The sequence below is a fragment of the Aegilops tauschii genome, chromosome 7 (genome assembly GCF_002575655.3).
Source record: "Aegilops tauschii subsp. strangulata cultivar AL8/78 chromosome 7, Aet v6.0, whole genome shotgun sequence".
NCBI classification, from domain to species: Eukaryota; Viridiplantae; Streptophyta; class Magnoliopsida; order Poales; family Poaceae; genus Aegilops; species Aegilops tauschii.
Genome location: NC_053041.3, coordinates 119,664,180 through 119,735,129, shown reverse-complemented (window position 1 = coordinate 119,735,129; position 70,950 = coordinate 119,664,180). Strand labels below are relative to the sequence as shown.

General features: G+C 46.1%; 5 protein-coding genes across 7 annotated transcripts; 4 read left to right on the top strand and 1 right to left on the bottom strand.

Annotated features, from left to right (window-relative positions):
* Positions 1-22,393: 22,393 nt before the first annotated feature.
* On the top strand, positions 22,394-25,105 carry LOC109752741 (L-type lectin-domain containing receptor kinase IX.1-like). The gene is made up of 2 exons (XM_020311637.4): positions 22,394-23,869; positions 24,238-25,105. The coding sequence occupies exons 1-2, from the start codon at positions 22,413-22,415 to the stop codon at positions 24,956-24,958; spliced, it is 2,178 nt and encodes a 725-aa protein (XP_020167226.2). The 5' UTR covers positions 22,394-22,412; the 3' UTR covers positions 24,959-25,105.
* Positions 25,106-40,201: 15,096 nt separating this feature from the next.
* Positions 40,202-43,783, top strand: LOC109752731 (peroxiredoxin Q, chloroplastic). 2 transcript variants are annotated; one of them, XM_020311631.4, is made up of 3 exons: positions 40,202-40,557; positions 40,674-40,811; positions 43,286-43,783. In XM_020311631.4, exons 1-3 carry the CDS (start codon positions 40,351-40,353, stop codon positions 43,592-43,594), a joined length of 654 nt encoding a protein of 217 aa, XP_020167220.1. In that variant the 5' UTR covers positions 40,202-40,350; the 3' UTR covers positions 43,595-43,783. The 2 variants fall into 2 exon arrangements, with proteins under 2 accessions (XP_020167220.1, XP_020167219.1); XM_020311630.4 differs by having other exon boundaries at positions 40,214-40,557; positions 42,500-43,783.
* Positions 43,784-46,239: 2,456 nt separating this feature from the next.
* LOC109752758 (uncharacterized) lies at positions 46,240-47,142 on the top strand. The gene has a single exon (XM_020311651.4). It carries the CDS (start codon positions 46,331-46,333, stop codon positions 46,976-46,978), a length of 648 nt encoding a protein of 215 aa, XP_020167240.1. The 5' UTR covers positions 46,240-46,330; the 3' UTR covers positions 46,979-47,142.
* Positions 47,143-49,400: 2,258 nt separating this feature from the next.
* On the bottom strand, positions 49,401-54,809 carry LOC109752760 (uncharacterized). 2 transcript variants are annotated; one of them, XM_020311657.4, is made up of 8 exons: positions 54,657-54,809; positions 54,426-54,510; positions 52,282-52,346; positions 51,331-51,398; positions 50,945-51,051; positions 50,714-50,763; positions 50,542-50,624; positions 49,401-49,766 (listed from the first exon to the last, which is right to left on the bottom strand). In XM_020311657.4, exons 2-8 carry the CDS (start codon positions 54,478-54,480, stop codon positions 49,652-49,654), a joined length of 543 nt encoding a protein of 180 aa, XP_020167246.3. In that variant the 5' UTR covers positions 54,481-54,510; positions 54,657-54,809; the 3' UTR covers positions 49,401-49,651. The 2 variants fall into 2 exon arrangements, with proteins under 2 accessions (XP_020167246.3, XP_020167247.3); XM_020311658.4 differs by having other exon boundaries at positions 52,282-52,343; positions 54,657-54,789.
* A 40-nt stretch (positions 54,810-54,849) lies between these two features.
* LOC109752746 (nucleolar GTP-binding protein 1-like) lies at positions 54,850-58,672 on the top strand. The gene is made up of 3 exons (XM_040397036.2): positions 54,850-54,983; positions 55,977-58,031; positions 58,413-58,672. The coding sequence occupies exons 2-3, from the start codon at positions 56,007-56,009 to the stop codon at positions 58,548-58,550; spliced, it is 2,163 nt and encodes a 720-aa protein (XP_040252970.1). The 5' UTR covers positions 54,850-54,983; positions 55,977-56,006; the 3' UTR covers positions 58,551-58,672.
* The last annotated feature ends 12,278 nt before the right edge of the window (positions 58,673-70,950 follow it).

Sequence of the window (70,950 nt, the reverse complement as noted above, 5' to 3'; positions counted from 1 at the left end):
AGGCAAGATACTGTAGGGAAAAAAACAAGGAAAAGTATGTGCATGTAGCACTACTACCGACCCCTATCTACGTGGAGTGAAGTGCATCATAGGTCCTCGAACTATTTCAGAGGTGTCACGTAGGTCCTCGAACTATAAAAATCGGCATCCAGGTCCTCAAAGTGCAATATGCGTGTCATTCAGGTCCTCAAACTATTTCAAAAGTGTCGTACGTCCTTGAACTATTTCAGAGGTGTCACATATACACACACTTATTACACTTCAAGGATTTTTGAGGACCTGGATGACACTTTCCATAGTTTGAGGACCTACTTAACACCTTCAAAATACTTCAAGGACCTAGGATGCATTTCACTCATCTACGTGCATGCATGTGCATGGGTACGTCCCATCGCCATGCTTACATTATTCAAAACAGAAACAAATATGAGTTTATTCCCTAGATTTCACCCCGATAAACTCAGCGCTCAGGTTCCACCTTGATCAACCAAATCTTCTGCCACATCTCGACGAAGATCACCCGCCCTAACGTCTTTGTCTGTTTGTTGAGCGTTGCCTGCTCAGCGCTGAGGAGTGATGTGACCTCGAAACAGCTCTCGGTGACATGTCCTGGAAGGCTGCCATGGATGAAGAAATGTGTTGCATCAGGGAGAACAAGACCTAGGAGCTCAGCTCACTTCCAGCCTGACACAAGGCCATCGGTCTGAAGTGGGTATTTAAGGTGAAGCATGACCCTTCCGGAAATGTTGTCAAGCACAAAGCTTGTTTGGTTGCTAAGGGGTACGCCCATCGACAGGGTCTGGATTTCGATGAAGTGTTCACTCCGGTGGCTAGGATGGAGACAGTTTGTGTACTACTAGCTCTTGCGGCACACTCTCGCTGGGAAGTTCATCACATGGATGTTAAATCAGCATTCCTGAATGGCGAGCTCAGCAAGGAGGTTTAGTTGCACAACCACCTGGTAACATGGTCATCGGTGAAGAAGGACACGTGCTAAAGCTGCATAAGGCATTGTATGGTCTTCGTCGGGCTCCAAGAGCATGTACGCTTAGTTAGATGAGTCCCTGGCCTCGCTTGGATTCGCGCAGGCCATTGGAACGTGCGGTGTACAGGTATGGGGATCAAACCTCATTCCTTCTTGTTGGGATCTATGTTGATGATCTCATCATCACCGAGATGGATGTTTGGGCTATAACTAACTTCAAGCAACAAATGCAACAGATGTTCAAGATGAGTGACCTCGAACTCTTATGGCGCGTTTGGTTACCTTCCCAATGGAGCCTGGCTCAGCGGAGCTTGTTTAAGTGTATACAAGCTCTGGGCTATGTTCTGCATGTCATTTGGTTGGCTGCATCAAGCCTATCTCGCATCCTCCCCGTAGTGTAAATTGCACTAGGCCCAGAATGCATCTGGAAAAATGGTTGATCAAAGCGTTCCTCGCAAGCCAGGGTGAGAGCGCTTTAAGTTTCGTGCTGGTCAGTTTCTACGTGCGAGCTAGGCAACCAAAAAACTCACTACTTAGCCTGCCAGACCCTAGTTGGGCTTGATGGGGTCTACCAAACGCGCCCTTAAGCTATTACTTGGGGATAAAGGTGGGACAGTCAGGGAGACGGATTACGCTGCATCAATGCCGCTACGCAACCAACATTCTGGAGGTAGCATGGATGAGCGGTTGCAACACTTATGGACAGTCACTCTTTTCCAAGTCTTTCTTCAAAGAAGTGACTTGGGCCTTGAGCTCTTTGATTTCCTCTACATGGTTAGTCTCAACACAAGCACTAGAGGAAGTATAAGCTTCATCGTTAGAGCAACAAGGCAAGGAAAGCAATTCATCACAAGATGTACCAACGTTATGCATGGATGAATCGCGAGGACTAGCACAAGGCAATAGAGCATTTTGACTAAAAGTAGTGCTAGTGTCCACATGAGGCTCACTAGATGTTACCTTAGCAATCATGGCCTCATGAGCTATCTTTAGCACATTATGGGATACTAGAAGATCATCATGAGAGCTTGAGAGCTTTTCATGGCTTTCTTCCAATTTCCCATAATTGCTAGATAGCAACTCAAGTTGAGCCCGTAGCTCAACGTTCTCCTTTAAAATGGATGCTTCACAAGAAATAGAGTTAGTAGCACAAACATCATCATTAACAACAAGAGGAGAAGGCAACTTGGCAAGCTCTTTTAAATAAGAAGCTTCAAGTTGAGCATGAGACTCGGTGAGTTTGATGAGCTCACCCTTGATGACCCTTGAGCCATTTTCGAGGAGCTCAAAATCCTCAAGGAGTCTAGCATGAAGAACTTCAAGCTTAGCATTTTTAGTTTCAAAAACATTGGCCACCTCAAGAGCTCTATCATGAGATTCCTTCACTCTAGATAACTCTAGAGCAAAAGTCTCCTCAAGAGATTCCTTGGTGGTTTGTTCAAGTTCAAGAGCTTGAGAGAGGTCCGCAATCTCATTAGCGTAATCACGCTCATGACCTTCCATTTTATCAATGGTGACCTCATGCTCCTCAAGACGAGATTCCAACTCATCAATATATTTGTTGCCCTCAATAGCAATAGACATGATTTCCATGAAGTTGGAACGAGCAATTTTATTCTTAAGAAGAGCTTTAAAAATTATTTCCCCCTTAACTTTTAAGGAGGCAACATCATCATTCTCTTCATCATAATCGACATCATCATCACTCTTGCCATCATCAATATTATCACAAGATATATTGGGATTCAAAGTGGGAGATACCTTTGAAGCCTTGGCCATAAGGCAAAAAGCAATAGATGATGATGTGGGATCCCTTGAAGCACCATTCAAGACCACATCTTGTTCCATGGAGTGTTGGGTTTCCTCTACATTGTTAGCACAACAACTCGAGGAAATAGATACATTTTCATCATGGCAACAAGACATAGCAAGCATATCATCATGAGATTTGAGCAAGCAATTTCTACAAGATATGCAAGGACTACCAACACGAGCATGTGAAACATGTAAGGTGCTCGAAGTGTTAAAGTCCAAAGAAGGACCATTGCAATAAGATAGTGATGAAGAATCACCAAGAACAAGCACACTATCATCATTGCAGTGACCACCACTACTCACCCTAACATTACCTTGTGGAAATCCACATGTAGGTGAAGTAGAAGAAGTTGAGAAGGCAACACGGCCGGAGGTGGAGGGAGAACAATCATCCCCACAAATCTTGGACACACCATATTTATCTTGAAGCTTTGTCCATAACTCATGAGCATCCCGGAACGGCATGAGTTGAAATATAACTACATTGCTCAAAGCATCGAAAAGCACATTAGAAGCTTGAGCATTGAGATAAGAGTTTTTCTCATCCTCTAAAGATAATCTTTGGGGATCCTTTGGAGGAGAAAAACCCATATCTACAATTCGCTCTAAATTTGGGTCCATGACCCTAAAGAGATTAAGCATGCGAATTACCCAAACATCAAAATTTGTGCCATCGAAACTAAGAGTGTCAGAGAATCATAATCCCCTAGTCGACATCTTTACTCTCTAGGCGGTTAAGCCTAACAAAGAGAGACGAGGCTCTGATACCAATTGAAAGATCGTGGATGTCGCCTAGAGGGGGGTGAATAGGCGCTTTAAAATAATTACAGTTTAGGCTTGAACAAATGCGGAATAAACCTAGCGGTTAATTTGACAAGCACAAAACCTACAACAACTAGGCTCACCTATGTGCACCAACAACTTATGCTAAGCAAGATAAACAACTAAGTGATAGCAAGATATATGACAAGAAACAATATGGCTATCACAAAGTAAAGTGCATAAGTAAAGGGTTCGGGTAAGAGATAACCGAGGCACGCGGAGACGACGATGTATCCCGAAGTTCACACCCTTGCGGATGCTAATCTCCGTTTGGAGCGGTGTGGAGGCACAATGCTCCCCAAGAAGCCACTAGGGCCACCGTAATCTCCTAACGCCCTCGCACAATGCAAGATGCCGTGATTCCACTAAGGGACCCTTGAGGGCGGTCACCGAACCCGTACAAATGGCAACCCTTGGGGGCAGTCACCGAACCCGTACACTTTGGCAACCCTTGGGGGCGGTCACCGGTACCCGTCAAATTGCTCGGGGCGATCTCCACAACCTAATTGGAGACCCCGACGCTTGCCCGGAGCTTTACACCACAATGATTGAGCTCCGAACACCACCAACCGTCTAGGGAGCCCAAGCACCCAAGAGGAACAAGCTCAAGGGCACCAAGCACCCAAGAGTAATAAGCTTCTCAACTTGTAACTTCCACGTATCACCGTGGAGAACTCAAACCGATGCACCAAATGCAATGGCAAGGGCACACGGAGTGCCCAAGTCCTTCTCTCTCAAATCCCACCGAAGCAACTAATGCTAGGGAGGAAGATGATAGGAAGAACAAGAAGGAGAACACCAAGAACTCCAAGATCTAGATCCAAGGGGTTCCCCTCACATAGAGGAGAAAGTGATTGGTGGAAATGTGGATCTAGATCTCCTCTCTCTTTTCCCTCAAAAACTAGCAAGAATCCATGGAGGTATTGAGAGTTAGCAAGCTCGAAGAAGGTCAACAATTGGGGAAGAACACGAGCTCAAAAGATAAGGTTCATTGGGGAAGAAGACCCCCTTTTATAGGAGGGGGAAAATCCAACCGTTATGTGCTCAGCCCGCACACGAGCGGTACTACCGCTCCACGAGCGGTACTACCGCTCGGGCGGAAGAAGCAGGGAAACGGATCAACAAAACATGAACCTTGGGGCGGTAGTACCGCTTATAAGCGGTACTACTGCTCACCCCAGCGGTACTACCGCTCGACCGGAGCGGTACTACCGCTTATAGGCGGAACTACCGTGCCTTACTGCCGCGCGACTACCGCTGAACCCGACACGAAAAGAGCAGACCCAAAATCAAGGCGGTAGTAGAGCGGTACTGGAGCGGTACTACCGCTTGACGCTACAAGCGGTACTACCACTGCCACCGCGGTACTACTGCAGGGAGAAAAACAGAACTGCCAAAACTTCTTCATATGAGCTCCGAATTAGGCAAACTCAAGCTTGTTGGATAGAGGAAGACGAGTAGCTCCGAATTGGTTATAGTAAGAAGGGGCAGGGGAGGTATGCCAACAAATAGAGGAGTGAAACCTCCAACCGAGAAGAACCGGCATAACCTCCAACATCGAAAACATCATAGAAGATGTGAGTGAACTCCGTTTTCAATGAACTCGAGCTTGTCATCAAGATGACCATAAGCTCCAAAACTCACAAAGAGAAGAACCAAACAAGAACCAATAAAGATGATGCAAGGATGCAATGGTTTGAGCTCTCTATGAATGATACGATCAAGCTACTCATCGAGAGCCCCCCTTGATAGTACGGCAATCGGTCCTATAACCCGGTCTCCCAACTACCATCATGAGACCGGTAAAATAGACCTATCAAGAGCAAACCTTTGCCTTGCACATGGTCCACTTGAGCTAGATGATGACGATCTTGACTCCCTAAAGATGGACCACCTTTCTTGATTGCGTTGGCTCGATGAATACTAGTTGATTGCTCCCCCATACTCCACTATGGGTGAGCCACCCTTCCGCACATCTTCACAAGTCCATTGTCACCACAATGGACGGCAAGCTTCAAGCACTTGATCTCTTCGTGATGCTCCACTTGAACTTGCACACGGCAATGTTGATGACGATCACCACTTGATGTCATCCTCTCCATGGGTTGAGTGATATCTTCCTCTTGACACAAGCCCATGAACACGTACCTAACCCCACATAGAACACTCATGAAGACCATGGGTTAGTACACAAGGCGTAATTGACAAAGCTTACCATACCATGGGATTGCTTGATCCCTTGGTACATCTTGTGTGCTTTGTGTGTTGATCAGCTTGATTCACTCTTGACTTAGTCTTGATCAACCTTGACTCTTTCCAACTCTCTTCATTTGGATGATGTCTTGAAGGTAAACATGAATGATCACACAATCTTCTTCTTCAAGACATGCTTGCAATAAGCTCAACTCTCACATGACCAATCTTTGGATAATTCCTTAATAATACCTTGGTCACCACATAGACTCCTTGAAACCAACACATGGACTTCAAGAAATGCCTATGGACAAATCCTTCAAATATAACTCAAGGCAACCATTAGTCCATAGAGATTGTCATCAACTACCAAAACCAAACATGGGGGCACCGCATGTTCTTTCACTCCTCCCTCCTCCTCCTTCCTCCTCATCCTCCTCCCACCTCCTCCTCCCCCTTTCTGTAAATAGAATAGGAAGTTTTAGAATTTTTAGATTTTTTTAAGTAAATGTAGGTTTTTAGTATATTTTGTTTTTAGAAAATTTGAATAGAATAAAATATGAAACTGAATTTTTTTAGTAAATGTAGGTCTTTTGAATAGAATAGGGAATTTTTAGAAATTTTGAATAAGTAAATTTGAATAGAATAAAATATGAATTTGAAAAGAATAAGTAAATGTAGGTCTTTTGAATAGAATAGGAAATTTTGCTCCTTTGATCTCCATCTTCGGGGCGCCATGATCATCTTCGTCACCGGCATGACACCATGATCTCCATCATCATGATCTCCATCATTGTGTCTTCATGAAGTTGTCACGCCAACGATTACTTCTACTTCTATGGCTAACGCGTTTAGCAATAAAGTAAAGTAATTTACATGGCGTTATTCAATGACACGCAGGTCATACAAAAAATAAAGACAACTCCTATGGCTCCTGCCGGTTGTCATACTCATCGACATGCAAGTCGTGATTCCTATTACAAGAATATGATCAATCTCATACATCACATATATCATTCATCACATCTTCTGGCCATATCACATCACAAGGCACATGCTGCAAAAACAAGTTAGACGTCCTCTAATTGTTGTTGCAAGTTTTTACGTGGCTTGTATAGGTTTCTAGCAAGAACGTTTCTTACCTATGTAAAACCACAACGTGATATGCCAATTTCTATTTACCCTTCATAAGGACCCTTTTCATTGAATCCGTTCCGACTAAAGTGGGAGAGACAGACACCCGCTAGCCACCTTATGCAACTAGTGCATGTCAGTCGGTGGAACCTGTCTCACGTAAGCGTACGTGTAAGGTCGGTCCGGGCCGCTTCATCCCACAATACCGCCGAAACAAGATAAGACTAGTAGTGGCAAGAAAAATTGACGACATCTACGCCCACAACTGCTTTGTGTTCTACTCGTGCATAGTAACTACGCATAGGCCTGGCTCATGATGCCACTGTTGGGGATCGTTACTGAATTTTAAAATTTTCTACGCATCACCAAGATCCATCTATCGAGTTTACTAGCAACGAGGGGAAAGGAGTGCATCTACATACCCTTGTAGATCGCGAGTGGAAGCGTTCAAGTGAACGGGGTTGATGGAGTCGTACTCGTCGTGATCCAAATCACCGATGACCGAGCGCCGAACGGACGGCACCTCCGCGTTCAACACACGTACGGAGCAGCGACGTCTCCTCCTTCTTGATCCAGCAAGGGGGAAGGAGAGGTTGATGGAGATCCAGCAGCACGACGGCGTGGTGGTGGAAGTAGCGGGGATCCCGGCAGGGCTTCGCCAAGCGCAAGCGGGAGGGAGAGGTGTCACGGGAGGGAGAGGGAGGCGCCAGGGGCTAGGGTACAGCAGCCCTCCCTCCCCTCCCCCCATTTATATAGGCCCCCTGGGGGGGCGCCGGCCCCTGGGATCCCATCTACAGGGGGGCGGCGGCCAAGGGGGGGAACTTCCCCCCCAAGCCAGGTGGGGCGCCCCCCACCCCCAGGGTTTCCAACCCTAGGCACAGGGGGAGGCCCATGGGGGGCGCACCAGCCCACTAGGGGCTGGTTCCCCTCCCACTTCAGCCCATGGGGCCCTCCGGGATAGGTGGCCCCACCCGGTGGACCCCCGGGACCCTTCCGGTGGTCCTGATACAATACCGATAACCCCCGAAACATTCCCGGTAGCCGAAACTGGACTTCCTATATATAATTCTTCACCTCCGGACCATTCTGGAACTCCTCGTGACGTCCGGGATCTCATCTGGGACTCCGAACAACTTTCGGGTTTCCGCATACTAATATCTCTACAACCCTAGCGTCACCGAACCTTAAGTGTGTAGACCCTACGGGTTCGGGAGACATGCAGATATGACCGAGACGCCTCTCCGGTCAATAACCAACAGCGGGATCTGGATACCCATGTTGGCTCCCACATGCTCCACGATGATCTCATCGGATGAACCACGATGTCGAGGATTCAATCAATCCCGTATACAATTCCCTTTGTCAATCGGTACGTTACTTGCCCGAGATTCGATCGTCGGTATCCCAATACCTTGTTCAATCTCGTTACCGGCAAGTCACTTTACTCGTACCGTAATGCATGATCCCGTGGCTAACTCCTTAGTCACATTGAGCTCATTATGATGATGCATTACCGAGTGGGCCCAGAGATACCTCTCCGTCATACGGAGTGACAAATCCCAGTCTCGATCCGTGCCAACCCAACAGACACTTTCGGAGATACCCATAGTGCACCTTTATAGTCACCCAGTTACGTTGTGACGTTTGGCACACCCAAAGCACTCCTACGGCATCCGGGAGTCGCACGATCTCATGGTCTAAGGAAATGATACTTGACATTGGAAAAGCTCTAGCAAACGAACTACACGATCTTTTGTGCTATGCTTAGGATTGGGTCTTGTCCATCACATCATTCTCCTAATGATGTGATCCCGTTATCAATGACATCCAATGTCCATAGTCAGGAAACCATGACTATCTGTTGATCAACGAGCTAGTCAACTAGAGGCTCACTAGGGACATGTTGTGGTCTATGTATTCACACATGTATTACGATTTCCGGATAACACAATTATAGCATGAACAATAGACAATTATCATGAACAAGGAAATATAATAATAACCATTTATTATTGCCTCTAGGGCATATTTCCAACACCATCAGGCCTAAGCTTCTTCTTGAATACACATTTGCATCCTATAGGTTTGCACCCATAAGGACGATCAGTTATCTCCCAAGTTTCATTCGCCAAGATGGAATCCATCTCGCTACGAACCGCTTCCTTCCAGTAGTCAGCATCTTCAGATGCATAGGCCTCTGAAATAGAACTGGGAGTGTCATCTATGAGATACACAAGAAAATCATCACCAAAGGACTTTGCAATCCTCTGTCTCTTGCTCCTAGTAGGAACTCCATTGTTCTCCTCCACAGGACTTTCAAAGTGTTCCATCGAAATGGCAGGTTCGGTAATTGTAACTGGTTCCTGATTCGATGAACTAGGCATCTCCTGATTAGATGGGGTAGCCATATCCTTCATGGGAAAGATATCTTCAAAGAAAGTCGCATCATTCGACTTCATAATCGTTCCGACATGCATGTCAGGTACCTCAGATTTTACAACCAAGAATCTATAGCCAATGCTATGAAAAGCATATCCCAGGAAAACACAATCCACAGTCTTTGGTCCAAGCTTCCGTTTCTTTGGAATTGGAACATTGACTTTCGCCAAACAACCCCATGTTCGTAGATAAGAGAGTTTTAACCTTTTCTTCTCCCATTCCTCGAATGGAGTTATCTCTTTGTTCTTTGTGGGAACTCGGTTTAGGACATGACATGCCGTCAATATCGCCTCCCCCCACCATGCCTTGGAGAGACCCGATGTGTCTAACATGGCGTTAACCAAATCAGTTAGAGTACGGTTCTTTCTTTCGGCCACCCCATTTGACTGAGGTGAATAGGGAGGCGTCCTCTCATGGATTATACCATGTTCTGCACAAAAAGCATCAAATTCATTGGAAAAATACTCTCCACCACGGTCGGACCTAAGCCTCTTGATTTTTCGATCAAGTTGGTTTTCCACTTCAGCTTTATAGATCTTGAAAAAGTTCAAAGCCTCATCCTTAGATTCAGAAGATACACACGACAGTATCTAGTAGAGTCATCAATTAACGTCATGAAATATTTCTTTCCACCTTTTGTCAAAACACCATTCATTTCACATAGATCTGAATGTATGAGCTCTAGTGGTGCAAGATTTCTCGTTTCCGCAGTCGTGTGAGACTTACGAGGTTGCTTAGCTTGCACACACACTTGACACTTAGATCCCTTGACAGTGGTGAAACTAGGGATTAAGTTCAACTTCGCTAGTCGCGACATGCAACCAAAGTTAACATGACAAAGACGTGAATGCCACACATTTGATTCACTATTGTTGCAAAGTCCTTTGGTGATGCCAACAAATAGAGGAGTGAAACCTCCAACCGAGAAGAACCGGCATAACCTCCAACATCGAAAACATCATAGAAGATGTGAGTGAACTCCGTTTTCGATGAACTCGAGCTTGTCATCAAGATGACCATAAGCTCCAAAACTCACAAAGAGAAGAACCAAACAAGAACCAATAAAGATGATGCAAGGATGCAATGGTTTGAGCTCTCTATGAATGATACGATCAAGCTACGCATCGAGAGCCCCCCTTGATAGTACGGCAATCGATCCTATAACCCGGTCTCCCAACTACCATCATGATACCGGTAAAATAGAAAACCTATCAAGAGCAAACCTTTGCCTTGCACATGGTCCACTTGAGCTAGATGATGACGATCTTGACTCCCTAAAGATGGACCACCTTTCTTGATTGCGTTGGCTCGATGAATACTAGTTGATTGCTCCCCCATACTCCACTATGGGTGAGCCACCCTTCCGCACATCTTCACAAGTCCATTGTCACCACAATGGACGGCAAGCTTCAAGCACTTGATCTCTTCGTGATGCTCCACTTGAACTTGCACACGGCAATGTTGATGACGATCACCACTTGATGTCATCCTCTCCATGGGTTGAGTGATATCTTCCTCTTGACACAAGCCCATGAACACGTACCTAACCCCACATAGAACACTCACGAAGACCATGGGTTAGTACACAAGGCGTAATTGACAAAGCTTACCGTACCATGGGATTGCTTGATCCCTCGGTACATCTTGTGCGCTTTGTGTGTTGATCAGCTTGATTCACTCTTGACTTAGTCTTGATCAACCTTGACTCTTTCCAACTCTCTTCATTTGGATGATGTCTTGAAGGTAAACATGAATGATCACACAATCTTCTTCTTCAAGACATGCTTGCAATAAGCTCAACTCTCACATGACCAATCTTTGGATAATTCCTTAATAACACCTTGGTCACCACATAGACTCCTTGAAACCAACACATGGACTTCAAGAAATGCCTATGGACAAATCCTTCAAATATAACTCAAGGCAACCATTAGTCCATAGAGATTGTCATCAATTACCAAAACCAAACATGGGGGCACCGCATGTTCTTTCACTCCTCCTTCCTCCTCATCCTCTTCCCACCTCCTCCTCCCCCTTTCTGTAAATAGAATAGGAAGTTTTAGAATTTTTTAAGTAAATGGTGGTTTTTAGTATATTTTGTTTTTAGAAAATTTGAATAAGTAATTTGAATAGAATAAAATATGAAATTGAATTATTTTTTTAGTAAATGTAGGTCTTTTGAATAGAATAGGAAATTTTTAGAAATTTTGAATAAGTAAATTTGAATAGAATAAAATATGAATTTGAAAAGAATAAGTAAATGTAGGTCTTTTGAATAGAATAGGAAATTTTTAGAAATTTTGAATAAGTAAATTTGAATAGAATAAAATATGAAATTGAAAAAATAAGTAAATGTAGGTCTTTTGAATAGAATAGAATTTTTTTAGAAAATTTGAATAAGTAACTTTAAAAAGAATAGGAAATTGTAATTAAATTTGAATAGAATAATTAAATGTAGCTTATGGAGTTTCACTAAGTCCTAAGATGACGATAATAATGTTTTTGTTTATATTTTGTTTTTGCAGAAATCAAGGACCCCCTGCATCATCCCCGACGTCGTCCCCATCACCGACCCCCTCTGACCTCGATCGAGGTAAGACAAGCCACCCCATGTTGTTAATTTAATTTAGGTATTTTAGGTGTTTAAGCTTCGAATAATGTAGTATGAACCCTAGTTATGATCGAATCATGTTCAAAATGTAGGTTTTTAATTAGGTGTAATTAATAGAATTTAGGTGTTTTAGGTGTCACATTTGTTGTTATTTTTTTAGTTAAAGAAATTATTCCCGCATCGACGTCGACGATGCCTATCCCGCATCCCCGTCGTCGACTCGGCGGAGGTGGCCTGGGCTTGGTGAGCAGCCATGTCCGGGAATGGGCTCCGTCGGGCTGGTACTAGGAGGTGCTACCTTCCGGGGGGCGCAGCTTGGTGAGGAGCCAGCCCGTCGTTGACCCGAACCTTCTTTGGTGGCGGTCGCGTGGGCCAGTGACAATGCGGAGGCTTGAGGACCCCGCGGAGGTGGTACGTCACCGTGTCAGCGAGGAGGACGAGCACGTCCGTCGCTACATGGTTGCATTGGAGGGTAGGTTCTCCAATACCTGGGAGGTTCTTCAGGGATCTCACTGGAGCTATGATCCTGTGATGGTTCCTTCTCTTTGGGTGTCCACCGCCCGCGCCGATACCCATCGTTCGCTACGGTTTTAGCTGTATTAGTGATGTTATATGTATGATACTATTCGAGATCTATTAGTGATAATATTCGACGATGTACGGACGAAAGAGATGATTTAGTTTTGCTTACTGAATGAATGCTAATTTGAATACTAATTTATTTTACGATTTAGATATGTGCTTGCCTATATGATGTAGATATAAACATGTATATGTTGTGTTGCTCAAATAGGATATGTGCTTGCCCAAGTGGCCGGCCATGTTTGCAGGTTACACCTCCTATAGTGGCCTATGTTTTGCCGGAGTGTTGATTAATTTCCGTTCTGGCGAATTTCAGGCACTCGATATGTCCTTTTTTAGCAAAGGTCATGCCGGATTTTTTTGTGAATTCTGACATGACTTGTGCTAGAATATGTAGGAAATATCAAGTGGCATTGATTTTCTAGAAAAGTAATTAAATAACATTTCGAGTTGACTTTAAGTCTGTCGAGGCTCCATCACCGAAGGTCGAAAAATCAGTGAGGGAGTGTATCCACCATATATGAGACAGGACGAAGAAGCCCGACTGTTGTCGTGGGGGTCGTTTCTCCTTCTTCTCCAGGTGCTAGACCTTCGTTATGCACTAGGGGAAGGAGGAGTAACGACCGTCACCGACGGTCGCAAATGTCAGAGAGGAATCAGTGAGTGAGAGTCTCCACCACATATGAGAGGACGAAAAATCCCGACTATTGTCGTGGGGGTCACTTCTCCTTCGTTCCCGTGTGCTAGACATTTTGGTGTAATGCACTCGGGAACGAAAGGAGGAGCTACCATCACCAACGGTCGAATGTATACACCATGCGAGCTGAGAGTTTTCAAGAAAAAGACTCGACAGACCGATAATCAACTCGTGATGAATAATAATGATCTAATTTAATTTTTGTAGTACATATATAGAATTGTACAAGTTTAATCTTTGAATTATGAACGTAGGAAATGTCGTCATCTTACGACGAAAGTCTGCCGGAGGAGTGCAGCTGGTGCAACGACGATCGAGGTCTGTGCGACAGGCCTCACCTGGACGAAGATCGGCGCTTCAGCATTAAGCTCTAGGAGACCTTCGATGTTGAAACGGTACGCAACGACGACAAGTGTTTTTTTCGTAATTAAGCATGACTTCAACTATTTTAACGTGTAATTTTCATCTTTTACAATTCGAGTAGCTTATCCCATGCCATGCAAGATGCTATGTCTTGGAGAGGATGGATTTGAAGACCATGAAAATGTTGAAACAAAGAAAATCCACCTAAGGACTCATCATGGTATGGATTTTGAAGTAAATTTGTATAATTCTGAGAGCGTAACCCAATTTGGTTGCAAAAATTGGGAAGCACTTTGCAAGATGTATGGTTTTTATGAGGGTATGCTTGTCACCATGGATCTTGGTGATCCTGACATCGACCAAGACAATATGGACATATGGGTCCTTGTTGATACGCTTCCAATTCTACCGCTATGTGAGTTTCTCAAACATAGTTATTAACTAATTTATATTGTTCATTTCAAAATAGTTGGCAGCTTATTTCCATTGACAACTTATTTTCGTTGTTCAAACAATGTGCGGAACATGGTAGACAGAACCTACTACACCGATGGCTCTGAGTTAACTTATCAGGAGAAAAATCATCTGGTCGTATTTTGTACTGATCTTGAGAATTACAATATCTATTATAAAACTCCTCCACAATATGGTCAATACGTGCCACTAGTGCATGTGTTGAACTACGGTAACATCCATGGAGATGCCATGGTAAGATTTTTTACTATTACGACATCCGTGCATCTTTTGCATAAATTCTTTTAAAACTTAACTACATTGCTAACTACGAAGTTATTACTATGTTTTTCAACAAAAAATCTCGAAGGATTGTGTGCCTCATCTAATGTATCAGAATGGTCGCCTTGATGTTTTGAACATACGGCTAGGTCATCCTACGAATCTCACCTATCCATATCGGATTTCTAAAAGAAGTGGAGACATGAAAATTAAAGAATGGAAAAAATGTATGGACAGTCGTAAGGAGGTACTTGGAAGTAACATTGTGCGAAAGGCAAGAATTGGAGAAAGGATAATCTCCATTCTTCATAATGGCGAGTCAGGGCCTATCTTGTTTTATGCTATTTTACCTAAGGAAGGTAGTAGGTCCTAGTTAATAATACTCATGATCATGTGCTAAGAACAACGGTTGATCATGAGTTACTCCGGTGGCTCTGAGTTGTAGGTCGTAGTTAGCCATCGGTGTAATAGGTTCTGTCTACCTGGTGTAGGATGGTGATGGAATTGGTGGAGAACCTGATCGGTGTTCTCCGATTTACCGGCAAGAGACCATTAATGCATTTATCGGGTTAAGAGCATCTCTAACGGATGATGTATTTTACATCACCAAATTATGGTTCGAGTAAAAATATACATCACCAAAAATGGTTTTTTTTCATCTCAAATACCTTCAACTCCAACAAATGATGTGAAATAGATGTTGTAAAATACATCGCGGTTTGTATTCTTGTGGATACCCCATTTTACATCATCAGTTGAAGCACTTTGGTGATGTAAATATAACACTTGGTGATGTAAATTTTGCTCCAGCCAGGTGGTCCACGCGTGGTCTCATGGTGATGTAAAATTTGCTCTAGAGCATCAAGTGATGCAAATCTGCATCATTAAGTGCCCTATTTTACATCTAGAGCAAATCTTGAGAAAATATTTGCATCTACATCATTTATTAGAGCAGCGTTTTTGTCCTCTCGTAATGTAAAAAATGGTCCCGAGCCATTTTACATCATCTATTGAAGATGCTCTAACTGTTACTAACGGCCATGTGCACAAGGGACGATGGAAACAATTTCCTAGAGTGAGTCGGCATTTGTATGGGAAAATAGAAAGTAACGGGCATATTCGTACAGGACCTTGTCGACGTTTTCTTATTTGAGGTGAAGATTTGCTTCGCGGGTCATAGCCGCTGGCATCTCCTGGTCTGCATCGATGACTTCCCAGTCGTCGCTTCTACAAGCTCCTGGGTTAAAAAGGTTTGCTTTGCCAAGGCGGAGGCCCAGAGACGGCATCGAGTTATGCTCACGGTGCGTCTTAGTTCAATGCATGAGGAAGAAGACTTTGGCTCCCCCCAAGAATTGTAATGTAATTTTATCTTTCTGTATGGTTAGTTTGTTAGGGCCTGTGACACTTAATATATGGACTTCAGCCTTTTGCAAAAAGAGAAAGTAATGCATAATACATGGATCACGGAATATAATTTTCTCACTCATTTTCCTTGTGACCATAATTCCAATGATTGTGGCTCATGCCTTCTAAAAATACTGATTTTATTTATTTTCCAGTCGTTGATCCTCTGTTGGCGTAGCTCTGGGCGAACCCCTGCAGCTTCGTGCTCCAGCTAACCGCGCCCACCCCGACCGCGGCGCGGGCAGCGTTGTGAGGTGAGAGGTAGTCCTGCGGCGAGTTCTGCGCCTGGGAAGGGTTAGCCATGGCGGCTGCCATGGCTAGGGCGAGCAAGATGGCTAGCTTGGGTGTCTGCATTCTCGATTCGGTCGGTGTCTAAATTAATGATTTCTATGTGCCTGCACTAGCTAGCTTTGCTTCTCTACGTATAGGGTGTTTTTATAGTGGATTTGTGCGAGAAATTTCTGCAGTTTGCCTGGAAAGTCTAGCACCATGGCAAGGAGTTTTCTAGGAGTGGCAAAGAATTCCACGAACAAGACATATGCATGAGGCAACTCGATCGAGTCTGTCATTCGACTTTTGTTACGAGCGGTGAGAACCCGTGAGGCCGTGAGTGGCTCACGTATGTACCGTACGCACGGTTCCAGTAGGAGCATGCATACTTGGACTATTCCATTATTCGCCCTCAAAGTTGCTACACCACGCGCGCTGAGATCGTGTACTGCTGCTACTACAAGAATGTGCGTACTTCATATTACTGGATTCTTCTATGTCCACGTCACTTTCTTGTAGAAAGTTGTGACACAAGGGTATTTTTCTGTGGAAAATGGGAAGTACGCACCCGTGCAATTGAACGAATACTAGCTAAGAGCATCTGCAGCCGTTCGGCGTCCCCGGAACTGAAATAGCGCAGCTTGGGGCTAACTGGCGGTATTTTTGCCGTGTGGACGCTCGGCTTCCCAACCACTGCCCCAAGTTGGCCCCCAGACGCTGTTTTTTGAAATGGAAATTCGGCTAAATTTCAAAGAAAATAATACCAATTTAGACGAAATTCAGGCAATTCACTCATATTTGTACAAATTTTGAAAGACATAATAAAAAACTTCAAAACTATGCCGCCGCCGCTGCCCCGAGCCGAGTTCATACCGAGGAGCTTGTAGAAGGCCGTGTAGTCGCTGACGTCGCCGCCGCCGTCGCCGTCGTCGTCGTCCTGCATGCCGCCGCCCCGAGCCTAGTCCATGCCGAGGAGCTTGTAGAAGGCGGTGTTGTTGCCGCCACCGCCGTCGTCATCGTCTTGCATGCCGCCGTCCTTGCTGCAGCCCTGCCCCGGATTGCCGCTGCGAATGGGGTTGGGCGGCGCCGGCGCCTCATCATCGTCGCTGTCGAGGACGATGACACCACCCTCCCCGCGGCCCCGGCGCACTCGGTGATCTCCTGCAGAGCTCGACGCTGGAGCTCCATCTCCTCCCGGACGTAGTCGTCGCGCGACAACTTAATGCCGGTGTCGAGGTCGGGGGCCATGTCGACGTGCTCCTGCTTGACAACGACGAGTGTCGCCGGCTCCGTGTTCGGCCTGAACAGATGAAGATGGCCGCGGGGAGGAGGTGAAGGTTGGTGGCGGTCCTCGTTTATGACGAGGTTGCCGCCGCGGCTGCGCCTGCGCTCCGACGTCTCCAGGGGATCAACCTTGACGGTGGCGAGCGGCGTCGTGCCGGATGAGCGGGAGCCGGAGGAGGAGGACCCCGCCATGCACCTCGGCAGCAAGGAGCTGCTGCTCCGGTGTGAGAGCGAGGGCGCCGGGTACTCCACGGCTCGTTGCCGCCCTCAAGGTGCTCGAGGACGGCGTGGAGCATGCGCCCGGCGACGCCCCACCACTGACGCCGTCCCACGGAGTTGTGGCGCCCCCTTGGCGCCGGAGCGCCGCTGGTGGACGCGAGTTGGTCGGCGTGGCGGCGCTGGAAGTACGCCGTCCACAAACTGTGGTTGTCGGGGCCGAACTTCGGCAGCTGTCGCGCCTCCTCCGGCAGGGACGCCCGGACCCACGCAATCTCGCCGCGGCGTTCGACGTCGGTTGGCGGCGGGGACAAGGGGACGCCTCCCGCGCTGAGCCTCCACGAGCCCGGCACGCACATGTCCGACGGCGCGGGGTAGTTGGCCTCATGGAGAAGACGTGCCTCCCACTCGTGCAGATGGTGGCGGCCAAAGCCGTTGGCCACCGCTCTGTTGTCGGGGAACCTCTCCGCCATTAGTCGGCTTGAAGGAGAAAGGAGAGAGGAAGGAGAGAGGGCGAGAACAAGGGCGACGAAGGAGAGAAAGTGGTCGGTGACGAGAGAGAGAGAGATGGTTGTGGCGAGGCGAGGGTGCGGCCAACTGCGATGAAGGCAGATTTTATAGCGGCGAGGGGGCGGCAGCAGTGCAGACGCGTGGCGGGAAGGGGCGGGACCTGCGGTGGCTCGCCTTCACTGCTCCGCCCGTGATCAACGGAAGGTTGACCGGCGGCAGCCTTGGCATTGATTCGCGTGGGAGCTGAGGACGGTGATGCCTAGTCGCTGACTCGGCGGGCCCACGAGGTGGGAATCTGGCGTGGGAAGTTTTGGTGCATTTTTCCTCCCCCCCCCCCCCCCCGGCGTCCTCGGTCGGCCCTCAGCATGTTGGGTTCGGCCTGGGTCCGCCGGCGCCAATTTCGGCCCTAACCGGCGAAATTTGGGCTCCTGCGGGCGTGACTGGACCTTTTTTTCGTGCCAGCGATAAAAAAGGGGCATGGGGCCTGTTGGGGGGCGAGTGGAGATGCTCTAATTGCCTCTGAGTCGCAATGGGAGCATAAATACTTTAATCCTTCTACCCAACACTCGATGATACTTTCTATAATTAATGTGACCTTTCGATTCAAGAAAACACTCTCATAACCCCCCCCCCCCCCCCCCCCCCCCCCCCCTCTTAATAGTAGAGATGACTAGTCCAAATATATCAGGGGAACCAAAGTACTTTCCATCGTAGTATTGGTTTTTCTTTGGCAAAGATAGAGCGCAACATAGATGCGTAACACCATTAACGGGAGACACTGGGAATGGGACACTTCGATAGACCAAGGATGTTGTACTCCAACATGTGTTACTCTGGTGTGACATTATTTCCTACTTCTACCAAAACAATCAAAGAATCATGTGAAGTCAGGTAGGCGGCAATGACATCTATGTCGAAAAGATGTACAACAACTCCACGGCTTGCAGATCTCTCACATGTTTCTTCCTTGTTGCAATTTTCTCCAGGAAATGAACTCGATGACACTTATTTTAGGGTTGCCTTGCCACATTGCTAGTCCTCAAAACTGAAAATAGCGAGTCGGTTTGCTTCGATGTCTACATTACAAACATAGAGACCATGAAAAGAAAATACACGCGGCAGCCAGCCTCAGTTTTTTGAAATATAAACAAATCATGTTAAAAACGAAGACATATGTGCTTGCAGAGGGAAAGTGTGTGGGTGGACGAGATGATTTTCTCTACCTCGTCGTCATATCCTCCCGCCAATGGCATGTTGCATTCGACCACCTCGATTGTGGTCGTGCAGTCTGACTTGTCAGGAGTGCTTGCCACCATATTCACCTCCCCTCTCAAGCTCTACCCGCAAGATATGTCCATGCCCAGATGTAGGGCAAGCTCTCACAGCGAGGGCCCTTGCCAGAATACATTTATTAACCAAGAAAGAACTAGATGAGTTGGTTCTCAAGTCTGAAACGACAAGCGTAAGTTTGCACTAAACGTAAAAGAAAAGGTGACCCTTGCCCTCAATATATACATCATTAGCTACGTTCTTTAAGAAACATCTCATAAAATCGATTGCCGATAAATAGTTTCACCAACCACACCTTATATGGCTTACAACTCATATACTTGTCTATATATACATGCAACCATCGGGGTGAGTGGTTCTCTTCATGCTTCACGAGTCACTGAGTTTCACCGCATAACACATTTTCCCATTACACCTCTAATATCAACAATGCAAGACAAAAGAAAGAGAAGATGCTAGCTTAGCTTGAGAATAGGAGACACCAGGGATGAAACACTTTGGATCAAACCGGAGAAACTTGCTCTAATCAGCGATGCTTCAACGCCGTACCATTCTCCGCTCTCCTGCCTGATGGATGATAGTTTCTTTATGATGAAGCTATGTAGGAAGATAAGAGACAAATGTGGAGATACGTGCAATGTAACCAGGATATTATAACAAGTGTGTAGTTCATGGATTTCTTTGAGTAGTTGTCAGGTGATTGTTTTTTTTTAATGTTGGTTGGAGATCTACCAAATTCATTTGATTAGCAAGAGGAGAATAAATGCATGAAAAAAGCCCAAGTAGGGAAGATACTGTAGCAAAAAACATGGAAAAGTACATGCATGTAGCACTACTAGTGCCCCTATCTACGTGCATGCATGTGCATGGGTACGTCCCGTCGCCAAATAAGAATTCATATAAGATAAATACAAAGCTATAATAATCATGCATATAAGAATTTAGAGAACACTCAAATAATATTCATGGATAATTTGATCATAAACCCACAATTCATCGATCTTAATAAACACACCGCAAAAAAGGATGACATCGAATAGAACTCCAAGAACATCGAGAAGAACATTGTATTGAAAATCATAGAGAGAGAAGAAGACATCTAACTACTAGCTATGGACCTGTAGGTCTCTGTGGTAAACTACTCATAAATCATCGGAAGGGCAGCAAGGTTGATGTAGATCCCCTTCGTGATCGTTCTCCCCTCCGGCAGAGTACTGGAGAGGCCTCCAGATGGGATCTCGCGAGAACAGAGACTTGCGGCGGAGTAAAAAGTGTTTTGGATGGCTCTCTGATGTATTGAGAATATTTACGTATTTATAGAGCCGGAATTAGGTCGAGAAGTGCCACGAGGAGCCCACAAGCCTGGGGACGCCCCCCCCCCCCCCCCCCGGCGCGCCTGGCAGGCTGTTATCGGTGTGTTCCTATTTACCGGCAGGAGACCATGAATGCATTTATAGGCTTAGCTGCTGCCTTTTTTTAGAGAAAAGACGCCGGCCGAGCCCGAGAAGAGCTCGAACCTAGCCTGCCTTTGAATTAATAGTCATCAACCGGCCAGTATTACAGGGGCACCACATTACACAGGAAATGAATGCAAAGCAAAGCGAAAAGGAACATACAAGGAACTAGGCAGAACAGCACGATGGCAACAGTAGGAGCACCGTTGCCGATGACCAGCACTACGCCAACACCAACTAGCCAACTAAGTGCACGGGAGGAGGGCCACGCCGTGCAAGCATCGAGGGCTGGTTGTACCCTTTCACCCAGGCTCGATGGGTGCCGTACCGTCGACCAGCAGAGTGGCTACCACGGAGCCCATCTCAAGGTGATCGAGCTGCCATAGGAGAAGTACACAGAGTTGACCCACAAACAACGAAAGACCAACCAGACGAGAACCGTAACCAGGAGTGGCAGCACGGAGCACGGGACGCGAGCTGTCGAACGAAGGTGCGCATCCATGAAGGAGACCGAATGGGGCATCACTAAGCAATGGGCGAAGCCGAGCAGGATGTAGCAGGAAGACTAGGCCGTCATGCTTCAGAATGAAGTCACCAACCACTCCACCACCAAGAGCAAATCCCGTCTGCCGCCTTCAAGAACGAGCTTGCCACCAAGGTGTCGTCGACGGCCAGACAAGGGGAATACGAGCTTTCCCCGGAGCTCAAGACGGAGGTGGGAGGGAGAGGGACCACCCCAAAGCCTCCAGGAAGGGGATCAGCACCAAAGGCGTCGACTTTGGGTGGCCGCGACGGGCAGGGGTTTCTCCCGGAACCTCACCCAAACGCCTGATCATGCCAGCCAGCATGCGGACGCTGACCGGGCAGCCCGTCCAGGCGTTTGGGACGGATATGAGGAGTCCAGTTGTAGATGCTCTAAAAACTAGAGTGGAGTTCAATCAATAAGCATATTCATTCGGTTGGGATATATTACCAGATCAATTCAGATGAGTGATCAACATATACATTAGGAGGTGCCAGGTTAAGAATATATCAACCATACTTGCGCTTTGTCGCACCGTTCTTCACCGATGGAGTGTCTTTTTTTCTCTAGCAGGTTATTGTGGTTGGTTATTTCGTTTTGATTTATCTACACTGGCTTGGGTTTTAATTATGTTTTGGTGACATTTTTTTCATCGTATATCATTTGACGCCAGGTAAAGTAAACAACGGGAAGGAAACGCCCCAATGGCTAATCCAAATCAAACCAAGTGTTGGCATGCGTTGGTAGTGTCGAACGGACGTCCTGCTCCGGCTACAAGGCGTTGGCTACCATCGCAGTACTGTGGCGCATCTCGATCGATCGGCATAAACGAACTTCGTCTTCGATCGTCGGGATCACGTCAACGCGCGTTGTCATCGTCGTCGCCTCGCGTGTCGTCGAAAAGTAGTCGGCCTAACAACAAAGACCAAAGTTGACTCTTAGTAGAAACTTGCTACTCGGCGATCGGCCAGTCTGGTATGGGGACGCACGCTAGTCCACTTGCCCGTGTCCGGGTCCTGCGATGTCGCTTGCAGTGGTGCAGACTTCCATGTCAGATTGGCATCTAGTTTGGAAAACGTACGTTAATGGCTGCTCAAGGTTTTTCCCTCGCGCGACTAGAAAGCGGGCTTGTTAGCACAGGGCTGCTATTGTGCCGGTTTCAATCCTCATCAGAACTCTCAACCACAGCGATGGCTGTGCTGATGCTCCGCTTGTGCTTATTCTTGCTCCTCTCTGTACATGTCGTCCACCATGCGACCGCTGTCTCCTTCGACCACGACTCCTTCAGCTCCGGCGACTTCCGAGCGGAGGACGACGCGAAGATCATCGACGGCAGGATTGACCTCCTCGGCGACAAGACATTTGCAGGCTGCCGAGCAAGGGGCCGCGTTCTGTACAAGCCGGCGGTGCAGCTCTGGGACGGCGCCACGGGCGAGGCGGCCAGCTTCACCGCCACCTTCAACTTCACCATCCAGTCTCTGCCTCTGCATGGCCGGAGAGCCCCCCCTGGGCACGGCATGGCGTTCTTCCTCGCGCCCTACATGCCCGAAATACCGCAGGAGTCCTACGACGGCTGCCTCGGGCTCTTCGACGAGACGGCGCACCTGGCGAACGCGTCCGGCAGCGCCCGCTTCGTCGCCGTGGAGTTCGACACCCACCGCGACGCGTGGGACCCCAGCAGCCGGCACATCGGCGTAGACGTCAACAACATCGACTCACGCGGCAACTTCATGATCTTGCCAGACACCAGCCTCGTCGACGCCGGCGTGATGTCTTCGACCGTGAGCTACGACAGCGCCACGACGAGGCTGGACGTCTTCCTCAGCGTCGGTGGAACCAATTACACCCTGGGCGCCACCATCGACCTGCGGAACTTGCTGCCGGACAAGGTCTCCATAGGCTTCTCGGCGGCCACCGGCGCAGCGTACGGCAGCAATCACACGGTACTCTCGTGCTCCTTCCAGTCCACGCTCCCGACAAGGAACGACACTGCCGGGTCTATCTGGTCCACCAAACTCAGTGCCGGGGTTGCCGCGGCAGCCTTGCTGGTGCTCCTGCTAGGGGTCGCCGTCGCAGTTCTGCTCCGGCGTGCAAGCAGGAGAAACAGGCAGCCAGACGACAAAGACATGCTCGCCGGCGATATGACTCCGGACTCCCTCGACATCGACGACGATGAGTTCGGTTCCAGCGCGGGGCCGCGGCCCATCCCGTACGCCAACCTGGCGGCGGCGACGAGGAACTTCGCGGAGGAAGGGAAGCTGGGGCAGGGCGGCTCAGGGTCCGTGTACCGAGGCCACATGAAAGAGCTCGGCGGCCGCGACGTCGCCATCAAGGTGTTCTCTCGAGGGGCGTCCTCGGAGGGGAGGAAGGAGTACAGGTCGGAGGTCACCATCATCAGCAGACTGCGCCACCGGAATCTTGTGCAGCTCATCGGCTGGTGCCATTGCCGCAGGCGGCTGCTGCTGGTCTACGAGCTCGTGCACAACGGCAGCCTCGATGGGTACCTTTACGGCAAACAAGAGGTTCTGACATGGCAAGTCAGGTATGCATTCTTTGCTTGGAGTACATGCCAGTCGTATTCTTAACTTGATTTCGTATCTTGACTGAAATGACCCTAATTTTGCACTCACGCTTATTATAGACTAGAAAAATCTTCGTATCGTTTTATTAAGGACACTTTTATTAAACAGATATAATGAATGATGAGCAACATCCGACCTCTACATAATCAAGACGCACATAGCTAAAATCATATTAGTTGTACTATATCTTTTTACGTTTGAGTCTATTGAGACCCAATTTTCGGTCGATGAACAGTGGCGAAATTGACACACTAGTTGTTCGAAACTGAGTCGGGGTGCTTGGATAAAATCTGATTCTACTTGATTGTGCTCCTTTTTTTGTTATCAGATACCAGATAATTCTTGGATTGGCGTCTGCCGTGCTGTACCTCCACCAAGAATGGGATCAATGCGTCGTCCACGGCGACATTAAGCCGAGCAACATCATGCTGGACGAGTCCTTCAACACCAAGCTAGGCGACTTTGGCCTCTCGCGGCTAATCGACCACGGCATGAGCTTGCAGACGATGACCGGCATGGCGGGTACCCCGGGCTACCTCGACCCAGAGTGCGTCATCACCGGCAAGGCGTCCACCGAGTCCGACATGTACAGCTTTGGCGTCACGCTGCTGGAGATCGTGTGCGGGCGGCGGCCGATGGCGCCGCCCAGCGCCGGCGCCAAGGACGGCCAGGTGTTCCGGCTACTGGAGTGGGCGTGGGACCTCTATGGAAGGGGCACCGCCCTCGACGCTGCTGACGAGCGTCTCGGCAGCGTGTTCGACCAGTGGGAGGTGGAGAGGGTGGTGGCCGTCGGGCTATGGGCCGCGCACCCTGACCCCAAGATGAGGCCGGCGATCAGGCAGGCCGCCGAGGCGCTGCAGTCAAGGAAGTTCAGGATGCCGGTGCTGCCGCCCAAGATGCCGGTGGCTGTGTACCTGCAGCCTTTCGCAGCTTCCACCATGGAGTACAGCGACACCACCACCACTGTCGGGTCGTCGACCAGCCGCACAACAGCGACACGATCTTCAAATAGTAGCATGCCAGCGGCTGTGAGCGAGGAGTTGGTTTGAACCAAGTATAGAGTGAGTAGTACACCTGAGAAATCCGATTGTGGTGGCAGAGAAGAAAATTTCCGGCCGACGAAATTTGTACTGTCGAGTAATATAGGGATCAATGCAGAGGAAAATGCCAAACGAAGACCCGGCTTCATGGACGCCTTAATTTAAAAACTTCAAAATTCAAACTTTTCAGTTTTAAAAAATTCTAGAAAAAGTACATGCATACCAATAGACAGAATGTACATGTGTATAAATTTCCAGTTGAAATACGTTAAATAAGAGCTACACGAAAAATATCTGAGGCTTTTTAGCATATGTACTATTCATCCCCAAAATCTATGATTTTTTTGTCCTTTTTTGTGCAGCTCGCAATTCAAGGTATTTCATTCCTAAATTTTACACATACACATTACATCCTTGTATACATGTGTATTTTTTAGAAGTGCTTGAATTTTAAAATTTTCAAAATTAAGGCCTTCATGGAGCTTGTTCTTCAAAATGCCCTACTCTGCATGCAATTGGTGTGGGAATCAGATATAATATAATAAATCTTGAAACTGTACTAGTAGATTTTATAAACTAGATTGCGCAATTGGTGTGGGAATCAGATATAATATAATTCATTAAAACATTGTTGTATCGCGCATGAATATTTAGAATAATTAACTAAAGCTGAAAAATATATGATTTATTATATTTGATTATTAAATGGTTGTAAACTATTTACTGAATATTAGCATAATGGAATTCAAAACATTTTACTTGTTGTGTGTTAAGATGGATAATTTCCGTACATCGTTGTCTAAGGACGTAGAGGAGGTTAATAGTCCTAAAAAAATTACACCTAATTTTCTATACTTCTATACTTACTATATAGTGTACCAGTTTTGAATTGGATCTGGAGCATCAATCATAACCGTCGGTGTGCTAAATCTAATGGCCGACATCAGTGGGATTCGTGATGAACAGTAGAACATAACAACCTCCACGATGTTCTGGAACCATCGCCTCCCACTTCCCAGAAAAGAGGCCCAATACGTGATACATCTTGGGCCATGTTGCAGATTGGAGGACGTGCTAAGCCCAAGGCAGAATTTGCAAATTCCTCTCCGTGTCATGAGGCTGGGCTTCCATACTCTACATCAGCAATACTTACTAAATTGCCTAAAAAAAGCAATACGTACATTGGGCAAGTTTCTAAAAAAAAAATGTAAGACGTGCATTGCACGTGTAAGCGTGGTGTCCTGGACAGGGGAAAAAACAAAACTGATACGTACTATATAAAAGACTATTTATATTTTTTGGACTTGTGGTTTTTTATTGCTGAGGATACCACGACAGCCATTCCCCCGTGAAACTTTTTACACGAGTATTATGCTAGGTCGTGTTAGTTAAATAAATCTCAGAAAGTTTTGAATCTTTATTTTTTTAATTGATTTTTCAATTCGGATGCATTGGCCGCCATGTTCCAAAGATCCGCACCGACATAATAGTTTCCACAATATACACTCAAAGAAAGGGAAAATGTGACATAAGAAATTGTATATAAGCAAAAAAGATAATTATAGTCAAGTGCTACACGTTTATCAAGCATATATATTTTACAAAATAAGATGATGTCCGATGCGTTGATGGCAGAACCTTGCTAAAAAAACATAAATAGTTGCTAAAAAACATCTAAAGCTAATGGAAAGCAACATCTCAAAAATGAGTTATAGCTAATGGAAAGCATAAATGGTTGCATGACTAGAAAAAATAAATAATGAGTTATAGCTATTTAAAAATTGAAGAAATCAACATGAATCGTTGACATGCACGTGCCAATTACTAGTACTATATAGTGTACCAGTTTTGAAATTTTGAATCTCATGACCAGGAAGCAACCTGAACCATTGATAGAGTCCATCCAATAGTTGGAAATGCTCGGATTCGCCAATACGAGTGAATTGCAAAAAACCACCACATTTCAAGTTCTGTTTTGAAATTGCCACCACATTCCTTGGGCGCCCCAAAAATCTACCGGTTTTCTTGCTAATTTTTTCAATAAACACTAATGATCGATTTGGAGTGAATTAATCCAATTCTGACATACCGGGCCCACAGATCAGTGCCATGTGGCAGTTCAAGTCAACACAAATGGTGTTGACCGTTAAGTTAGACATTGGACCCACCTATCAGCACACTTGTCTCTCTCAAACCTTCTTCTTCTCTGTGGGACATTCAGTCGAACAACTTGGATGCGAGGGAGGTTGCAGAGAGGTGGCTCGCTCGCCTACACGCCGCGCTGCCTGTACCAGCTCGCTGGCCTGCGCACACAAGCAGTAGCGGCAAGCAGCAAGTAGCAACGGCAAGCAACAGCAGCATGCATCAAGCTAGCATCCATGAAGTACCACGCGCGCACGAGCAGTACATCCATGGCGAGCTCGGTTCGCGCCGCCGGTCGGACAACGATGTGGGACACAACGCGTCTGGGGAAGAGAGGGTGTGAGCCGCCCATGTCAGGGTCCCATCCACGACTCCCTCTCCTCCTCTCCTTCTCTCACCGGAGCGCCACCGAGCCCTCTACCCTTCTCCCGCTCCACTCACCCTCCTCGGCTCCTCCTCCATCCCACCTCCTACGTCCGCTCGCCCAACCATGGCAGCCTCTTCTTGCACTGGCGCCATGGCCACAGCTCAGGGGCAGCGCGCACCGCGCGACTCACGGTCCCGCCATGGCCGGCTCACGCCACTGAGTCGTCAAGTCGTTGTGTGAGCCTTCTCTAGCCAGGGAAGACCGCACCACAGGCTTCCTTGCCTCTGCTGTAGGCGCCGACACGGTCACCTCCGAGCCCTCTCGTCCATCTCTGTCCTTGCACGCGAGGTGTTTGTTGGAATGCCCCTAAGGAGGAGAATTCGGTTTGAGAGAGATGATGATGCTGACAGGTGGCCCTCCATTCAACTTCACGGTCAACACACGGTTTTCACCATTTACTGCCACGTGGCACTGACCAGTGGGCCCGGTATGTCAGAAGTTGGATTAATTCGCTCCAAATCAATCATTAGTGTTTATTGAGAAAATTAGCAAGAAAACCGGTAGATTTTTGGGGCGCCCAAGGAATGTGGTGGCAATTCCAAAACAAAACTTGAAATGTGGTGGTTTTTTGCAATTCACTCCGTCAATACAGTTGTAGCTACAGTACCAGTGATGCTACTGTTGTTCTCCGGAACCATCGACAGATAAGCAGTACCAGCCAAGCTACTCTTGTTCTCTAGAACCATCCACAGATGTTAATGCTGGAAAAATCCACATGCTTGCTGCTGTTGTCGTCCATCCGTGCATGTAGCTGGCTGTCTCAGCCGCCTTGGCAGCCGGTCCATAAGTATCGGTGGCGCGCGTACTAATCGCATCATCGCAGAGGGATTTGGGACGGAGTTTTGAGCTGGCTGTTGTGCAATGCACCAATCGGACGAGGGATGTCAATGTGTGCATTTGCACGTACATGTATACTAGTATAATTAAGTGGGCAACTTTAAGCAACAAACTAGTTTGCACATGTTGTGTCCGACCACCTTGACTGTGGTCGCGCACTCTAACATGCCAGAGTGCCAGGCATGCTCGCCCCCATATATTCCTCCGCACCTTCACCTCCCTTCTGTGCAAGCTCTCTCGGCAACAAGAGAGAGAACTAGGTGAGTTGGTTATCAAATTCGAAACAATGAGCATAAGCCTAAACTAAGCTTAAAAGAAAAGGCGTCCCTAGCCCTCCATATATAAAGCATTGGTTATGTTGGGTAAAAAAAATCTCAAAAATGGACAGGTGATAAATAGTATGACCAACCACCTTATATGTCTTACAACTCATATACATGGATAAATGTATATAAGCAACCTAAGGGGTGAATGGTTCCCTTCATGTTTCATGAGTCATTAAGTTTCACCACATAACAAATTTTCTTTGGCATCCATTAATAGCAACAATGCACGAAAGAGGAAACATAAGAGGAAATGCTAGTTTAGCTTGAGAATAGGAGACACCAGGAATCAAACACTCTGTATCAAACCAGAAAAACTTGTACAAACGGGTGATTCTTGAACCCCACACCGTCCTTTTCTCTATCTGCAAGGAATCTAGAAATATAGGAAGAACACACGATGCGGCGAGAACGAACGTCTCCCAGTGCTCAAGACATTGTGGCGAACTTGGTGTCCTCAACGAAGCTACCCATCAGAAGCCGGAGCCTCATATAGAAGTTTCCCGTGGATACTTGTCAAGCTACGAGGTTTGCGCAAAACATTTTTCTTTATCTATCAATGCAGCAATGCATCCAGCGCATGTTTTTAGTTTATCCGGAAAGAATAAGCTGTGATGGAAAAACAGGAGAAAAGGTAAAATAAGAAGTTGTGCTCGTTCTTGTTGTTATCTCCTCCCGGTGGCGGGCACGCCACCTCTGACCACCACGTGCGCCTGAGGTCCAAGGTCGTGCGCTCCCCACATTTGCCTCCATGTCTTGCTTCACGTCCCCATCCTATACACATTCACCTCGCTACTCAAGTTCCACGCAGCTCGTGCGAAACTCGCCATGGGTCGCGTCATCCATGCCCATCTCGCGGCGACAATGTTGGTGCCTGGCCACAAGGTACTCCAGGTGTCGTTGGGCCGGCGACACGTGCAAGGTCTTCGACAATATGCATGTGCATGACTGCGTCACCTGAAACGTGCTCGTTGTGGGATACGCGAGAAACAGGCTCGCTGGGTTCGCCATGGAGATGGTCGTTAGGATGCAGGATGAGGACGGGGTGCGATCTGAATCCATCATGCCCGTGTATGCGCTGCCCACTTGTGTTGAGCTCGGGTGCTTGAGACTAGCCGTGAGGTGCACCCTTTTGCAGCTCGTGGTGGCTTTAATGAGCTCATGAATGTCTTCGTGGCGATCCATGACATGTACTGCTAGTGTGGCGCTGTCAAGGTGGTGAGGACGGTGTTTGATCGAGTGTTGGTCAAGGACTTTGTGGCAGAACGCCGTTATCAGAGCATCTTCAACGGGTGCATAAAAATGCCGCGCCCTAAAAGAGTTTTAACGTGCCACTGTAGCACTTTTAGTGTGCCGGACTCAACATTGCTTTAGCAGATGCCCAAAAACACGCGTCCAAAAGAACACGCGGTGTAAATTGTGAAGCGCGCGCAATCCGGCGCCTCAAATTTGCAGCTTTTGATAGCGTTTTTCAGCGCGTGCCCAATCCTTTTTTGCGCGCGCACTATTTTACAGCTTCTGCTAGAGCTGTTCGGCGCAAAAAAAAAAAACTGGATTTTAGCGCGCGGCCCAGTCTTTGGGCGCCTGTTGGAGATGCTCTCAGTGTGCTCCAATTTTTTATACTCAAATATGATTGAAGATGTGTTTATCATGGATTCGGGTCATCAAGGAAGGCAACGTTTTCAATCTTATCTTACATTCTTAAGAAGTTGCTCCCCACTACAAGGTATTCTCTTGACATGCAAGTGGTCCAACTCAGCACGCCATATCATCAAATATCAGCCAATCACAAGTTCACAACTATCTCACAGCTCAGCCACATCAATAATTCTTTTAGTTTTTATTTCAACTAATGGTGCGGTTTAATTTCCATGTAAGACGCATTTGTTCCTCTTTCTATTCCGTAACTGACGAGAGAAATAAGAGGAGAGTCCTCCACTCACCACGACCCATCGAAAAGCTGGATCGCTCCTGCACTAGGCCGTTCGCGCCGCCATGCCGGTCACAACCTATTGCACACAGGGTCGCCTATCTCCCCTGGCCGCCCGCGCCGGCTAAGCCGGCCGCACAACCGCCAATAGCGCACATAGGAACCGATTCTCCTCCGCCACTGCCGCCACCTCGCCGCGACCCCAGGCCACCGTACGCCTCATGGTCTGCTGCATGTACAAACTCGTAGTAGGCCAGCTTATTGGCCCATCTGCTAATACATGCCAAAATAAATGCCCACTATGGCACGACGTTGGATTCCTGCCTTCTATCGCTTGTTCGATCGGCTGTTGACTCTGCCTAATCGGCTCCTCTTCCCCACAATCTCCTTTCCTGCAAATGTGCCAAAAACGAACGGCCGCACCACACAATGACACAAATGCGGAGGAGGTAACTGAACCGCTCGCTTATTATCCTTTAAATATCAGCCTGGAGTGCACAAGTGTGTATGAATCTTATTTTCTGAAAGAAGAGAATCGTCTTCCACCACAACTGGACTCAGATCTTTGATTACACTTCCCAACATGTACATGCTGATTGATTGGGTCCCTCTCTAGCCCTCTTTTCTTTGTCTAATCCAATCTTTTGTCTGATTTCATAATTTGTAAGAAAGATTTGGCCACAGGTTGCTCGATGATTTGTTGCAGATTGCGATGGTTATTTGTGCTTTCTTCCTGCATAGGTTTCTTACCGCTTGAGTTAGTAGATAATCATCCCATCTGTAAAATTTATTATCTGAACTTGATGAACGCATGACATGCATCTTATATTTGTTTCAGTACGTTACAAATCACATTCATATGATTCCCTTCATTCCATGCAATGCATTGGTTGGAACAAATCATCTACTACAACCCAGGACGAAATCTCATTATCCCTTCTATTCAAGTAAGTCATAATTGTCACTCAATCAAGAAGATAGGCTTGGATGAATTTAGGTAGGCATATATGTGAGGCAACTATTTTGTTTTCACAATTTCATTTTCCTGTCTTCTACACAGGGTGGACATACTGGTATCGCGCACAGATCAGCAGAGAAATGGTGACAGACCCATCCGCTTGCTGCACATCCATTGCTGCGGCATCTCGATCATTCTACAAGACACGCGCCACTAAGCTTCGCCGACTTGGAGCAGCAATTTACTGGAGCCCATGCGAGTTGCCAAGAACATCTTCTGTCCTCTGTTACACGTCCAGGCTTCCACATCACTTTCTTTTAGCATATCTTCATAATGCACTTAGATCATTATTACTTAGTAGATGCACCCTAATTTTTGTGATCCTTTAGTTTTGGTGGACCTAAACATCGCGAATTGGAACGATCAGAAAACCATACCCATTGTTATCACTTTTTTCCTCCTTCAGATATTGAGACCAATACTAATTTCAGTGCTTCACTTTTGTCATTCAAAAGCTTGGCTTCAGGAATTTAGAGAGAAGGACATTTAGTGGCTCATTTGCAGGTGCTTTCTGATTCAGTCATTGGTTATGGAGTTCATTTCGCATACGTATTGTGTTCTTATCACCAATATTCTATTTACGACATGTTCTAAGGCATCATTTAATCTTTGTGAACATCACGCTAGATTACATAGGTCGTTGACTTTACATTATATCTTTTTTGTTGTTTCTTTATAAGACAATATAGTTGTAGCAAATGGTCCGCAGCAACGCGCGGGGCATCTTCTAGTTATACTATAATCTGGGACAAAGGTTTTGGAGCAGAAGCACTGCAAAACAGAGGAGGATCATTTGCAGTCTCGAGGGACCCTCACAATATTTACAAGTTCATTACAGATGCGTCTTAATTTTGTGACCTTTTGTGTGCAAGAAGGAGTATGTGTGTTTCTCTTCGAGGGTCCCCTTCGTCTTTGGGGGCCAGGGCGACCGCCCCTCATGCCCCCCCCCCCCCCCCCCCCGGGCCGTGGTAGTGGTGTCTATGACCATCTACGAGAGTGTGAGGCCCACACTTAATCATGCACTAATTATACATGCAAATTTATTTCATGATGCATTTAATAATAATGATTTTGTATTTCTAATGTTGATATTTTTTTCTTATTAAGTTGGTCAAGCTTTACAAAGTTTGACTTCGGACAAAATTTAAATGCAGACTAATTATTTTTAAGTTTGAGTTCATACATGTACTACGTGTCATTAGAAAAAAAACATGTACCACTTGTCGGAACAAGGATGCTCATGCGGAGTACCGGAACAGGCCTTCAACTCGATCTCCTCGGAACAGAAGTTTGTGGTGGCGGGAAAATTCGGCAAAAATAATATTGCGAAGGGTTTCATTGAAGGCCATGTTTTAAATGTTATTATATTGTAATCTGGGACCTGCGGCGAGGTGCACGACTTCTGCGGTCCGTGATGGCTTTGGTAAGCTCGTCACGTCAATAATCATAACTCAATGTTCGTAATGTTGGAATGAATATGGTAGTGGTGTCGAAGACACCTAGATAGAGCCATCGTAATACAACACTGCCATAAGTAATTGAAATTTCTGACTGTGGTACTCATATAATAAATAGTACAACACCATGATTCGAGCAATAGAAATTTGTCATTGCTTTATCACGTCATGCGTCATCAAAAGGAACACCGGGTTGCTAATTTGCATTATTACAAACAAAGGGAGGAGGCGGCGCTGCGCCAAGTGTCTATGTGTGTGTACATGTAACATACTCCTTCTCACCATCTTATTTCAGTGCACCATGAGAGATGGGAGGGGAAATTTTGGTCTATGTGTGTATATACACCCTATATGAAAAAATAGTAATTAAATAAAAATTCAAAAAAACTGAAAATATTTTTGAAATAAAATTGACCTTCCATTGTACTTGTGAAAAAATCCACAAAAAGAAAAATTGGCTTTGACTTCTGTTCATAAAAAATCTGCCAAAATAGTGTGAATACTAATCTATAATAGCGAACAAAATTCTGTTTTCTTACCCTGAAGTTAACTATGTTTTTTTATTCGTGAAAATTTATATACTAGTGCAAAATAAAGTCAAGTTTATTCTGAAAAACTTCTGAACTATTTTGACTTTTGTTGTAATCATTTAAAAATCCCATGGATGTAGATACAACCGGGAACCAGGGGATATTTTCCATGGGAGATGCCCTTGGGCCCTGTTTACATTGTCGTTTTTGAGAGCTATACCCCTGTAAAATATACAGGCCTTCATCCTCGTTTTTATTTTGCAGGTGGAAATCAAACTGTAGAATATTACAGGCGTAAAATAAATACATGTGTATGAGGAGGCACCGATTCCAAGCGAGGCCTTATATGTTAGTCTAAATGTTTGTGCCTCGGCAGTAGGGCACGCCTATATCTCGTCTTCAGCGAGTCCGACTTCGCAAGGGGCGTGCAAGCTGGGCAGGCCCACGAGCACGGGAGGCCAGAGCCTCTTTTTCCTGTGTTTTTTTACATTTCGGTTTTCTTTTTTGGTTTTCTTTTTATACTTTAAAATGTTCTAACATATAAGGATTTAAAAAATGTTGAACAACTATTTGAAAATGTTGAACAAGTATTTAAAAAATGTTGATCATGTATATAAAAAAGTTGAACAAGTATTTAAAAAATATTGATCATGTATATAAAAAAGTTGAACAAGTATTTAAAAAATGTGGAACAAGTATAGTTGAGAAGTATTTGAAAAATGTTGAGTATTTGAAAATATGTTGATCATGTATATAAAAATGTTGAAAAAGTATTTGAAAAAATGTTGATTATGTATATAAAAATGTAGAATAGGTATTTGAAAAATATTGAGTAAGTATTTGATAAATGATGAACAAGTATTTGAAAAAATATTGATCATGTATATAAGAATGTAGAATGAAAACCAAAAAGAAACAAAGAAAACCCCCCAAAATGAAAACCAAAAAGAAACAAAATAAACCAAACAAAAAAGAAAATGAAAAAAAGGAGGAAACAAATGAAAAACCCCAGAGAAGAAAAAAAAAACAAAACCGGAGAAATCCCGTTTCTTTTTCTCTATAAGTAGGGTGCGCCCTAGTATTCAACACGAAACGGCGAAAACGAAAACAAACATAAGTAAAAAAGAAAAGAAAAAATGGAGAAGAAAAAAATTAAAATCGAACAAAAAATGGAGAAGGAAAAAAGAAAATCAAACAAAAACAAAGAGATAAATGGAGAAACCCCTGTCAAAGAATAAAAAGGAAAAACAAAAAAGGTGAAAACCATGAAAAATCGGCCTCATTTACCTCAAGTACACATCGCGCCAATAACTTACTGCGTGCAAGACACGGGCGAAGTGGCTAGTGCAGCCAGCCCTCTTGCAGGAGACCAGATATCGTTCCCCGCTTCTCCCCTTTTTTCATTCCCTTTTTCATTTAACTGTGTGCCCAAATGGACCGGCTCAACTACTATACACCCATCAGCGAGAGTTTCCTACGGGCTCGCTTAATGCAAGAAATAGTCGGCGTGACAGTATATAGGTGGCTCTTCTCCGCTGGATGGGCTGTTATTCTGGTTACAGAACTCCGCCCAATATCCCCGCAAAAAAAAAAAAACTCTGCCCAATACATATGTGTACTGAGAGAATGCTAACTAAGATATTACCGGTTGCTTTGCCACTGACTGATTCGTGTTACTTTTGGCTCCTACTCCGTACGTGCTACATTGCTTCTTCACCAATGACGGTACTTTTCTAGAACACATTTGTGCATGTACACACCTGACACAACTTTCCTAGAATACAAGTCCGCTCTTGTACACCACTGGCATGACTTTTTTAGGATACACATCAGCGCATATAAGCCGAAAGGCTAGGGGCGGCATTTTTTGTTTGGATCTACGCGTGCTTGCATTGTGCATAATCACCTTCTACATACAACTACTGTGCCTTGAAGCATGGAGCAAACTGAGTTACCAACTTGCAATGTCCATTCTGGTCAAGGATCTGTATAGCACCCAGCTAGATGCGCTGATTGTTCCATTTTTTTTTTTGTATGTCAACATTCTCTACTTTCGCAAATGTTGATACTCAAACAAAAGGAGCTTGCCACCAATAAATTAAAGGAGGAGAATATATGCGTGAGTTCAGTAGCATGAATATACGCATGAAGTCAATCCAATCTATATCTCGAGGGAAACAGGAAAAACGATCGCTAAATGTTTCATCGACATCAATTGCGACACTAGTTCATGAGTTGAATAACACCAGCCAGCAAGAAGGCATCTCAACCAGTCCATTTTATCTACACAACAATATCACCATGCATCTCAATTTCCACCACTAAACACATCATCACAATAGGTAAGTAAACCATGATCTTCTGCCACGGTTGGTTGGCGGAAACACATAAATAAACAAGGAGCGGATGACATCAATTTAATCACTAGCTCATGAGTTCGTCAACACCATCAGGAAACACCCAACAGATAAACAAAGAACAAGTTGAAATATTTGCAGTCTACATATCTCTGGGGAAGCACTTTGGATTATTTCACAGACAATATGAGCCAAACTACATATCTAAATGAATTCTGCCATCAACCAAGCATTTCATCATCGGCGTGCAATGTTGAAGGTCACATGCTAAACAGATGCATCATCCCAGGTATGGGATGCACTTCCGCTTGACAACCATCTCCTCTTTTGTGTCCCTTGAGCATATCAAGATCCCTCGGCCTGTGACAACCACAACTTCCAGGTTCCCTTTTCTTTCTTTAACTATGATCTCCTGAAATATTCAAAGAAACCGAGTCAGATCTCTCTAATGAATCAGACTTGTGCAAAATAAATTTTCAGACGACTTACATACAGCCAGTCCCTAAATTTGTACTGCCGAGTTATATAGGGATCAATGCAGCCCTTTTTTAGGGATCAATCCAGTCCTATTGCTTGCAATTGTATGAATCGACTTTATAAACTAGATTATGCAATTGGTGCGGGAATCGGTTGTAATGTGATTCACTAAGACGTGGTTGTATTGCACATGAGTATTTGGATTAATAATTGAATGAAGCTGAAAATGCATATGATTCATTATAGTTAATTATTAAATGGTTGTAAAATATTATTGAACTTTAGCGTAATAGAATTCAAAACATCATACTATGCATGGTTGTTTGTTGAGGTGGATAATTATTGTGCATAGTTGTATGTTGAGGTAGCTGAAGGAAATATGCCCTAGAGGCAATAATAAATATGTTATTTATATTTTCTTATATCATGATAAATGTTTATTATTCATGCTAGAATTGTATTAACCGGAAACTTAGTACATGTGTGAATACATAGACAAAACAAGAGTGTCCCTAGTATGCCTCTACTTGACTAGCTCGTTAATCAAAGATGGTTAAGTTTCCTGACCATAGACATGTGTTGTCATTTGATGAACGGGATCACATCATTAGAGAATGATGTGATGGACAAGACCCATCCGTTAGCTTAGCATAATGATCATTTAGTTTTATTGCTATTGCTTTCTTCATGACTTATACATGTTCCTCTGACTGTGAGATTATGCAACTCACGAATACCGGAGGAACACTTTGTGTGCTATCAAACGTCACAACGTAACTGGGTGATTATAAAGATGCTCTACAGGTGTCTCCGATAGTGTTTGTTGAGTTGGCATAGATTGAGATTAGGATTTGTCACTCCGTGTATCGGAGAGGTATCTCTGGGCCCTCTCGGTAATGCACATCACTATAAGCCTTGCAAGCAAAGTGACTAATGAGTTAGTTGCGGGATTGCATTACGGAATGAGTAAAGAGACTTGCCGGTAACGACATTGAACTAGGTATGATGATACTGACGGTCGAATCTCGGGCAAGTAACATACCGATGACAAAGGGAACAACGTATGTTGTTATGCGGTTTGACCGATAAAGATCTTCGTAGAATATGTAGGAGCCAATATGAGCATCCAGGTTCCGCAATTGGTTATTGACCGGAGATGTGTCTCGGTCATGTCTAGATAGTTCTCGAACCCATAGGGTCCGCACGCTTAACGTTCGATAACGATTTATATTATGAGTTATGTGATTTGATGACCAAAGTTTGTTCGGAGTCCCGGATGATATCACGGACATGACGAGGACTCTCAAAATGGCCGAGAGGTAAATATTCATATATTGGAAGGTTACATTCGGACACCGGAATGGTTCGGGTTGTTTCGGATGAGTTTCAGAGTATCAGGGGTTACCGGACCCCCCCCCCCCCCCCCCCCCCGGGAAGTTCATGGGCCTTCATGGGCCTTAGTGGAAAGGAGAGGAGGGCCACAAGGGAGCCCCCCCCCCCATGGCCAGTCCGAATTGGACTAGGAAGGGGGCGACGCCCCTCTTTCCTTCTCCCCTCTTCCTCCTTCCCTCTTTCTCCCTCTCTTGGAAAGGAAGGGGACTCCAACTAGGATTGGGAATCCTAGTTGGACTCCCCATGGAGCGCGCCCCCCTATGGTCGGCCTCCTCTCCTCCCCCCTTTATATATGTGGGAGGGGGGCACCCCAAAGGCACACCAAGTCTTCTCTTAGCCGTGTGCGGTGCCCCCCTCCACAGTTTACCACCCCGATCATATGGTCGTAGTGCTTAGGCGAAGCCCTGCGCCGGTAGCTTCATCATCACCGTCGCCACGCCGTCGTGCTGACGGAACTCTCCCTCGTCCTCAGCTGGATCAAGAGATCGAGGGACGTCATCGTGCTGAACGTGTGCTGAACACGGAGGTGCCGTACGTTCGGTACTTGGATCGGACGGATCGCGAAGACGTTCAACTACATCAACCGCGTTACTAAACGCTTCCGCTTTTGGTCTACGAGGGTACGTGGACACACTCTCCCCGCTCGTTGCTATGCTTCTCCTAGATATATCTTGCGTGATCGTAGGAATTTTTTTGAAATACTACGTTCCCCAACAGTAGCATGTTTGCACATTGATGAGTCAAGTGTCTAAGGATGTAGAGGAGGTGAACAGTTGTTTTAATTTTTTTTACATCTAATTTTAAAAATCAGCAATTTTAAGCAACGAACTAATTTGCACATGTTCCATCCGACCAGCTTGACTGCGACCGCGCACTCTAACCTGCCAAAGTGTGAGACATGCTTGCCAACATAGACTCCTCCACGCCTTCACCTCCCTTCTCAAGCTCTGCCACAAATGTGTCCATGCCCATCAAGCTCTCTCGGCAACCAAGAGAGAACTAGGTGAGTAGGTCCTCAAATTTGAAACAATGTGCATAAGCCTGGACTAAGCTTAAAAGAAAAGGTGTCCCTTTCCCTCGATATATAAAGCATCGCATTAGTTATGTTGCGTAAAAAAATCTCAAAAATGGACCGGTGATAAATAGTATCACCAACCACCTTATATGTCTTACAACTCATACACATGGATATATGTATACGCAACCTAAGGGGTGAGTTGTTCCGTTCATGTTTGGCGAGCCATTAAGTTTCACCACATGAAAAAAATGTGTGACATCCTTTCATAGCAAGAATGCAAGAAAGATGAAACAGAAAAGGAAAGGCAAGCTAAGCTTGAGAATAGGAGACACCAGGAATGAAACACTCTGGTTCAAACCAGAAGTACTTGTACAAGCGAGCGGTTGTTCGACGCCATGCCGTCCTTTGCTCTCAAGCAAGAGACATTCCGGTTCCTATATCCCGAATAAATGTAGCAATATAGGAAGAATGTGTAGAACTACGTGCAATGTAGCTTCAATAACGAATGTATATAACAATGTAGCTTCAATAGCGCCGGGGGTGCATCCTAACTCTGTCGTGCTTGTGTCTATGCCGCCCACCTGCATTGATCCCAGGCGCTTGAGACATGCTGCGAGATGCACGCCTTTGCGGTCCGTGGTGGCTTTGATGAGCTTGGGTATCTTCACGGATATCCATGATGTGTGCTGCTAGTTCGGTGTGGTCAAGGCGACGAGGATGTTATTTAATCGAATGATGGGTAAGAACGCTATGTCCTATGACACTGTTATTTGTGTGCTTCGATTTTTATACTTGAATAAGATTGAAGAAGATGTGTCTATCATGGATCCGGATCATCAAGGAAGATCACTAGCGATAGACCACTATGGGCAAGGCATGGCAGCCGCTGTCATCGTCACTCCCTCATCGGAGCCGGACAAAATTTATTATAATAGACAGTAGGAAAGTTGTCGTGTTAAGGCCCCATAGCAGCTGCACCAAAACAGCAACCGTTGCCGATGAAGAGTGGCGTAGATAGGAAGGATCCAACCTGAAGACACGCGAACATGAACGCACGACGATATCTATATTTCAATATAAAATGACCCAAAGGGGCGGATCCAACAAATTTCGACCATCAAACCATGTCAATCTAATAACCCATGTTGCTCTAATGACGAGGCATGAACATGTTTAACGTGTAATTAATATCATATCAAATTTCAATGCCTACACTATCCACGAAATTTTCACTCTCATATCGGGTACACATTTACTGTGGTGAAAAAAGAAGCAAATAAAAGTTCACTTTTTCTTTTTGAAGCTAAATAAAAGTTCACTCAAACAGCAAAGGGCAGCAGGTTACACCACGTGGGCACAAAACCCCCCGTTCCGACCTCATCCTGATATCCCCTCGCCGCGAACCAACCATCCATCACAGCACAGGAGGTTCCGCTTCCTCCAGAGAAACAGAGGAGCGGCTGAGGCGAGTCCTTCACCTCGGTCCAGCCAAGATGGCATTCGCCGCCTCCACGGCCTGCTGCAAGCCGTCCGTGCTGCTGGCCCCTCGCGCCTCCTCCTCCTCCTCCTCGTCCCAGGCGCGCCTCTGCAGGCCGTCCACCTCGGCCGCGTTCCACGGCCTCAGGGCGCCGGCGTCGGCCTTCGCCCTCGCGCCTGCGCCGCGCCGCCGCGCGGCCTCCGCGGGCATCGTCTGCGGCAAGGTGCGTATGCAAGCCGGCTAGCCATCTCGCGCTCTGGAGCGCGCTGGTGGCGAATTCGTGCGCGGTGACTGAACACTGAAGTGTGTTGGGTTTTGATGGTGGTTGGTTGGTTGCAGGTGAGCAAGGGCAGCGTGCCGCCCAACTTCACACTCAAGGACCAGGACGGCAAGACGGTGTCGCTCTCCAAGTTCAAGGGCAAGCCCGTCGTCCTCTACTTCTACCCCGCCGATGAGACGCCAGGCTGCACCAAACAGGTCAGTGATTTTATTTTATTTTAGCGACAGCTTTGTTCATCCATCAATTAATCAGTCCATCGACAAAATAAGCAGTTTACAAAATGAGACTATTTACCACTTCGTTCGTCGGCATGACTATGGATCTTTAGAAGTCAAAATTTTACTTTTAAAAATAACAGTGATAGTAATACTTTTGAATTTTATAATAATAGGCCTTAGAAACAGAGTGCGTAACAAATTTCAGTCGTCCAATAATTATTTGTGCTTAATACGGATTTGGGGCTCTAGTACTGTTTAAATCACACTGTCAAGTATCAAGGGCGTGTCCCCGAAAAATATAAGTATCAAAGAAATACCATGTGACACCTATGGTAAGTAATCCAAACCATTCAAAAAGAAAAGAGCGTAAGGAAATGCTGCCCAAAGACTTGGTTGACAGGCAGTTTTAGCTGACCTGGACTCTATTATTATTTTTAGGGCTATGGCTTAGTCGACTAAGAAATACAGTTATTTATCATTTGATACTAATTTATGTCCAATTAAGAATTTATTGTACTTCTATACTTGCACAAATATCAATGTTCTTGGCATGAACTTGGAAGTTGGAAATAGTCATTTCTCGCACATTCAATAAATCACAAAAATCGTCTCCACATCATCGTCCACTAGGCAACAAACACATGTCACAAACTAAAACAAGAGGTGAGCTAGCAAACTGTTTTTCTCAAATAGTCCACATCTCTCTACCTAACTATTGCCTCCTTCATCCTTCACATTGTCAATGCAACCTCCTTGGCAATTGCAGTTGCCTTGCTACTAGACGTGGATGTTGCCACTTTCTTCCTCAGTCGGCATGATTCCATCCTTTCTAAGCTCTTCGTCTTCCTCCTTGCCCACCGCCATCCACCCTCCACCTCACGCCTTCCTCTCTTTCTCTCCTTTTCCACCTTCCTTGTATAAGTCGCCGCTAGGTCTGTTCCTTTGGCGCATTAAGCGGCGTATGGCGCTGAAATGTCCCACCAAGCCATTTTCTAATCCTCGGGAGGAGTCAATATCGTCCGTCCACCCTTCGTCACCATCTTAATTTTGTTTTCGAACAACCGACAAGAACTCTACCTTTTCATCAAGAAGAACAAGAATGCGCCGGATAATAAGGGAAAGTAGCCAAAACCGATAATTATGCACACACCGACCGCAAGGTCACGCATCAGGCGAGCTGTTGGATGCGCCATTTGAGCAACCGAAGCCGGCATCCTACAACAAGATCCGACATCCACGATGGCCCCAACAAGACTGCACACTAGATAGGTCGATGAATCAATCACCCAAGAAACAAGCAGAGGCGACACTCTATAGCACCACGACGGTTTTCGTAGCCTCCGCTCCGACTTACAAACGAAAGCGCAAACACACAAGCCGAACCGAGGCCGCGCAACAAATGAGCCACTGGTTCCGTGACCCGGGCCGGTCAGCCCCCTCCTACTTCATCCCCTCCTTTACATTCCTCATGTTCCTCCGGTTGGTTGCGTCGTGCAATATCGATCTCGGCGCAGATATTCGCGCAGAAGATTGTTCGTTCTATTTTTTTTCCTTGTGCGGCAGATCATTCATTTATATTTGTTGGATCGAGCCTGACATAATATGATTTAAATGCAATAGTTCTATTGTTTGCCACTTGTTAATATATCATATTTCGTCCAAATCAGATCATTCGCCAGAAGACATTCACTCCTCTTGGTTCAGCCGGAGCTAGCTCACCACTTGGGTCTCCCTTCCTTTCCAAACGCCATGGCTCCACCACCATCCAAGCTAGCCTCTCCTCCCCTAACCCCACTCCACGGCAACAAAAACACGTCGCCATGACCATACCGTCCCAAGAAATCACCGAGGCAGCGACGCCGAGGAGGCAGCAGCCCATCGATGAGGAGGCCGTCGCCAACGGAGATGGCCGGACGTGCGAGCTGCCGACGTGGGCGCTGATCGGCGGCATCACGGTGGGCGTGGCGGTGGCGCTGGCGCTGTCGGTGGACGCGGGCCCGGCGATGGCGCTGGGGCCGGAGGGGCCGCTGCTGGAGGAGTTCTGGGACAACATGCGGCGGTACGTGCTGTACGCGCTGACGGTGAGCACGGGGTTCGCGTGGGCGCTGGTGCAGCCCATCTACGAGCTGCTGCGCAACCCCATCACCGCCGTGCTGATCATCGTGGTCATGGCCGGCGGCGCCGTGCTGACGGTCCAGGTCATCAACGCCATGGCCGGCAACTCTGACTTCGTCTACATGTACGAGCAGTAGCTCTAAATAGCTAGTTAGGGTATTTGTACGTAGTATGTCTGGCTGATCTTGGACGAAACATGCATGATTTTGAGAGTAATAAAAAGGTGACACATATTAGACCAGCACATTGGATCGATGAACTGTGTATCTGCATGTGATAGTGATTGTTGTCCGTTGGATTGGATCCAATTCGAAGCTGAACGTGTGATGAAAAAACAGGCGTGCGCGTTCCGGGACTCGTACGAGAAGTACAAGAAGGCGGGGGCGGAGGTGATCGGGATCAGCGGGGACGACGCGGCGTCGCACAAGGCGTTCGCCAAGAAGTACCGGCTGCCCTTCACGCTGCTGAGCGACGAGGGGAACAAGGTGCGCAAGGAGTGGGGGGTGCCGTCGGACCTCTTCGGGACGCTCCCGGGGAGGCAGACCTACGTGCTGGACAAGAAGGGCGTGGTGCAGTACATCTACAACAACCAGTTCCAGCCCGAGAAGCACATCGGCGAGACCCTCAAGATCATCCAGAACCTCTAGCTGATCGATCGATTCGAGGATCGTACTACGATTTTTCTTCCCTTCCCCATGCCTAATATCTCCGCCCCGCCTGTATCTACATTACATACATGCTGAACATGATCCATGCGTAGAGCTGTTTTGATGTGTAATCCAGTACGTACGTGTACTGCGTATGTTCAGTTCGCCAGCAGTGTGCACCTTCGTCAAGGACGCCGTTTTGTAAAATCTATCTACTTTTAAACCTCGTCTTCACACTCTGAGCGACACGGAGCCATTGACTAGTGCGTACGCGTTCGACACGGCTCCTGTAAATTTACCAGAATCTACTGCAGTTCAGCTTTTGTAGTACAACTCTCTTTGGATGGGGAAAAGTGCAACGCTGGCATCGCCCGCAGGAACGCAACTGGTATCGTGCACGGCACGGGGATTTTACGGAGCTACGCCTATCTGCCACGAACTAACCCGAACCTTCTTTTTTACCCAAACTGCACTGCACAAATGGATGATAAGCTAATGACAAGCCCTCGTGGACCAGGTGGCCGGCCATGCGCTCGGCGCTCACTGGTCCGGTGGCTACTGGTCACTGGGCGGCAACCGGGTGTGCAACGGCTCGTCCTATCGCCAAGCCGAAAGGCCCCCCCACCGTCCCGACCGGACCGGCTCGCATGGGCGGGGCGATACCGCTAGGCGCGATTCGTTTTAGTACTGTCTTCAACTCTGGCTACAACTTGTCAGGCTCAGTTTTAGCGGTAATCCATAGCTGATCATGGGCACAGATGCTTCGAATGAACAGCAACGTCGAAAAAAGAAACGAATCTGAATATTTCGCACATCAAAGACAAACGAATTTTCTAAAGGCGTGCAAAATTTCATGGCGATTTGACGTCGGAGGAGCTTGGGACAGGGAAAACGACATCATTGCTCCAAAATAGAAAACCGTGAGCCTTTCTCAAAATGCCGATTTTCTTTCTGACCAAAGATATCGAAAGAAAAACAGATTCAGTAGTGAATAGTGACGTTATTGTTCCGCATATTCAATGTTGGTTTGTTTTTTTTCATAGCTCACATCTCATGATGTGTTTGAGCTTGGACTTGTGCATAGCAATAGAACATCACCCTATTAATATCTTGTATTCTTTATTAAAGGTAATGCTTAATTATCTAGAACATGAGTACCTTGTGCTGCTTTAAAATTTCAAGCTAGCTGATAAACAAAGAGTACATGTGGATCGTCGATGAAAAAAATCATAACAAATAATTGTCCAACTCATTTGGAAAAATAAATCCGCCCGCTCACGTATATGCATCTCCTCTCTTGCATAACAAAAAAAAATGTGTAGTTCTGATGTGTTTGCCAACAACTTTGTACTGGTAATTCGGGAAGTGTTCGTCACCCTCCCTCTAACAACGAGGTTGGGTCTCGACAATTTCGCTCTGATGAGTAGATAGGATAGGCTTAGTCCCTAGAGGTGTTTCATCGATGGTGGGATCGGCACCGCGTCAGAATAAGATGGCTCTACTTCTCTCAGACCATGATGACACTCGAAATCAGCGGCGTCGAGAAACAAATAGCCATTCTGTCTCGTTGGGCTATGTTCCGGTGATGTTAAGTTGTGGTGGCTGATGTTCTACATCCTCGGGCAACAACATATATAGCTTGTGCAGAGTGTGTTGGTGTTTTGGAGTGTGACGCACAGATGGTGTCTTTTCAGACCATGTTGGATGAAGATTGCAGCACCAGGATCTGGTGGATTCGGGGATGATCCCCGACTGACGAGTCACGAAGACTCAGGTATGTCGCATACAACAAGTTGTTAATCAGCTCGATCAATAGGCAGCATGCTTTGCAACAGAGCTCTTTCAGTGTGGCGGATGCTCACGTCCTTCTCTGATGGTGCATATTCCGTGGCGGAGCCCAATGATGGGCTACTAGTAGGTTTGGGCACGGGGACCTCCAGGGTCTCTTGGAGTGACCCCTTGTACACAGTATAATTTGTTTGTTTTAATACAGTACAAACGCAAACGTTCATACAACACATACACTAATCCCTATAAACGCACGCGCACACACCCTATCTCTATGGGCACCTACGGGAGACTAAACCGATATATAATCTTGAGATTTACGAACTCACCATAGGCGCTTCCGTAGCCGACCGGTACGTCACCTCCCAGTGAACGAGCATCACCCGAAAGCCTGAAATAAATCCAGAAAAATATGAGCAGCACTGTCGAGCTTAGGACTTAAACCCTAATGGGCTAGTTCCACCATAAAATAGCTAACCATCTGAGTTAGACTTAGTCCGTCACATTGAGACTTAGTCCGCCATAAAATAGAAAACAGGGTAAAAAAGACATGGAAAACATATGAATAACCGAGACTTTTGTGGACGTAGCATATACCTCCACCCCACACCTTTCGACTGCAGTAGGAGGAACAGTAATAACACCACCAAATTATTAAGAAGGAAAATAACAAGATGGAAAATCCGGCATCCGGCACGGCATCTCCCCTAATCCCTCCCCGCCGATCCCCAGCATCTTCCGCCGATCCGCACCTTGGCCTCCCCATCCAGCGGCCCAGATTTAATCACCCACCCTCCGCCTCCCCACCCGCCATTAAATACCTCCCTCCGCCTCCCACCTTCCTGCCCACCCCGCTCACTCGCTCCCTCCCCTCCCCCAGACGCAAACAGAGCAGCCACGAGGTGACGAAGCCAAGAAACGCCGGCGATCGGCGGTCGAGAGTTCGATATGGACATCCTGGAGCAGCCCCTCGAGGCCGTCGCCTTCCGCATCCACTCCCTCCCCGAGGCCGCCGCGGCGGGCGCCGCGGCGTGGACCTGCCTCGCCGCCGTCCTCGCCGCGGCTGCGGCCGCCGGCGTATGGCGCCTGCGCTCCTCCACGGCGCCGTCCGCTGTGATCTCGGATGATGTGTCCAAGCCTTTCGTGGAGCTAGATACTTCCCCGTCGATGATGGTGTCTTCGGAGACGGAGAGATCGCTAGGGAGATCGTCTGAGGCGACGATGTCGACGTCGCTGCCGGCGCTGTCGCCGAGGGAGCGGTACACGGCGTACTACCACGACACCGGCTGCGTCGGATGCTGCGACGTGGAGAGCGACGAGGAGGAGGAGGAGGAGGAGGAGGATCGGGATCCGGAAGATGACTACGGCGTGTACGGGCCGCCCGAGCAGGCGGATCCTTTCGAATGGGAGGTGGTGAGGCCTCTGCTGCCTCTCATGCCGGCGACGGCTGCTGAGACTGGCCGGTACCTGAGCCCAAGGGCGCTCAGCGGCAGCGTGGTGCGGCTGTGGGATCAAGGCGCCGATAGGAGCTTCGTGGCCGCGGCTGCGGCGAGCCGGAGACGGAGCGGTAGAGCTGGCACCGTCTCGAGCTTCTGATCACTAGAGACGACTGTAGCGCCATCGCCCTCGATTTTAGATGATGAAACTGGCAATAAATTGTAATCTTTTAGGTGGAAGCAAAATGTTTCCGTAGCTTAATTATAGATAGCCGATGTACTGTGCACATACAATGTTTTGATCCAATCAGTTATTGCTTGCAACTCGTGTCGAGCTCCTCTGCTGAATGCTGTCGACGCCTTGCGATTTCCAACACCTGTGGCCCTGCAAATGCTAGTAGTTACCACTGGCAGTAACAGAGCAACCACTAGTGACATGAATCAAGAGACGACGTTGATGAGCACGGTGAAGCAAAAAAAGCTTATTTTCCTCCATGGCTGCAGTTGATTTCATGTTGACAAAATGGTTTGGACGTGACGTTTCTTGCCAATCACTCGGGACGACAGGATCTCTGGCTCAGCTGGGCACGACACGCAAGTCCACCCCAACATGTGATGATGTGCCTCACCTACCTCTGCACCCTTCCAGAAGGCGCTTTCTTTCTTGGCACTCTCCACTAGCAAAACAGCAGCAGCAGCAGCAGCAGACAGAGTGATCAATCAAGCAACCAGCCAGTCACCAACAAATTCACCACACGACAGCGTGTCAGGAGAGGACAGGACTCTGTGAACGCCACATGCCTCTCCGATCCGGATGACCGGCGCACGGTGCACGTAACCGTACGTCAAGCTGAGGCTGATGGTGGTAATGGCAGCAGTACGTCAAGCTGAGGCTGATGGTGGTAATGGCAGCAGTAGCTGAGCCGCCACCGGACATTCAGACGCACGATCCGTATGCCCGTTGCACCTACCGCGGCGCCCATTCGTTGGCTCGTTCGCGCGGCGGCTTGTCCTGGCTCGGCTCGGGGACGGCCGGGCGCCTTTCCGCCAGTGGTGTTTTAAACCCTGCGTGAATGGCCCAGGACGGACGGACGGTTGGTGGTCGGATCTCGCCGCCTGCGTAGATCGGTCTCGCAGCTGCGGTGTTTTTTTTTTAAACGGAGGCAAAAGATCTCATATATTAAATAAGGAGAGAAGAGTTTGTTACAACGGTTTATCCAAAGGTTTGCCTCGTCGACGATGGTGTTGAGTAAAGTTGGCGGAGGAGCGCTCTTATGCCGAAACACTCTTGCGTTTCTCTCATTCCAAATGACCCACGAGACAAGCATGGCGATCGAGGCCTTCACTTTTCGGTTGGTGGTGCCCACGGCGCTCATGCTCGCCCACCATGCCTTGACTGAGTCGAACGAGCTGCGGTGTTTGTGGCTCTAGTGTAGTGCTACGGTGGTTGTACTGGGCGCGTTTTGAGTGTGTTGGGGCAGCTTTGATTACCTCGTGCCAGCATCATGTAATGGCGGCTGTTGTTTGACTGGACGAACAGCTCCATCGAGTAAATTGCAAGAAACCATCATTTTGATGGCTAGGTTAGCAGAAAAAAACACTCTTGTATAATCTATTTACAAAAAACACTGATCGACGGATTTGGCGCAGGTCGCCGACGACGAGGATGCCCGGGCGTTCTCGGGGATGGGCAGCACTCGGTCAGAGGGAGGAGGAGGCGCGCGGGAGAATAGCTCGGGGGACGAGCTGCACTTTTCCTCAGGCGTTGTTGCCGCTGCACGGCGAGCAAAAAAAAACATATGCTTTTTTCTTTCAATGACAGGTGAACCCCACATGATGATAACATTACCAAACGCCGCCGTTACATATGAGACATTAAGCAGTGCCATGTCAGTCTGACTAGTGGGCTCCATCTATCATAAACGCGATCAATAGAGCCAAATCCGTCGATCAGTGTTTTTTGCAAAACGATTACACAAATGGTGGCATTTTTTGCAAAAGGAATGTAGCGTAGTGTTTCTGCTAATCTAGCCTTCAAAGTGGTTAGAGAAGGTGTGTATGTTGCCGGGCTGGAAGAATTACCGGAGTGGCCGACATTTCTGTTTGTATAATTATGTTTTTTTTTGTCGTCTTGGACAATGTTTTACTCCTTGCATGAATGGCCCAGGACGGACGGACGGTTGGTGGTCGGATCTCGTCTCGCCGCCTGTGTAGCGTGGATCGGTTTTGCGGCTCTGCTGCAGTGGCGTAGTGGTTGTGGTCGGTGCTTGGCAGCACATAATCATGGCTCTTCTTTGTCTGAACAGTACTCCTCAGCAGGCAGACTCGACAGTCATAATTTATCCAACAGGTTTCTCTCCACAAAAACCTACACCTTCACAATTATAAGTTGTTTTATGTATTTCAATATGGACTGCATACAGACTGAAATGAGTGAACAAACACACAAAAACACGTCTATACACATCTGATTCAGAAAAAAAGCTGCTCCCTCATATTAACTGTCGCTGATTAACTTTGTGAACAAAGGGAGCAACTAACAACACTAAACACAACAACAACGCAGTAGACACAAAACAAGATCCACTCCCCAAAACCTCTGGAACAAGCTTTTATTCCCTGTCCTCCAAATAATATCGCCCATGGGGTGTCACAAACACAACTTGTTTATTCAGTATTCACCCACTGCCAGTGTACAACACTGATGATCTTGCACTGACCAAGGAGCTCATAAAATGAGAACAGATCCAAGTCCGAGGGCACGGGGGCTCTCAGGGACGATACCGTAGTGAAGTTACATGATGATGCTAAGGTACAAAACTGATGGCTGTCTTCAGTGTGGCTTTGGCACGAACCCATCTACCGCGAAGTTTCGTGTAGCGGCAGGTAACGCCAGTCGGACGCCGTCAAGTTCGGGCTTCGCTATTACTTGGCAGCCAAGACGGGACCTGAAAAAGGTTATTTAACAGATTATTCTTGATCCTAACATTTAACATTTAACATATAACAATTAACAATTTTCTTTTAGGAAGTAATACTATAGTACAAAGCCACAATGGCGTTTATACATCTACAGCCTACCTGTATGGCCATGTGGGATAGCATAATTAGCTATTCTATCAATTAGTTCTATCTGATTTCCGTTCATCGCTAATAGCCTAATACAAGGCCTCATTCGGTTTGAAGGATTCTCATAGGCAAAACATAGGAACGGGGATTCCAGAGGAAAACTTCCATTAAATGCATTGGGTTTGTAGGAAACGGGTGCAGTATTCCTTAGGAATACTATTAATTTCCTGTGTTTTTGGAGGAAACTACACATCCCCTCAAAGCTCATTTTTTGCGTAGGAATGAGGCAATGCAATTCCCGAGGATGGCAAGTGCTATCCTATCATACTCCTGTACTACTTTTGAGTCCTACACTTTGGTTTCCTCCAAACCCTGAACCTCCTGGTTGACACTGTAGCACTACTTATATGGTTCCTAAAGGTTGCATATATAGATGCTGGAAGGATTTTTTTCACAATGGCGCAATGAATAAGTACTCCCTCCATCCCATAATATAAACTTGCAAAACGATCTTATATTATGGGACGGAGGGGGTAGATTTTAAGATATTTCGATATGCTTGTTTGTATGACACATAGATACTACCAAACTTGAGGGGTTCATAAAAGATGGATAAACAAAAAAGAATCCTTTAGCAGATAGATATCCACTTACGTTTCTGTCAGCCCAAATGCAAGGTCAAGCATATCATTTTCCTCATCTGTTGGATCCTCTAGCTTGTTATAGTCCTTTACATCCTGGATAAGATTCAATTTGCTAGTCAGAAGAACTTTCAGCTTCTATAACTGAAGATTAAAAAACAGCATGGGTTATATCTACAACATACCATAACTATGACATGACAAGTGGAACATGCGAGCGACCCTTCACATGCTCCTGCAGTAACCAAAAATCCAAAATACTAGGCAAGGTTATCACCTACAACTGAAATCAGCTGACAAGATCTTAAAAGGACACATTAATATGCCTATTTAAAAAGTGATCAAAGATAGTAACATGATGTAACAGACAGTGCATGTGATGGGGTGTGAGGTGAATAGACAGATAGTTTAAAAACCTTCAAGTTCTATGTCATTTTCATGAGCAGCTTCTAACATGGACATTCCGACAGGAACACTTATCGTTTTCTCAGTGCCATCCTTGTTCACAAATGTTACAGAGATTCTGCACATGGAAGAGAAAATTGCTCTTGTCAGAAGACCAGTTCTTTACTCCATGTCAAATATTTCTCAAAGCTGAATACTAACATTCAGTAAAACCGATCACGCTATTTCCTCAACATGTGGAAGGAGCAGCCCATCAGAAGGCGATAAATGTTAACAAAGAAAAATAAAATTAGGAAATGGTCTGGACTAATATACTGCTTACTCCAAAGATACAAAGATGCCTAGGTGTTTAAATTTCATGCTGCATAAAAAAATGGAAGAAGACAAACACACTCACTTCTCCTTGTCGTCACCGCCTTCATCATGATGACTACTTGTTGTTGCGGTGGAGAAGAGGATGCTCTTCTGAAAAACAAAGACCAGTGCAAATGATAAATCATCACTTCTGTACACACAAACAGATTTCACCAGAAGGTTTTTTTTTAACAAGCAGAAGGCAATGTTTGCTTGCACATATGTGGAGGCGGCAAAACGATATAGAGGTAGAGAAAAGAAAATCTTTACTTTTTGAAAAAACTTCAAAATGAATCTGAAACACAAAGTACTGTGTGCATCATGTATAGAAAAACAATTCTATTGATGCTTTGGTTATATTCTCGGCCGCAGCAGGAACAGAAGGCAATAGGCAATAACATGTTCTATACTAGCAATCACAACGATTATAACCAAGGTTTTTGAGTCGCCAAGTCAAGCCAAGTCGCCGAGGCTGCGGGTAGTGGCTTGCTGGCTTGAGTCAGCGACTTGGCTTGATTAGTCGCCCCAAGTCGCCATGGCACAACAGCACATAGAGCCGCAGAGCACATAGATATACAGCAGCAGAAGAGCACATATACAACAGAGAAAATATACTACATCTAAGCAGAGCACATATAGAGCCCACCCTGCGCTCTCTTTCATATACTATATCTAAGCAGAGCACATATATGGCCCACCCTGTGCTCTCTTTCCTTCGGTCCTCCTCCTTCCGCAGTCCCCACATGATCACATATACAACAGCAGCAAGCCACGCGAGCCAGCGAGCCAGCGAGTCGTGCGACTAATCGCCCCAAGTCACCGGCGAGCCACGCGAGTCGCGCGACTTGCTCCCTGAGTCAAGTCACCTGCGCGAGCCAGCCACGCCGCGACGACTTGGCGATTAGTCGGCGACTAATCGGCGATTAGTCGGCGACTAATCGGCGATTAGTCGGCGACTCAAAAACAGAGATTATAACAGTACAAAAGGACTAACCGCTGGGGCTGAATGCCGGCTGAGACCTCGGTAGTAATTGCTGCTATGGCTTGACAAGTTTCCTGCTGCAAGAAGTCAACGATTTGAGAATGCAGAACCAAATAATACCTTCACCAAACTAGGCATGTGTAAACCCGGAAGGTTTCTCAAAAAGGATTAAAAGAGGATTCATTGAACTGCTTGGGAAAACCTCACTAAACCAAAAGTTCAAGGAGGTGTTGGATTCAGAGACTCGATGCTTTTTAACCAGGCTTTGCTCGCTAGACAAGCCTGGTGTCTTCTCACTTTCCCAAACACTTTATGTGAAAGACTCCTCAAGATCATATACTACCCAAGAGGAACCTCATTGATACAGTTTTCAAAAATGATGCATCGCCTGGCTGAAGGGGAATTGAACATGGCCTCGACCCTCTTAAAAAGGCAATTATCTGGAGGATTAGGGATGGAAGTAAAGCTCATATTTGGAGGGACAATTGGCTGCCAAGGAATCCTAACCTAAAGATCAGTTCAGAAAGGGGAAGTTTAAGATTATCTTGAGTCAAACAACTGTTGATCCCAGGAAGAAAAGAGTGGAACACTCAACTGATTGCAAGAACTTTTCTCCTACACGACACTGATCAAATCCTGAATATTCACCTCTTCGAGTATAAATTTGAAGATTTCATAGCCTGGAACTATGAGAAAAATGGTATGCTCTCCGTCAAAAGTGCTTATAAACTGGCTTATAACCACACTGTTGAGAGTCCTGTGCAGGAGGGTGCGAGTAGAGCAGGTGACTGTTCTAGACCTATTTGGCGTAATATTCGGTCTGCCCCTATGCCTAATAAAGTTCATGCTTTCGTCTGGCGCTTAGCTGCTGATAACTTGGCTACTAAGAGAAACAAACTGAAACATACCCTGGAGGTTAATAGTCCATGCTCTATATGTGGTGTTGCATAAGAAGATAGTTTTCATGCAGTGGTTAACTGTACAAAGGCAAGAGCTCTTCGTATGGAAGTTAAAAAGGTGTGGGATATTCCTGAAGAATCTCAGTTTGCTTATACAGGAAAAGATTGCTGCTGATCTTGATTGCAAATCTGAGTAAGGAGACCAGGGGGCTGGTCCTCCTTCTTTTGTGGAGAGCGTGGCACCTGACAAACGATTTAATCCACAATAAAAGAGAAGCTCGCATAAAAGATTCAGTTATTTTTCTTCAAAACTATATAGCTAGTCTCAATATGTCCTCGCATAAAAGATTCAGTTATTTTTCTCCAAAACTATATAGCTAGTCTCAATATGTGCAGCTTAAAGCTGCTGGGTGACTATAAAGGCAAAATGAACAGTCGATGTTTGAGCCTGGAATTAGTACACTGACACCAGCAGAGGACGTGTACAGCCGAAATGAACCCAGTGAGATGTTGTGTTGGTTGGCGCCATTATCCGGCTGGACGAAAACTAATGTAGACGGATCCTTCTCTCCAGCGACAGGTGAAGCTAGCATTGGTTTTGCGGCTAGAAGGTCTGACTGTTCTGTTCTCTTTGTGCAGCTCTTCTGTTACTTGCTCGGATGCAGAAAATCTGAGCTGTTAGCTACCAAAGAAGGAATTGTAGTTGCTAATACCTGATGCCAGGGCCCCTTTTCCAGTGAAACTTATTGTGCCTATGAATGCTAAAGGGAGCAACAGGCCCAGAAAATGCGGGCTTATCAACAAAATCATAAGTGTTCGGAGTCAAGTTGCAGACATCCAGTTTGTGTGAGCGAAGAGAGAGTTTAATAAAGTTGGCCATGAATTAGCGCTGAACGCTAGAATTATTGGTTTGGTAGGGTTCTGGCTTAATTCTACTCCTGACCAATGTCGGGCATTGGTTTCTGAAGATTCTAAGAACCTTATGGCTTCAATGAAACAAAGCTCTCTCTTCAGTGACAAAATAAAATAAAGAATATGACTCCCAACTCAGGAATCGGCTAACATAAACAGTGGCTATCTCATTACAATGGTAGCCACAAAGAATTGGGTCCAAGCGCAGCGTGCTTCACGTATGCATCACATTTATACAAATTCACGTTCTTCGGACATTCCTAATTAGGTCCAAGCACAACCATTTTCTCCTAATTCCTAATGTAACAGATGTAGTGTAGCAGGAAGGGGTGGAGAGACACCAACCAGCTCTGGTCTCGCGCACGAGCCGCGCCCCGAGTTGAGAGATCCTGGAGAGCATGGCAGCAGCGGAGCCTACTGCCTCCGAACCCTAGAGGAACAATTCAAGAAACCACGAATCAGCACCACAAACGCCGGGCTGCAGGCCCAAAGAATCACCACGCAGAAGCAAGAGAGACAGTCTAGCAGCGGGAGCGATGGATCAAGGGAAAATCAGGAGCGGCGGAGGAGACGAACCTCGCGGAAGCGGTGGGAGCCAGCCGCCGGTCTCCTTCCACGGCGGCGGGAAGGGGGGAGGTAGGCGGCGGGTGTGGTGGAGGAGGCTGGCTGAGCCGTGGTCGATTCTCGAACCACCGCCGCCTCCAGTACCGTGGGCCGTAGGTAAGTGGGCTGGAGAATGGCCGTTAGATGGGCCGAGAGGAAAGCCCGTTAGCTAGCACATAAGAGCCCGGAGGAAACCCTTCCCTAAACCCTCCTCTTTCCTCCTCCCCACTCCGTCCGCCGCCGGACGCCCGCCGCCTCCACCGAGGCGAAACCTACGTCCCGCCGCCGCCGCCTCACGCCGTAAGTAGCCGCCGACTTTCCCCTCCGCTCTCCGCTTCCGTCCCTGCGTGCCGACCATCTCGCATAGCCGTGTACCCGTGATGATCCTCGCGGATGTCTGCGGATGTGGACTTTACTTGTGTAGATTTGTGGACTTGGTTCAACATGCCCATGCTCGTCCCTGGTTGAATCTCTCAAGAGTTTGCGAATAGAGCAATTGCTTCTGTTTTGCGCCATGTCTCGTATCTGACTGTAGGATTTGTAACAAGCGGCTCAATAAGGGTTGGCTGATTTGATGCAGAAGATAGGGGATGGTTGATTAGTAGTTTTCGAATTTGATATTATTATGATTGATTCAAGGCTGCCGGCTAGTTTAGCTGCAGCCGATTTAGACACCTGGCGTGGTATTTTGTCAGTAGTTGGAACTACTGCTGCTGTCTTCCTGCTTTTATTTGTGGTAATTTTGTAAAATCCATCAAGTATTTGACGCGATGAGAATGAAAAGCATGCATGTGTTGCAGTTGCACTTCCTCCTATGAGAGGATGTTTCCACCATGTAAGAATGGTGTGAGTGTTTCAGATCCTGAGTTAGTGTTCTGGTCTGATGCAACCAGTTGACCATACTAGTGGTTCAACTATTTTTAGCTACTGAGAAAGAAACCGGACCTTGACTTGCTGGTATCTAGGTGTGTAGATGTTCTTTTTTTCTTTCATATAAGAACGGTGTGCATGTTTAAGGTCCTGACTTATTCTCCTGGCCCTTTTGTCTTATGTATTTTATAAATCAAAGGTTTCCTTGTGTGTAAATAGGATGCACTGATAATGATGGGCATGAATCTATAGTCTTCACATGATTTTAGATAGATGTTTTTTATGCGGTGCTTGCTAGATTTCTCCCTGGCTATGTTTTTTGGAAATTGTGATTTCTTGCATTTGCTTGTACCCGTTTTTCCGCATTGGTTTTTTCACCTGTTTATCTACATAGGATTGACATGACATTTGTTTGTATCACAGGAATAAGTAGCCAAGCTTTACATCGGCAAGATGGTGCAGTATAATTTCAAGAAAATCACTGTTGTCCCTCCTGGGAAGGACTTCATTGACATAATCTTGTCCCGCACTCAGAGGCAAACACCAACTGTTGTCCACAAGGGCTATGCTATCAACCGCATTCGCCAGTTCTATATGCGCAAGGTTCGCTATACCCAGCAGAACTTCTATGAAAAGTTGTCCACCATCATCGATGAGTTCCCCAGACTGGATGACATCCACCCTTTCTATGGCGATCTCCTTCATGTGCTCTACAACAAGGATCACTACAAACTTGCCTTGGGTCAGATCAATACAGCTAGAAATATCATTGCAAAGATCTCCAAGGACTATCTGAGGCTGCTCAAGTATGGAGACACCCTGTACCGGTGCAAGTGCCTGAAGGTAGCTGCACTAGGTCGCATGTGTACTGTTCTAAAGCGTATCAGTCCTAGTTTGGCATACCTGGAGCAGATCAGGCAGCACATGGCCAGGCTCCCATCAATTGACCCAAACACCCGTACTATCTTGATTTGTGGGTATCCAAATGTTGGGAAGAGCTCTTTCATGAACAAGGTTACGAGGGCTGATGTGGACGTACAGCCTTATGCTTTCACAACAAAATCCCTTTTTGTTGGCCATGCAGATTACAAGTATCTGCGGTACCAAGTGATTGACACTCCAGGGATCCTTGATCGTCCTTTTGAGGACAGGAACATCATAGAGATGTGCAGTATCACCGCTCTTGCTCACTTGAGGGCAGCTGTGCTGTTCTTCTTGGACATCTCTGGTTCTTGTGGGTACACTATTGCTCAGCAAGCTGCACTCTTCCACAGTATTAAATCCTTGTTCATGAATAAGCCTCTGGTCATTGTGTGCAACAAGACTGATTTGCCGCTTGACGGGCTTTCTGAAGAGGACATGAAGCTGGTGATGGAGATGAAGTCAGAGGCTATGAAGACTATACCTCAAGGTGGAGATCCTAGTGAAGAGGGTGTTTTGTTGACTATGAGTGCTTTAACAGATGAGGGTGTGATGGCTGTTAAAAATGCTGCATGTGAGAGGCTTCTTGAGCAGAGGGTGGAGATCAAGATGAAGTCAAAGAAGATCAATGACTGCTTAAACAGGTTTCATGTTGCTATGCCCAAGCCTCGTGACAACAGAGATAGGCCTACTTGTATTCCTCAGGCTGTTCTTGAAGCTCAAGCGATTGCTGCTGCAAAGGAAAAGAAGAAACTTGAGAGGGACCTTGAGAATGAGAATGGAGGTGCTGGTGTCTATTCCGCCAGTCTCAAGAAGCATTACTTGTTGGCTGATGATGAATGGAAGGAAGATATTCTCCCTGAGATATTGGATGGCCATAATGTTGCTGATTTCCTGGATCCGGATATCTTGGAAAGGTGTGAGGAGCTGGAAAGGGAGGAGGGTCTTCGCCTTGAAGAAGAGGCTGCTCAGGATGCTTTCATGATTGATGGCCATGATGAATTAACTGAAGAACAGCGAGAGATATTGGGTAAGATTAGGAAGAAGAAGGCAATGCTCATCCAAGAGCATAGGATGAAGAAGAGTACTGCAGAGAGCCGTCCTATTGTTCCAAGGAAGCATGACAAGGATAGGAAGTTCACAACCAAGAGACTGGGCAGGCAACTCACATCCATGGGCGTTGATCCTACCGCGGCTGTGAACCGACTTCGCAGCCAGTCAAGAGGCCGTAAGCGTGAGAGGTCACTGAGCAGAGCTGATGGTGACGACGCTATGGACGTTGATGGCCAGCACTCCGACAAGAAGCTGCGTACGAGGTCGAGGTCTAGGTCCAAATCACGACCAATTGAAGAGGTCGTACCAGGTGACGGGATCCGGGACGTTGCTCAAAAGAAGAAGGCCATCAAGAAATCGAGGGACTCTGTCAAGAACAGGAACAAGGAGGCTCGCCGTGGAGAGGCGGATCGCGTCATCCCCACCTTGAAACCGAAGCATCTCTTCTCTGGAAAACGAGGAGTTGGAAAGACCCAGAGGCGCTGCTTGCAATCACTCGATCAGGTACGGAAACTGTGCTTTCACTTGGTTATTCTTCCACCTAGTTAACAAATCTTTCTGTTTTCCCCATATGGATAGGGTTATTAATCTTGAAATTATGCTGATTTTGTAAACCGAATGCAAATGTTAGAACCAGCACTGATCTTGTAGTCAATTGGTTGCGGTGTAGTTAGCTGAGATTTCTGTTTATGGATTATACTGTACTGTCAAATTGGATTAGTAATTTCCTCAATTGATATGTAAAAGCATCGTCATTATAAACTTGTGATTGGTGATGCAAGCACTCTAGGATCTTATAGAGAAGTTTGTAAAGTATTGCTTGAGCTACATCCACATGTTTATTGTAAGGTTGAAGCTCAGCCCTTTCATTTTATCCTTATGCAGGAACTATTGGATCACTGCCATTTTTCGTGCGGGGCATCGGGGGAGGCTTCAGTGTCAATCTGGCAGCTGGAGATACTACTATCTATTGCAATTTTATTTTTATCTGGCATTTGCTCTGTGTTCCGCTTTGTTTGTTAGACTACATTGTTGTTGAACTATATGGTTGTACCTTCGGTTTACTCTGCACTTGTGCGGAGCGGAGTCAAATTTTGTTTGATGGTGTTATTAATGTATTTGAACGGGCCGCTTGTTTTCCTTTTCGTGAAATGTTTTGATACTGTGATATTGCACCTTGGTCTGGAACCTGTGAGTTTCAGTAATTTCAACGTGCACCCCCTCAGTTGCGCTCAGCATTGTCTGGCCCCAGTGCTTGCGGTTGGTAAATGGCAAGTGCTAGTTGTTTCTCAAGAGGAACTTAATCATACTTGGTGAGTTATCTAGTCTGGTGAAATAACTTGGTAGGGTTTTGACCCCTCTTGTTGTTTTAAAACTTAACAACTCTGCATGTTCTACTGCGAGTTATAACTTTATTCTTTCTATACTCACTTGGATACAAGGCATACAACAGTGCATGACAAAGTTCCCAGTCTAGACAAAGTTCTTAGTTTGGACAAAAACATCAGTCTAGCATGGGAGTCATGCATGGCTGATTGTACAAATTTTGAGGCACTTCAGCGGTGGCATCCCTCACGCACTATAAAAAGGAGGGCTGAGCGCTGTGAGAAGACACAGACGAGACGGAGTCTAGAGCTTCGAGCTAGAAGAGCCTCCAGCGCACTCTGACCTTACTAATAGTACCACCACCACTTGTGGAATAGCCACCATATCGAAGGCCTGTAATCTCCAAGAATAATAAGGTATCCTTTTAGCTTGTGTAATCCCTTCCGGGCCTCCCGAAAGGGAAAACCATATGTAAATTATGTTATGGAAATGAAGTTTCGTACTTCATTTGATTTTTTTTATGAATTTATGGGAGTTCTTATGCTAGGGATCCGGTAGGAGAAACCTCTGGCGGTAGTCCTTTGTTTAGTCTTGTGGCATTTGAATGAGAACTTTGTGGCCGTAGAGAAGTGTTTTTTTCGGATGAAATTGCCTGGGAAGACGTAAGTTTGTATTTAAAAACATCAAGTGAATGAAACTAGCTACATCTGATACAACATAATAATAAAAAATATGATGAGTACTGAGTAGGACATCATACCACTGCGTGCACACCATCGGTTGTTCTGTTGGCCTCACCAGCCCCTAATAGATCGTAGAATAAGATATAACCAGCTTAATAAAGAATAGACTGTGCAAATAGTAATAAAGAATTAAATATTGGAGAGTGAGTAGAATATTAGTCTAATCGCGTAGAGTTTGAACCAGAAGAAAGAATACTATTAGCAGGGTTAGAAACTCATAAAATAGAATAAATAAACTAGAAGCAAGAGCGAGAAAAACTAAAAGATGAGTTAGAGATTAGTAAAGAGCGAGAACATAATGTTGCTAAAAGCATGTAGATGAAAGAGCAAATGGTAACGGTAAGAGATAAAAATGGAGACAGATTAATACAATTAAAAGATGCAATAACTAGTTTGGAAACAAATATATCGTTCGATTACCATTCAAAGAAGTGCTAGGGATAAGGATCCCAGTTAGAATAGTTCTAAGGAAAAATATTTCCTATAAAATATTGGCACTATTAGATACGGGTTGCACAAAGAACATAATCCATGATAAATATTTTGTGAGATGTCCCAAACTAGTCGAAACCATTGATGATAATAAAGCCGAAGTATCTAATGATATGTCTGGAATAAAGAAAATCCATAACCAATTGGCATATGATATTGAGGCTTACATAAATGGTAATAGGGTTAAGATTTTTACAACAATCTTTACAAACCATGATTATACATGAAGAATGGGTTACATTTATTCCATATCAAGATAATGTTCCATAAATATCCGAAGTACAGAAACAAAGAAAGGATTTACAAAATGTAGAAATACCTAATTTAGATGTTGAATATAACACAAGTTCAAATCCCCTTGATTTCTGTAAAGAAGAAGAACTTAGTGAGACCATAGAAGAATATCACATAGAAATACATATACAAAATGTATAGGGTTACAATCATTCTCTCCAAGTTGGTATAGAGATATAAAATCCAAAAAAGATATAGACAAGACTGTGCGAAGACTAGAAAATATACAAATTATTGGGGAAATACCAATGTAACATTGGGATAAGAACTCTATAGTTTGCAAAATTAATATCATAAACCCGGATTATATAATTAAGTTAGGACCAATATAAGCTACTCCTAAAGATTTTGAAGAGTTCAAACTGCATATTGATGATTTACTAATTGAAAGCAATTAGAGAAAGCAGAAGCCCTTATCGGTCTGCTGCTTTTATAGTTAGAAATCATGCTAAAGTTGTAAGAGGTAAATCGAGAATGGTAATTAATTTGAAAAGGCTTAATGATAATACGATAGAAGACACATTCAATATACTTAATAAGAGGGTCTAGATTAACAAAATACAAGGAAGCAAATATTTCTCTAAATTTTATTTAAAAGCGGGATTTTGGCAAGTAAAATGGCTAAAGAATTTATCCCTTGGACAACATTTACTTGTCCACAAGGCCATTGTGAATGGCTAGTGATGCCATTGGGCCTAACGAATACTCCTGCACTATTACAAAGGAAAATGCAAAATATATTTGATGAGAATCAAGCATTTATATTGGTATATGTAGATGATTTATTAGTATCTCAAAGTCATACAAAGAGCATACATCCCATCTTGAATTATTATTTCGTAAGTTAGAACAAAATGGGCTCATATTATCCAAAACGAAGATGGAAATTTGCAAGGAAAAAATAAATTTCCTTGGTCATGAAATAGGAAAAGAAAAAAATATATTTACAAGAACATATTGCAAAGAAAATATTAGAGTTTCCTGAAAATATGAGTGATAAAAAGATTTTACAACAATTCTTAGGAATTGTAAAACATGCAAGAAAAATTATAGATAACTTAGCAAAGATAGCCGGACCTTTATATCCTAAATTAAGAAAAAATGGTCAAAGATATTTCAATTCTGAAGATATAAAACTAGTAAATGCCATCATGGAAAAAGTCAGAAATTTAAAACCCCTAGAACTTCCTTTAGAAAACAACTACTTTATAATCGAAATAGGTGCATCTAAGGTGGGATGGGGAGCTATACTAAAACAAAATCCTAATAAATATTCCCCAAAAGCAGAAGAAAATTATGCGTATATGCTCGAGGAAGTTATAAATTAAAAAATAGTAAACAATATTGATAGCGAGATCCTCGCAGTAGTAAATGCAATAAATGACAGGCTATATCTAGTATTCAGAGAATTCAAGGACAAACTATGAAGCTATATGTCGATATTACAATAAAATTAATAGTAAGAAAAACTCGACAAGAAGATGTGTCTTATTTGAAGATACTATTGTCGGGAATGAATATAAATTAATATTTGACCATATTAAGGGAAAAGATAATAGTTTACCTGACATATTTTCTCGTTCACAAATTTTACAGAAATGAAGAAAGGAACACTCGGCGGTGGAAGTGAATGCTTTATATTTGGAGATGATAATAAATTGAAAATATTTCTACCAAATACATTCAATATCAAACCGAAGAGTCATAGCCGTATTGATGAGATCCAAGGATGCTTATATGATAATCTTTGGTATCACACAATGAATAGAGAAGAGAAAGGATACATGTTGTCTAATATCAGTAGTCTCGCAGAATATTTTAATGTGTTGAACAAAAATATTCCAAGGAAGAACCTTTATATATTATGTTTGATGGAAGTAAACCAATATATATATATATATATATATATATATATATATATATATATATATATATATATATATATATATATATATATATATATATAGGACGGCTTTCCTATCTACACTAGCAGCAGAGTGTGCTATCGGAACCCTTGATTTGCATCAAGATCCGAACTTCTATATGGATAAGGTTCCGAATTCTTGCATTATTGGAGATCACGTTTACAGAAGAGGAAACCATGTGGTGCACTTTAGGAGGCCGTGGATGGAAATGGCAACCTAGGCCTTGAGATGACAGGCTTATTCACGGAATGGGGGCAGCTCCTTCCTGCTCGCCAACTTCCATGTCCAGTGCGATGGTCACGCTGGCACCGGGTAGCTCCTCCGTGCACCGGTGCTCATCGAGGAGGCGGAGGTTGTACGTCTGTTCGGCCCGCGCCTTCCAGAACGCGGCCCCCTACTCATCTAGCGCCATGTCGGTGTAGTGAGCACGGGCCTCGCCCATGGTGATGACGGCATTGGTCGATGCGGATGGTGGCAACAGCTCGTCGTCGGTCGCCTCTACCATTGGCGTGTCCGTAGCGCCGGCTCTTGCCCATCGGCCGCAATGGCGGGGATCTCCTCCTTCTGTTAGGATGAGAGACCGTCCCACGAGTCTTTGGAGCTCGAGGAAGCCATGGCGGGTGTGGTGCGGAGTGGAGATAGAGAGTGGAAGAGGGTGGATGGATGCGGCTGTGTTGTCCGTCTGGGGTTTAAATAGCAGGCAGAGGGATGGCCAGGCGGAGAGGTCCTTAATGGTGGGCAGTAGACAAACAGACGGGTGGCGTAGGAGTAGGTTTCTCAGCAACCGGGCACCTTTAATGGAGGAAGGCGAACGGACTGGTGTCGTTTGAATGCAGGGAGACGTCGTGTGCATCGGGAAGCGGCGCGAACGACGCTCTCGGGCGGCGCGCCGCTTCAATGCTAGCTCCAGTGAGAAGTCGCGTCCGGTCTGGGCTGGCATGAATGTGGTGCTGACGCTCTGTAAAGGTGCTCACCAGCGTCGGCAGGAACGCACACGGACCAGGAAGAGGGTTTCTGGATGGGCCACGGTTGCCAGACACGGGCATGGCAGTGGTACGGACGCTCGCAAAGGCCCCTGAGTTTGCCACTGGTTTCCGGGAAAAAGTTCTTCCGAACCGCCGAACCGACCGATGCAGAACCATGTTGGATGGCAAAACACGTCCGAACCACGTGGCCCGGACGTATGCGGGCAGTTTGAGGGTCGGCATTATAGATGTCCTAAGTGGTATGTTTTCGAAAAAATTGCACGTTGTGAACTTGTGCACCGCCTAGTAGTATTTATGCCAGCAAATATGAAAACTCTTTTCCGGCGTCCTTTTCTTTTGCAATCTGTACAAAATTTATATGCTGACTGGTGTACCAGGGGCTGGTCATAATCCTTTTGGGGCTGAAAAACGATTGCAGGCTATGCACCACTACAAACATATTACCTACCATGGGAGCGGTGCTAACTAAAATGAACAATTACGTACTGATCTTTGTACCGGCTTAAGTTAGAACATATTTATCTACCTGTCAGAGGTGTGCATGCCGGCGGAGAACGCTCATATGAGCGCGCGAATCCCTTCATTAAAAAAATGTTTAGGCACATGGAGTAGGTGCATGACCATTCAGACTGTCCATCGACTTTGGAGCAGCATGAATTCCAGGGACTTTGAACAGAGTTGCAGGGTTCCACTTCCACCCCATAGCCAGACCATCACTCCAACGACAAGCACCACCCCATAGCCCTCCCCTCACTCAACACTCCGTGCCACCACACCACATAGCAAGTAGCCATCCCCTCGCTACAACTCTCGCCAGCAGCTCTCGTCATCTACCGATCTGGCTCAGAAGGCCTGACGCACCTCCGTGGACGCCGTGGTGAGCGCCGACATGCTTAGCCAAGGCATGGACAGAAACTGCTGCGCACTGTATTCGAGGTCAAGAAGGTAAGAATTGACTATTCCATATCCGTGCCGTGCAGGTGGTCACGCGTTGCGTGCACAAGGCATAGCCTAGGCTGAGACATACACACAAGCAGGAGGCCGTCGGCTGCGTCGCATGCATGCGCCAGGTTCCCTGAATGACTAATGGACACTGAATATGTGCGCGAAAGCTGCATGGCTTGGGCATGTGTTATATCCGTCAGGGCATCGCGTGCATGGAATAGAGCGAGTCCTGCATGTGCTACCACATGCATCCGACTGCATGCATCAGGTGGCCTCGCCCCGCTCTTGGATTTTTCAGTGTTAGCGTGCATGCACCGTTTAGTATTATACGGGCTTTCAGCGTTCTGACTCCGTTTGCATTGGTATCTGGCACGTTCCAAGCGCGTATACATCAGAACGAAAGTACACGGAAAATCATATTCTTACATAAATATCTTTAAAAAATCCATACCTATCACTAGTTTGTTTTAGATTGCAACTGCTCCCACGATTTTAGCAACCGTCGCTCCAATGAACTGTCACGTTCGCGTGCATGGACTAGTTTGTTTGATGCGTGCTCGTCCGCAGTCATGTGCCATACCTTTATTGATTTTAGCAATTGTCGCTTCAATGAACTGGTACGTAAAACAATTTGTAGAACATGTACGTCTGAATTGCATTGCTTTTTGCAAAACTGCTACATTTATCCGTGCCCTTAGGTGATGCCGGATAATGTTACCAGCCCAATGGTTTGACTTCTATCAGTCCATCATGTTGTGTTTTCCGGCACATTTGGCTAGGTTGCGATCAGCACAAAACAAACATGAGTATAACTGCAGACGAGCATGCACCAAAAAAAATAAAATGTACGTGACCGAGAAAGTGCCGACCCTTTCCTGCGCCTAGAACCCTTCCTGGGCGAAAGCGAAGAAACGAAGAGCTAACATTCAAATGATATGATAATATATATATATAGAGAAGTTTGCAGCAAAGCGAAGAAACGAAGAGCTAACATTCAAATGATATGATAATATCAATGATGCCTTGAAATGGGCAAGGGGCATATAGGACAAGATTATTATATTGGCCCAAAGGATAAAGAATATATCCAGAAGCGAAGAGGCATAGATAAAAATATATTGGACAAGATTATTGTATTGACCCAAAGGCTAAAGAATATATCCAGAAGCGAAGAGGCATAGATAAAAATATACCCACTTCAGCAACTCCTACAGGGAGAAAGCATCAAGCTCGAAGAATATAAAGAAGGAAGAATCCCCAAAATATCATACATATCAAGAATGCCTTCAAAAGGGAATTGACCCTCACTAGTAGGAAAAGGGGCTTTTACCCCGGTTCATAAGGGCCTTTAGTCCCGGTTCTGGAACCGGGACTAAAGGGTCGTTACTAATGCCCTAACCCTTTAGTCCCGGTTCATACACGAACCGGGACTAAAGGCCGTCCACGTGGCCGGTGCGGGGAGCCCAGGCAGGAGGGCCTTTTGTCCCGGTTGGTGTCACCAACCGGGACCAATAGGCATCCACGCGTCAGCACCTGGCAGGAGCTGAGGTTTTTGTTTTTTTTGAAAGGGGGTGGTTTAGGGGTTTTGGGGGGTTAATTTAGGTGTTTCATATATTGTGTTAGCTAGCTAATTAATAGAGAGAAGTGTCCTCTCTTATCTCCGTGCTTGGTCGACGCTACGTACTATATACGTATGGAGAGAAGTAGACACGCTAGCTAGTAATCAAATGAAGGAAACAGAAGATCGTCATGAACATATGCATACAGAGAGAAGTGATATCGACCACCTCTCCTTCTCCGAGATATTGGTCGAACAACAAGTTCTCGTATATCTATCCGACACTACCGGCTACATATATACAATAATTATCTCTTACAATACAATCTCCTAATTATATTGTAGGAACACAGGGTCCACATAGTATTCTCCGTTTTCAGCGATCACGTGGTTAAGGAAGAATGCCGCCAATTCCTCTTGAATTGCTCGCATACGATCTGGTGCTAGGAGTTCATACCGCATCCGAAAGATCTAATTTGAAGAAGGGGGTCAATACATATATATATATATATATATATATATATATATATATATATATGAATAAATGAAACTCAACACAAATGATGGTAATAAAATAAAATTGTGAATATTATTGCTCAGGCACTTCATATTGTTCTTCAGTGTAGCCCCGCTCACAGGTCGTGTGGCGGATGGACTCGCAAACGTAGTATCCACAGTAATTATTCCCGGGTTCCTACCACAACCACTTTACAAGAAATAGAGGTCAATCAAACTGATAAGCAAGCATGCTAAATGGTATTGATGAAACTAGCGTTTGAATCACTAGGAGATGCGCGGAACATGCTACTATGGTACTTACTTTCGGGTGTCTAAATTGCAGCTTCTTCGGGAGTCCCGGAGCTTTTGAGGTGAATTTTCTCCAAACCCTGCCAGACAAAGAAAACAATTACTTGATATCAGGAAATGAACAAAGTTGCTGATATGGTGGATAATGATCGATTTAACTTACTTCTGGAGCATTTGAGTCATGTTCGCATAGTCCTGGGGATCTTTTCGTCTCGAGTCTAAGACGGTTACTACTCCCGGCTCAAGCTTAATCTCTAGGAGAATATAGTGGAAGCTGCGCATGCATGCATAAGTCATCAATTACATTACCATAACCTGGACTAATAAGGGAAACCGAATATGCACAAGATAGTAACACTCACTTGAAGTTGTAAGAAAAGAGTGTTATATCTTTGTTTTGATTTAATACCAACGATTGTAGCAAGTTGGCCTCGGCTTCTTGGGGATGTTTTTCAACCGTATATGCATCTATGAGATTTGTGTTAATGAACCCAATATCACCGATTTGTCTTTTCTTCAATTCGGCGATCTTCAATCTGCATAATATAGTGAGGATAAGTATAAATACATGCAATGAAAGAGCTGACCTATATAGAGAGACTTAATGACAGAAGTAGTACTACTTACAGACAGTAGCATGTGATCGTTGTTTTATCGAGGGACTTTTGATTGTAAAACTGGAAGAAATCCTCAAATGGAACATTCAGCAGTTCAATTCCAACGAGGTCATGCTCCGGTTTAACTCTCAGCATCAAAGTACTCATCCCATCAGACTCTCTGCAGGTTTTCATGTACCAATCATGTAGTCTTCGCATCATCGTGCTTAGAGATCTGACATCTTTGACGAGAGGCTTCCCGTAATGGTATTTGTGTTCGTCCACCTCCATGATTTCATAATGTACATCGTCGGGCAGGTAATCTCCAAGATTGCTATAACCGGGCACCATACTCGGATCATTAGCGACGATGTCTTTTGACACCTTGAGCGGGGGGCACGATTGGTTCGCTTGTTCGCCGAGCTGGGCAATTTTTTTCCCAGCTCGTCGTTCTTTCATCCTTTTATCACTGACAGTACTTCCCGACCGCTCCGCTTCGGCATATGCCTTTGCAAGAACGCGCTCATAGTTGCCTCTCGGCGGAGACTTTGGTGGTTTTGTCAGGGCAGCCAGAGTGCGCTTTGCTTTCACCGGATCTACCTTCTCCGGAGGTGGATGTTTCTTTGCTTTCACCCCTTCAAAGAAGTTCTTCACTTCGGCTCGCACGATCTTCGCGTTCTCCTCCTCGGTCCTCTCATATGGTAACTTCTCTAGAGTCTTCAGAGAAGGACCGAATCTGTATTGCCTCCCGCCTCTGGCAGCTGTACTGCTAGACGCCGGCAGAGTAGACGGAGCAGCTGCGGCTGTCTTCTTTCCTTGCTTACGAGGCGGAGGAGAAGGACTACGACACGCCGGAGCAGCCGCAGCGGCGGCGGGTCTCTTCCGCCCTTGCTGACGAGGCGGAGAAGGAGGAGGCTGGCTGCTCTGGCGCGCCGGCGCTGGCGGAGAAGGAGGCGGAGTGCCGCCACGCGCTGGAGAAGGAGGCTGAGTGCCCTGATCACTCGCCGGAGGAGGAGGCGGAGTGCCCTTACTCGCCGGAGCCGTCCAGTTCGGAAGCTTGTGAGCTCCTTCCGCCATAGGCATGGAGTCTTCAGAGCTAAACCCAGCCGAGTCTCCCCTTCACCGGTAGGGTGGTCAAGCTGGAGGTCCTCAAATCCCTCAGTTATTTCATCCACCATCACCCTAGCATATCCTTCTGGAATCGGCCGGCAGTGGTAGGTTGCGCCGGGTTCAGTAGGTAAAACAGAGCCAATAGCCGCCTTGACTTTCAAGTTCTGCCATTCCGCCATAAGGTGGCAATGTTGAGACTCCGTGATAGCATCCACGGGGTAGCTAGCAGGAGCCGCATGCTCCAGCTGAGGCAGCTCGGTGGAAGCCACGCTGCTTCTCCGCTGAGATGGCGGTGTAGCTTGGGGGGCAGTTTCGGCATCTCGATTGCCGTCTCGTTCCTCTAGCGCTTGAACCCTTTCGTGCAGCTTCTGAATTTGGATCTGCTCCACTTTTTTCCTCCTCTCCTGGGTTTTGTAACCGCCCGCGTCCGGAAAACCAGCCTTCCACGGAACGGAGCCTGGCGTGCCTCGTGTCCGTCCAGGATGCTCAGGATTCCCGAGGGCCATTGTGAGCTCATCGTTCTCTCTGTCTGGAACGAACGTCCCTTGCTGCGCTGCATTGATATAGTGCTTAAGCTTCTTGACGGGTATTGCAAGTTGCTCGTCCGTCCAACGACACCTCCCTGATACAGGGTCCAAGGTTCCGCCAGCCCCGAAGAACCAAGTCCGGCAACGGTCTGGCCAGTTCATTGCCTCTGGTTCGATCCCTTTATCAAGCAGATCCCTCTCAGACTTGGCCCACTTAGGCCGGGCTTTGAGGTAGCCACCCGACCCCGTGCGATGGTGAAGCTTCTTCTTCGCAGCATTCTTCTTGTTTGTCGCTGACATCTTCTTACTCTTTTCCGATGTCTTGTGGGCCACAAATGCGGGCCAGTGATCTCTGATCTTCTCATACCGGCCGATGAATTCTGGTGTCTCTTCTTTGTCGACAAACGTTTTCAGCTCATTCTTCCACCTCCTGAATAGGTCTGCCATCTTCTTAAGAGCATGAGACTTGATTAATTGCTCTATAACTGGCTTCTCCGGATCCTCCTCTGGCGGTAGGGTGAAATTTGCCTTCAGCTCAGTCCAAAGATCATCTTTCTGCATATCATTGACATAAGACACCTCAGGGTCTTCCTTGTTAGGCTTATACCATTGGTGGATGCTGATCGGGATCTTGTCCCTAACTAGAACCCCGCACTGAGCAGCAAAAGCATCCTTTGTCCGGAGGGGTTCAATCGGTTGGCCGTCGCGCGCGATTGCTTTGATCTCAAACCTTTCATATATATATGATCAAAAAACAATTAACTAATAAAAAAACAGAGCCGGGGCGGCGGCTCTCACAGCGGGGGCGGCTAGGGCGATGGCGACGGCGGGGGCGGCGAGGGCGCCGGAGCGCGGGGGCGGGACGGGGCAGGGGCGGCGAGGGCGCCGGCAAGCACGCGCGGGCCGGGCAGTGGGGCTCGGGGCGCCGAGGCGGCGCGCGCGAGCAGGGGAGCACGAGGCGGGGCGGCGCGTGGGGGCAGGGCGACGGCGACGAGCACCGGGCGGCGACCCGTCGAGGCAAGGGCGCGTGGCGACGGCGACGAGGAGCGGGCGGCGACGGCGAGCACGGGCAGCCTGGCGGCGTCGGGGGCAACTGGCGAGGTATCTGAAAATTTCCCAAGTGTTGCATTATATAGGCACACCTTTGGTCCCGGTTGGTGGCACCAACCGGGACCAATGCCACCCTTTAGTCCCGGTTGGTGCCACCAACCGGGACCAAAGGTCCCTTTTCAGCAGCCCAAAGGGCGGGAAGCGGCGGCCTTTGGTCCCGGTTGGTGGCACCAACCGGGACTAAAGGGGGGGCATTGGTCCCGGTTGGTGCCACCAACCGGGACCAAAGGCCTTGCGCTGCCCGCGGCCAAAAGTTTAGTCCCACCTCGCTAGTTGAGAGGGGCTCGGAGTGGTTTATAAGCCCCACTGCGGCTGCCCTCTCGAGCTCCTCTCAAATGCAGGCTTACGGGCCTAATGTCATACTGTGTTGTCTGTGGGCCTATTGGGCCTTCTGCGGGCCTGAATCCTGGCCCAGGTTGGGTTTCTAGTCGTATTCAGGCCGTGGTGGCCCAATAGGTGGCAGTTTTTTAATTTTTTTTTCCAGTTTTTTGGTTCTGTTTTTTGCATTATTTATTTTCTTTTGTTTTTTGCTTTATTTTTTAATTCTTTTTGCTTTTAGGTCAGCAAAATTATAAACTGTCTGTTAGTGCCATTAGTTTTAGAAAAAATATAAACTTTCTATTAGTGCCATTAGTTCTTTATGAAAATTCTTTTTGCTGTATTTAGTTTTTTTGTTTTCTTTTTTGCTATATTTATTTTGTTTTGTTTCTACTTACAACAAAAAACTTATTTATTTTATTTTATTTTGTTTCTAATTACTTATTTATTTTATTTTATGATAATTCTTTCTGCTATTAAAGTTTCTATCAAAAAAAGTTCTTTATGAAAATTCTTTTTGGTTTTAATGATTAAAAATAAAAAAGAGGCGCAATGCGCGTTGATTTGCTTCAAGCCTTTCGGAATAGTGTAGACTGCACTGCACATAGCTCGATGCAGTCTACCTTATTTCTCAAGGGTTGAAGCTAAGCAACGTGAGCATTGCGCCTCTTCTTCATCGTCTCTGC

What these genes read in the sequence shown, in the direction of transcription:
- LOC109752760 (XM_020311657.4), bottom strand. Translation starts at nt 54,480, where the DNA reads ATGCTCTCCAGGATCTCTCAACTCGGGGCGCGGCTCGTGCGCGAGACC. An exon ending in CGTGCGCGAGACCAGAGCTG is followed by an intron (nt 52,347 to 54,425) that starts GTTGGTGTCTCT and finishes GACTTCTTGCAG; the next exon opens with CAGGAAACTTGTCAAGCCAT. An exon ending in GGCGGTGACGACAAGGAGAA is followed by an intron (nt 51,052 to 51,330) that starts GTGAGTGTGTTT and finishes TTCCATGTGCAG; the next exon opens with AATCTCTGTAACATTTGTGA.
- LOC109752758 (XM_020311651.4), top strand. Translation starts at nt 46,331, where the DNA reads ATGGACATCCTGGAGCAGCCCCTCGAGGCCGTCGCCTTCCGCATCCAC.
- LOC109752741 (XM_020311637.4), top strand. Translation starts at nt 22,413, where the DNA reads ATGGCTGCTCAAGGTTTTTCCCTCGCGCGACTAGAAAGCGGGCTTGTT. An exon ending in GTTCTGACATGGCAAGTCAG is followed by an intron (nt 23,870 to 24,237) that starts GTATGCATTCTT and finishes TTTTGTTATCAG; the next exon opens with ATACCAGATAATTCTTGGAT.
- LOC109752746 (XM_040397036.2), top strand. Translation starts at nt 56,007, where the DNA reads ATGGTGCAGTATAATTTCAAGAAAATCACTGTTGTCCCTCCTGGGAAG. An exon ending in GCTTGCAATCACTCGATCAG is followed by an intron (nt 58,032 to 58,412) that starts GTACGGAAACTG and finishes ATCCTTATGCAG; the next exon opens with GAACTATTGGATCACTGCCA.
- LOC109752731 (XM_020311630.4), top strand. Translation starts at nt 40,351, where the DNA reads ATGGCATTCGCCGCCTCCACGGCCTGCTGCAAGCCGTCCGTGCTGCTG. An exon ending in CGGGCATCGTCTGCGGCAAG is followed by an intron (nt 40,558 to 40,673) that starts GTGCGTATGCAA and finishes GGTTGGTTGCAG; the next exon opens with GTGAGCAAGGGCAGCGTGCC. An exon ending in CGCCAGGCTGCACCAAACAG is followed by an intron (nt 40,812 to 42,499) that starts GTCAGTGATTTT and finishes CGTCCAAATCAG; the next exon opens with ATCATTCGCCAGAAGACATT.